Source organism: Lontra canadensis, unplaced genomic scaffold (assembly GCF_010015895.1).
Source record: "Lontra canadensis isolate GAN:19392208 unplaced genomic scaffold, GSC_riverotter_1.0 scaffold7, whole genome shotgun sequence".
In the NCBI taxonomy this organism is placed as follows: Eukaryota; Metazoa; Chordata; class Mammalia; order Carnivora; family Mustelidae; genus Lontra; species Lontra canadensis.
In genome coordinates, this window is record NW_022631001.1 from 30474907 (window position 1) to 30546995 (window position 72089).

Consider the following 72089-nt stretch of genomic DNA (forward strand, 5'->3'; position numbering starts at 1 on the left):
TAAATGCCATCATAGAAATTTCAACCAGTCTCCTAATCCTGCTCATTCTTTCTTGGCAAAACTCTTACTCAAACCTTGGCTCAATTCCCATGTTCATGGGCCCTGCCATTTCACACCACAAGACAGGCCCTGAATTCTAAGAGCCTCCTCACTGTTCTCATTGCTCCCCTGCTCACATCCCAAACCTCCTTATATTCACTGCTAAGTACAGGATTTACAAGGATGAACAAAACAGAGTCCTTGCCCTTGGGACATTATAGTCCAATGGAGATGAGAGATATTAAACAAAGAACTGCACAAATAAATATATAATTATAAATCCATATCATTGCTATGAAAGAAAAGAACATAGTATTCTGAGAAAGAATTAAAGGAGGGATTCCTAATTTGCATTTGGAACAGAGACCTCACCAAGAAAGTAACTTTTTAAAAAGTTTTTACTTTAATTCCAGTTGGTTAATATATAGTATAATATTAGATTCTGGTGTGCAATATAGTAATTCAGCACATCCATACAATACCCGGTGCTCAGCACAAGTGCACTCTTTTTTTTTTTTTAAGATTTTATTCATTTATTTGACAGAGAGAGATCACAAGTAGGCAGAGAGGCAGACAGGGAGAGAGGGGGAAGTAGGCTCCCTGCTGAGCAGAGAGCCTGATTCGGGGCTCCATCCCAGCACCCAGAGATCATGACCTGAGCCAAAGGCAGAGGCTTAACCCACTGAGCCACCCAGATGCCCACAAGTGTACTCTTTAATCCCTATCATGTACATAACACATCCTCTCTCTTCCTCCCCTCTGGTAACTATTGATGTGTTCTCTATAGTTAAGATTGGACTCTCTCTCTCTTTTTTTCCCCCTTTGCTCATTTGTTTCTTAAATCCCACATGTGAGTAAAATTGTATGGTATTTATCTTTCTCTGACAAACCTATTCTTCTTAGAATAATACCTTCTAGCTCCATCTATGTAATTGCAAATGGCAAGATTTAATTTTTTATACTTAAGTAATAGTCCATTGTGTGTGTGTGTGTGTGTGTGTGTGTGTGTGTGTGTGTGTGTATTTCAATTTAGGACTAGAATAAGAGTTAGGGTTAGGGTTATTGCCAGTGTGAGGGTATAGGCCTATTATCCTCCAGTTCAGAGACCTCTTCAGAGGGATACGTTTAGGGTGAGTGTTATGGTCACGGTGAGGGGTTAGGGTTAAGGGTTAGTGGCTAGCCATTAGTGCTTAGCAGTTAGGATTTGGGTTAAGATTAGCTTTTCAATTAGAAAAATACTCTCTACTTCCATCCATGTTATCACACACTGCAAGATTTCCTTTTTCTTAAGGAAGTGACATTTACTGGTATCAGAAGAGTGTGCAGGAAAGGATGAATACCCAACTTTTATAGCAACATGGACGGGACTGGAAGAGATTATGCTGAGTGAAATAAGTCAAGCAGAGAGAGTCAATTATCATATGGTTTCACTTATTTGTGGAGCATAACAAATAGCATGGAGGACATGGGGAGTTAAGAGAAGGGAGTTGGGGGAAATTGGAAGGGGAGGTGAACAATGAGAGACTATGGACTCTGAAAAACAATCTGAAGGGTTTGAAGAGGTGGGGGGGTGGGAGGTTGGGGGAACCAGGTGGTGGGTATTAGGGCACGGATTGGATGGAGCACTGGGTGTGGTACAAAAACAATGAATACTGTTATGCTGAAAATAAATTTAAAAAAATGATTAATAAAAAAAAAAGAAGAGTGTGCAGGACTTAACCAAGTAAAAATAAAAAGAATAATATACAAAGCAAAGGATTTGTATATACAAAGATCTAAGTCAGAAATTGCAGACATGGTGTTGGTGGCAGTATTAGCAGTGATGTTGGTCATCATGTAGTCAACTAGAATGTTCCTTCCATCCTTGATGGCAACTTTCAAGTCCCAGGTCAAATAACCTCTTAATGGAACCTTACTGTATATGACAATTGCCAGGACCTAGCATGTTTTCTATACTTTATCTCATTTCCTTCTTGAGATGGCCTTACTGGGCACCTTATATATATGAAACTGAGACATGGAATAATTTTTTCCAGGTCACAAGGTTAGGAATCAGTGAAGGAAACCAGAATGTTAGTTTTGTTTTGCTTCAGATATCTCTTATCTATTAACAAAACAAAACACCAAATATTGCACATGATAAAAATTCAGCCAGATTCCTTCCTTTTGGAGGTGGAGATAAATATCCCTTCTTTTAATGTGGGTTGGACTTAGCAACTCACTTCTAAGGAATAGAATGTGGAAAGGGTGTAGTGATAAGTCATGTTTATGTCATGCTCATTCCAATGTATGTGACAAGAAGGGCACTTAACTCTGGTATTATTCCCCAACTCCAAACCAAACCAAATTAAAAAACCCTTCTAATCATGAAAAAGCAAGAGACAAGAATATCTCATATTGGAGAAAATTAAGACTATATGACAACTAAATACAAGGTAGTACCCTGTAATGAATCCTGGTAAAGAAAAGAAACATTTGTGGGAAACTGATCAAATTCAAATAGCACCTGAAGTCTACTTAATAGTATTGTACCACTGTTAATTTTTTAAGTTTTGGGAAATGAACTGTAAGATGTTAAAACTAGGGAAATCTGTATGGAGTGTAAAAAGGAATCCTTGCTCTATCTTTGCAACTCTTCAAGTAAACAATTGAACCAGTATAAAATTATATACAATCAAAAGTAGATATCTGTCTCAGTACTGATCTCTAGTATCCCATTTCCCTGCTGAGAGGCAACTACTATCAATTTTCTATATATCTTTATAGAAAATTTATATAATAAATTTTATTTATATATTTGAACTTTTCTTTTTATAGAATATATGCAGTTGTATGATGTGTATATGATATTCTCCATGTTGATTTTTTAAAATAAACTTTAAAAATTGCTAAGCATCAGGGAGTCTGACTGGCTCAGTCTGTGGAGCCCACAACTCTGACCACAAGGTTGTGGATTTGAGTCCCAAGTTGGGTATAGAGATCGCTTAAAAATAAAATATTTTTAAAAATAAATAAATTTTTAAAAATTGCTAAGTATCACAAACCAGAGAGATCCAATTCTAGAATTAAACTTAGGTCACTCTGATTTTAAATTTAGTGCTTTATTCTACAAAACGCTAATTCCCCTTAGCCAAGAGTTCTTTTGTTTTTGTTTTTGTTTTCTTGAAATTCACACTGTTGTCATCTGAAATTTGTCGTGGTCTCAAAGGACAATAGATTCAAGAAAGGTCAGGCACCATTAAGAAAGGGAAGAAAGGGGAGCTAAGGTAAGCCCAATAACACCTGGGGGAAATACAAGTGCCAGCCCTTTACCTGGCTCTGAGAACAAAAGAGGCATAGCTGGGACTAACTCTCCTAAGTCAGGACTGGGTGTATGGCCAGCCCATGTAGTGTGCTCACTCATGTCTGCAAAGAAGGCAGCAGGGACCTGGCTTTGAGGCCAGCCGCTAATGCCTCGTGCAGGAGAGAGTAAGACTTCCCTGATTCCTCTGACAACAGAGCCAGAGCTCTTCAAACACTCAAGGGCAAGCATGAAGTATGGGTGTGAGGCAGAGCTGAGCAAAGCAGATCTCCCTACTGGGCACAGGTAAGGTTTCTGCCAATGGCCAGATTAGCCAAGGACCCCTCTCCAAGTTCAGGTGCTCAGCTGGACCAGGTTTGGCACAGTTCAGAAAGACACCACAATCTATTCCTGTGTCCACACTGGGAAAATCTCATCAGTCCTCTCTTGCTGTATCATAAGTGAGATCTGAAAATACAAAAAGATTAAGACTACTAGTCCTCACCCCCACCCCGCCACTTTGTCCTCTAAAGCTTTCTGACTCAGACCAGCAGCCTCCACAGGACATATACTTCCTCCACATTTGACTGTCCTCTGATTAACTCAGGGAAGACTTGCCTCAATGTAACATTCATGAAGCAAAGTACATCAGAGTACACTACTTCTTTAGCACAACTTTATGGGAGCAGAAGTCCTAGAAGGGTTGATTCCTACTCCTGGGGCAGTCAGTCAAATGATTAGCAGAGAAATGTTCCTGCAGAAATTCTGGAGGGATGGGGTGGAAAGGACCTTGTGGGCCTATCATAACCCATCAAGTTCTGTGATACCTTCCACTCTTGAGCCAGGTCCCATCTCTTCGTCCCCAGTAGTTTCCAGAAGTTCTGTGGGAACCCAGCAGGCCCTTTCATCTCTCCTCCCTCTTCATTTGCAATCCTCTTCACCAGCACCAAACACTACATTTTGTCCTGAAATGGAGCTTTTAATGAAAGTGGAGTTCTGACTAAAGGGAGAGCAGTCATTGAGAAAAGTAAGAATTCCAATGATGAATGGAAACTCCAGGAAGAATGAACTGTCAGGTTCATGTTTTCATTCATCCCATCCTCCCAAAGCACATTATAGCTTATCTGGCTAGATACTGGACTTCCTCCTATAATGATGGTTGAGACAGTTAATTTTCTGAAGGAGCTTACAGATCTAGGTAGTTATAATTTCTGAATAATTGAAATATTTTTAAAGGGTATGGGAAAGTAAAGATGATTAGTCCCTTTGGAAGCACCACACAAAAGACAGAGCTGAATTTTGAGGATCAGAAGGAAGGTTAGCCAGGTGGAGAAGGGAGTGCGTGTGGGCAGAAATGATGTCATATGCAAAGGCACAGAGGCAAAGGAAACTGATTTATCAAATAAATGGTAAGAAGCTCAACAGTGAAGCAGAAGAAGGACCAAAGTGACACTTAAAGTTTAGGTTATGTTCATTTTGTGTGCGTTGTTGAAAACCTCATAATTGTTCTTGTAAATTTTTCTGATTGTGGCTCTGTCACTTAATTTTCATGCAATTAAAAAGTTTCTTAACTACAAAATTATTTATCTGCTTTGAATTTACATTGACTCATCTCTGATATAGAAAGGATAAAGACAGTATTTAAATCATAGTTGTAAAAAGAAAATGAGAGAATGAATGTAAAGCACAAAGCATAAATCTATTAGAGAGTCAACATTGCCTGCTTGGTCATCAGTGTGATTATCAACACTTTCATTCATAATGTTTTTGTTGCTATTATATAACAAATATAGCTCCCTATAGAAAATTTAGAAATATAGGAAATAAAAATAAGAAAATAAATCCCCACCTTTTACCATTTGAAGTACATCACTTAAATTTTGCATACACCCTTTCAGCCTCTTTCTATAAGCATATATTTACAAAATTAGAAATTTATCATGTGTGTGCAGAGTTGGCATCTTATTTTTTTCATTTAATTTTATATGGTGATTGTTACACTACAGGATTAAATATTCTTCAAAATTACTTAAAAGATTGCATGATATTTCCTTAAATTCATGCTTTATAATTGAATGATTTATTCGTTTCTCTATTAACGATTATTTCCAAGTTATCACTAATGATTGACACTGAACAAACTTACATGTAAAATCATTGCCTCCATTCCTTCTACCAGGGGAGTTCTTGCATCAAAATGTATAAACAGTAAATAATCCTCACACAATTATGCCAAATTGATTTTTAGAGAAACCCTATTAATTTTCAAAGCCCTAAACAAAATAAGATATTGCTTACTATACCACCCAAGGGGAGTTAGAGAGGAGAAGGGAGTTGGGGGAAATTGGAAGGGGAGGTGAACCATGAGAGACTATGGACTCTGAAAAACAATCTGAATGGTTTGAAGGGGCGAGGGGTAGGAGGTTGGGAGAATCAGGTGGTGGGTATTAGAGAGGGCACAGATTGCATGGAGCACTGGGTGTGGTGCAAAAACAATGAATATTATTATGCTGAAAATAAATTTAAAAAAAACTATATTTGATTTCTGATAACTGAGCATTTTTTCATTTTTTTGGCATTTGATTTCTGATTATGTGAATTGAATGATTATAGCTTTACCTAAATTTCTCCTGGATAAACTGCAACAATCTCTTGAAATTTATCTTATATATATTGTCTCTATTTGGAATGTATCTTTAATTTCTATGTTAGGCTTTAAATGTTCAAACATTTAACTTTATATGTTCAAATCAATGAATCTTATTTTTTTTTTTTTTTTAGATTCTGTTTGAGAGCTTAGGCTGAAAAAGACCTTCAAAAAGCTAATGTAAATATTAACATAGCTTTTTTTTTTTTCAAATTCAACTATGGCTTCCTATTTACCCTTAAATCATCCATATTTGATATATTTTGGTATATTGTTTAAGGTGAGAATGTAACATTTATTTTCCCCTCAAGTTACCCCAGAGCTGCTTATTCAATTTGTCTTGTATATGCACTGCTGCTGGGAGTCATTCTGTTTCAATTATTTGCCTAAAGTACAATTCTTCACAGCACACACAAATAAACATAAAACTTTTTAATGTTAAGAGAATATAATAAAACATTGTGAAGTAGTATTATAATATGCTTTAATATCTGTTGGTGTATATACTTCTTGCTCTACTTTTCTCTTTCAGTTTTTTTTTTAAGGTTTTATTTATTTGAGAGAGAGAGAGAGAGAGAGAGAGAGCATGAGAAGGGGGAGGGTCAGAGGGAGAAGCAGACTCCCTGCTGAGCAGGGAGCTAGGTGTGGGACTCGAGCCGAGGACTCCAGGATCATGACCTGAGCTGAAGGCAGTTGCTTAACCAATTGAGCCACCCAGGCACCCCTTGCTCTACTTTTCTTAATGTTTTTGGAATTCGTTTAATTTTTTGATTTGTTGATAATTAGCATCTTTATAATAGTATTGTTTTCTTCATAAAGACAATATGGCACTCAATTTGTCTAAGACACTTTTCTAACATTATGTAAGTACATTACATTCCATAATGGCATGTCTATTTTTAACATGCTTATTCTATGATATCCTGTATTTTAATGATATGTGAAACTTTCTCCCTAGTTAACTTTTTTTCATGAATATTGGAAAACCACTTATTTGCTATATCAATCCTGAAACTAGCCAACAAATTGAATTACTTAATATTGATAGTTTTTTATTTTCTAATAATAATGTTACCTTTTTCTTTCCAATATTTCTTATTTGTATTCCTGATCTAATTGCTTTGACCAAAATCTCCAAAACTTACTGTGAAGCTAAGTTGGGAGTCCCCAGAAGGACTTCAGAAGATCTGAGAATTTCTCCAAAATACATACAATATTATATATTTTTTTGAAGGAGAGAGATTCCATAGTTTTTGTCAGCATCTCAAAATATTGCACGAACCCCCAAATTGGAGAATCTCTGCTCTAATGTTTTAATTGCAAGTGTAGTGTTGGCTATTATTTTACATAGATATTCAGGTTATATTGAGAAAGTAATCTGGGTTATATGGACTTACTACCATTACTATCCTTGGGTTCTGACATACCTAGCCCTCCAAATGCTGTCCATCTTTCAGAATCTTCTTATGCTCCTTTCCCATATAATGTCTAGGGATTTTAGTTATACTTAGTGGAAAGAATAAGGAAAAGCACATCACTTCCCTCTTCCTAGAACCAGAGTTCTCTGATTTTTTTTTTTTTTCCTTTGCAGTTGGGCTAAAGTTTTTGTTTGGTTGTGGCTTATAGGGGTCTTTAAAATTAATTTTATTTTATTTTTATCATTTTCTAGTCCAGCTACTTAACAGAATTTTACCTATATTCAAGTTTAAAAAAGAACTTTCACTAATATAAAGAAATGTTTGTATAAACCTTTTATGTACCTAGAGATTCATTCAGTTCAAAAAGTCATGCTTTCCTTTAGCTCAGAAATGTTCATTCTTCCACTAGTACTTTGAGTATTGCCTCTCTTTTCTTTGTCTTGTCATTCTGGAATGCCTATCAAATTGATTTTATTTCCTAAACTTTACTTCATTATTCATCTCATTATTTTCATATTTTCAAAATTTTTCTCAGTAATGTGAGTACAATTTCTCAAACTTGTATTCTAATTCACCAATTCAATTTTCTTAAGTTTCTAACACTATGCTTCACAGCCTTTTACTTTGATAATCATGGTCGCCATCCTCACCGCCACTCCACCCCAGCCACCACGGTCTTTTCTGACCTATGACTGTCATTTTAATAACTACTTATTCAATATTTAATATCTTATAGGGCTTTTTTGAAAGTATATATTGAAAACAAGTCAATGTGTTCTCAGTTCCTTTCAGATTCTTTTTTAAGAAAGGGAACAACTATTCTGATGTCTTGGATTCATCCCATTAATTTGAATTATTGTCTTCATAGCTCTCATGACTTTCTACATTTACTTATTCTGAAAAGCACAGGGCTGGGTTGTATTAAATGACAGTAGGAGTTTCTTTTTTTTAAATTTTTTTAAATTTTGTTATTAACATATATTATATGTTATTAACATATATATATAACATAATATATATATTAACATATGATAATACATAATAATGTATTATTAGCTCCAGGGGTACAGGTCTGTGAATCACCAGGTTTACACACTTCACAGCACTCACCATAGCACATACCTTCCCCAATGTCCATAACCCAACCACCCTTTCCCTAACCCCTCCCCCAGGGAACCCTTAATTTGTTTTGTGAGATTAAGAGTCTCTTATGGTTTGTTTCCCTCCCGATCCCATCTTGTGCCATTTATTCCTTTTGACAGTAGGAGTTTCTAATTAAGATTCTCTATTTGTTGCATCAATGATCCTTTTATTTATTTATTTATTTTTGAAACTTAACATTTGGTTTTTCTGATGTTGAGCTCAAAGCTGTTAACATTACCTCATTTAATTTTTAGTGATTCAGAGAAATCTTAGATTGTCTGATCATTATCCTTTGTCAAAAATCATTTTCTCCTGAAGAGATGTTTTGGAGTTTCAAATACAACCTTGAAATTCTTATTACTCATCATGGTCTAATATTGAGCCTCTCTTTCTTAGTTTGTCCACTGCTTATATTCTTATAATCCATTATAAGAATGGATTATTTATGAAATAGATGGATGAGCATACCATCTGGTCTTCTTGATCCCAGGTATACAGATTTGATCCCTCCATTACTTCCACTCTATACCATCCATTCTCAATGTCAGAGTGATCTTTCTACATGGTTTTTTTAATAATGTCCCTCCTGTGCTTCAAATATTCAGGTGGCTCTCTTTATGGAGTAAGGTCCAAGCTGCTGAGCATAGAATAAAAGTCTATTGATGGAACATATCCAAAACAAGGGCCACATATTTGTTTCTCTTCTACTTTGTTTCAATTCTGGTTTGTACTGTTCTTAATAAATGTTTTTACTTCTGTTTTTAAGCTTGGTTTTTTTGTATAGTAGTTCCCTAATCATATCCAATTCTTTTTAAATTTATTTTCTGATTTCATGTAATAATTCCTCCATTAGAATTCAATATTCTAGATTACCAAGATAACAAGAGAAGAGCATATGATAGTAAATTGCAAATTAAAAACAACTAATACAAAATGTAATTTTGCAGAAATTCCTATTTTGACTTTCTTAAGCTTAATGAGTCCTCAGATCAAGACAGAACAGTTCAATGACACATGGTCCAGTGGAAATCTGAGAACTCTGGAATCCAACAAATGTGGTTTAGATTTGAGATTTACCACTTTAATTGCTGTTCTTTAACTTCTCTGGGATCAGTTTCCTCATCTATAAAATGCACATATAAAAGGACAAAACACAAGCATGTGTTAAGTGTCCTCAATACATGCTAGCCCCTCACTCACCTCCCAAATTTCAGCCAGCAAGAAAGATTCATAAAGAGTAGAAAAATTACTGGATGCACTATTCTGCATTATAGTTATAAATATTTTTCTAAGGCTTTGATTAATGTACATGTATTTGGGGTTTTGTAAGATATTATTTATTTATTTGCTAGAGAGAGAGAGCAATTAAGCAGGGGAGCAACACGCAGAGGAAGAAGCAGACTCCCCGCTGAGGAAGGAGCCTAATGCTGAACTTCATTCCAAGATCCTAGGATCATGACCTGAGCCAAAGGCAGATGCTTAACCAAATGAGTCACCCATGCATCCCCACATATATGTGTTTTTAATGAAATCATGAACATTGGGCTTGTTTGTCAAAAGGTTAGGTATTTTCAGGAATATCACATCTCCCAAAATGTGCCCTTTGATGGCCCCTTCATGGACTTATGGCTTTGATTTGGTATAACTTTCCTGTATATATTAATGTACAAATAGGGAAATATCAAATCCTCCAGAAGCTGGCCCAGGCCCATCTCTGAGTTGAAGATCTGGCCACTCTTCCTTGTATCTTTATTCTGAGACAATACAAGGCCCTTCTTCTTCCAACTGAGATCTTGACCTTGCCTCTTTTCCTGACACTAAAAAGGAACCTGAAAAACAAACCCAGATTCTGACACTTCCAATCAAGAATCTCTCTCCATGACCACAACTGGGGATTCTTTTCTATATCTATGGCTGGAGGAAACTGGACAAGAGTTGAAGAGTTTATCCTCTTGAGCTTCTCTTCCCTACCTACTGAAGTACAGTCATTACTCTTCCTGACATTTCTAATCATCTACCTGGTCACCCTGATGGGAAACAGCCTCATCATTCTGGTTACATTGGCTGACCCCATGCTGCACAGTCCCATGTACTTCTTCCTCAGGAACTTGTCCTTCTTGGAGATTGGCCTCAACCTAGTCATTGTGCCCAAGATGCTGGGGACCCTGCTTGCCTGGGATGCAACCATCTCCTTCCTTGGCTGTGCCACACAGATGTATTTCTCCTTCTTCTTTGGAGTAGATGAATGCTTCCTCCTGGCCACCATGGCTTATGACTGCTATGTGGCCATCTGCAGTCCCTTGCACTACCTAGTCATCATGAACCAAAGGACCCGTGCCAAACTCGCTATTGCCTCCTGGTTTCCAGGCTTTCCCGTAGCTACTGTGCAGACCACATGGCTCTTCAGTTTTCCGTTCTGTGGCACCAACAAGGTGAATCACTTCTTCTGTGACAGCCCACCTGTGCTGAGGCTGGTCTGTGCAGACACAACACTGTTTGAGATCTATGCGATTGTTGGAACCATTCTGATCGTCATGATACCCTGCTTGCTGATCCTGTGTTCCTACACTCGCATTGCTGCTGCCATCCTAAAGATTCCATCTGCTAAAGGGAAGCATAAAGCCTTCTCCACCTGCTCCTCCCACCTCCTTGTTGTCTCCCTGTTCTATGTATCGTTAATCCTCACCTACTTTCGGCCTAAATCCAATAATTCTCCTGAGAGCAAAAAGCTGCTGTCGCTGTCCTATACTGTTGGGACTCCCATGTTGAACCCCATCATTTATAGCCTGAGAAATAATGAGGTGAAGAATGCTCTTGGCCGGATCTTCCACAAGGCTTTAGGCCTTATAAATTGCATCCCATAGACATTAAGAAGAGTCAGTGTACTGAATGGGGAGCAATCAGTTTACTATTTGGGATTCCTCTGCCTCTTTTCACATCTCTATTGTGATGAAACCCAGCTGCTGAAGCTCAGTGCAGGGAAAAGAGCATAGAAGTAAGTAAGACCTATTGTTACCACCTGGAAAACTCCTCTGCTCATGGTAGGCTTATTTTATTTTTCTTGTTGGTATTCCAACAATTCTGTGCCAAGTAATCCCAGATATTAACATTCTTGTGTCCACACTATGAACAGTATAGAACTGCTTATAATCCTAATGTAAGAACACATTTAGTTACAGGACAAAATCAGTAAAAATCATCGTGTCACATTCTTTTCCTTTTGAACAGTTCTGACTCATTCATCAGATAGAAAACCCTATGACCCCTCTCAATGCATAACTTTCATCACTGTCTTACTTCAGTTCACATGCCCTTGAAGCAATTCTTCTAAGCTCATTGGTATGTGTTATGAATATAAGAAAATGTATTGATAATCCCCATACTTACACCTTTATAACTCCCACAATCATTTTATTCCTTATTCTACTTTTGCCAGGAAGAATGAGCTGAGCTTCTGTGGGTTCTCTCTCTATCCCATACTCAGGTTTTTAAACCTTGTTGAAGTAATATTATAAATTCCTATTGTGATTCTGGTTTTTGAAATTTAAATTCAATTAATTAACATATAATGTATTATTAGTTTCAGAGGCAGAGGTCAGTGATTCATCAGTCATATAATACCCTCTATTCACTACAACACATGTCCTCCTTAATGTCTTGTGATTCTGTTTTCATCAAAGTTTAAAAAGGATCTAGCTAACTGCAACATAGCTCTTCTTTAACCAAAAAATATTTCTTATTCTTTTTGTAGTTTCATAGTACTCTGTTTTGTAGGTATACCATCATTTACTTAACAAATCTTTTATAATTACAAATCATGCATTAAAAAATAGCTTTATGTATAAGCATTTTAATATTTTTGCCAGCATATCAGACAGATGGAAATCTAGAAATTTAGGAAAGGGTAAATACATGTATCATGTTGTTATATATTGGCAAATTTCCCTCAAAACTGATTGTAACATTTTATACACCCACAAGCAGTTTACAAGTGTTCTTTTTTTCCCCATGGCCACATCAATAACATATGTCATCAAACATTTTGTTCATATAATAGGTAAAAAATTACTCAAATTTGAATTTGAAGGAAATAAATTTTGAAGAATATGGAAGAAATATTTGAGTAAATTAGAGCAAATGGTGAATTTCATTCAGACTTCTGAGTTAATAGTTTAGGTGATTAGCAGCTGGTGATGTTTTATACTCTATTTTCTCTACTTGAAAGGTGCTTTCCATTTATTTTAGACAGAGCCATCTCATCTTTCAAAGTCTTCACTGTAATCCCTCAAGAACCATAAATTATTCTCTGCTACATGCATCTATTCCAATTTTATCAACATATAAATTAAATTTTGAATACACTATGCTGTACTTGTTTTTACATGTTTCTTTTCCCCCAGTGTACCTGTAACTCTTTGAAAATGAAAACTGCACAAGCATTTGTTTTATATGACACAGGCAATTCCTGAAAAACTTGTGTTCTGAAAATCTCTATACCAAAAATACTATGGGAAAATGGGTTAGGGAAGACCACTCAGAATATATGGAACTCTGAAGCCAGAGTTTTAACAGAAACACAGCTGGTATGTGGAGAGACAACACAGGCTGCTCAGACATGCAGTTCAGGGACACTGGAGGTTGCCACAGTAGATATTTAACATGCATAGTAGTGATAGAATGAAAATGTCAGTGATGGTTTATTTAGTAAAAGAGTATTTGGTGCTGAGATAATGCAGATGGTGTGATGCTCTGAACCAGTGGGGCAGCCCTTATATGGTCATGAGAGTCACTGCCACTTGCCAGGAACCAAAAGCTGCACAAAACAATAGATGCTCCTCTTTGTGAATGAAGCCTCAAGCACAGGCACACTTCTAAAATTTTCTTGAAAACAACTAAGGGATGCCAAGGTCTTATGACATTTGCTTCAGTGTTGAAAGTTATTACTTTATCTATTCTGGTTTGCTTTGCCCAATACAAACTTTACATTATGATGAAATTATTCTCCAATTTTTCAATAGTGTATGAAAGATGAATAAATGAATGGGTAATCCAGTTGAGAAGTGGTGGTGACTTGGAATAGAGTGTAATTTATCAGGTTTCAGTAGAAATTAATTCTAAATAATTTTTAGAGGAAGAATTGATAGGATATGTTGGATTGCATGTGAAGAAACACAATGCTCAAGAGAGAAGATCTGATTCTAGAGCAAGACCAGTTACTGCAGTAGAATACAGGTATTCTGAAAGTCTGGAGGAGATCCATAAAAGAAGTATGAAAGAGATTTTTTTCCCCAGAAAGTTCAAGCCTTTTCCTTCGTATCCCTGTTACGAACCTCTTTTCACCTTTTAAAAACATCTTCCCCAAACTTGCAGTAACTGATCTTGCCTTGGGACCAGTTGTTTTCATCAGGTTATCCCAGAACCAGAGATGGAAGCCAATGACTCAAGTGCGAGAGACTTACCAAGGAAAAATCATTAAATTAGTGGGAAAAATAGAGCAGGAATGGAGAAGAAACTAAGCAAACATATAATTTGGGGTGCAGTCCCAGACTAGCCTAATCCAGCAGGGAACTCCAGAGAATAAATAAAGTTTAGTTTGTTCTGCTTCGTGTCAGAAGAAGTAGGCTTCTGTACTTCCATTCCAGTCATCTACTGGATCCTGGCAAACTGGGAGGTAGGGAAAAGTGAGAATTAAAACTCCTAGGTGCCACTCTCTCCCAGTGCCATGGGGGGATTCTTCTGAAGGTCTCAGGTACAAGCTATTAGAAGTAAACCTTTCAGAAGTTGACAAAGGATGCTCAGAGCTAGTCAAAATGACCAAGGAAGATTAAAGAGAAACTCCAGCAGTGTCTACTATAGTCTGCCCTTCAGAAGTGCTATTCATCATCTGAGTGTTTTGGTCAAGAAAAAACTCCTAAATCTCTAATCCGAACATTAAAAAATGGTCATTGAAAAAAATAACTACTGAAATCCTAGATCTAGAGCTCCATTCAACATAAATCAACATTTCCAAGTTCAACATCTACCAAGCAATGCGAATTCAGATACATTTATTTTTTCCAGTTGAGTAGTTTGAATCAAACACACAAATCCAAACTCATCTCCCAAGATATGCATTGGTCATCAGAAACAATGGAGTCAAACACATAAGTATGAAATAAATATTTTCTTATTTAACTCATCATTTTCAAGGCATCTTTATTTTTCACAATAAGAACCACACACCATTATATAGGGCAATGATAGTTCTTTTACTTCACCTTCCACTTTTACAGAGGCCTCTTTGGGGTTGCTGGGACTGAGAAAATAGCTCTTGATGATTAATTTATATTTTTTTGAAAGGCTTTTGTCTTAGATAAAGACATGGCTGAAATTTTGGGATTGCTGCTCATAACTTAATTAAATTGTAATCCAAGTTCCTGCTCAGAGTTATGTCCAGGGAAATGGGAAATAGTGGTGCTATTTTTGTAGCTACATCATTTTCTCCTAGTTACATATCCATCACACTTGTAATTTTACATTTTTATATGGTTCGTTCATATCTGTCTTCCCATTTAAACTGCATGTTCCATGAGGACAAGAACAATGTGAAATTTCCTACTGAAATTCCACTGCCTTGTTCATGTTAGGCATCCAAGTATTATTTGTTGACTGAAGGAACAAACATTTAAAGTATACCTTGTGCATCTGCTCATTGGCCATTGAAGCCTGTAATACAGTTTTTCCTCCTCCAAATGCAAGTACTCAGTATCTGAGAAGAGAGAAAGGATAAGAGGAAGAATGGCAGAGAGAAGTCATGTAGCTATTTCTATTCTTGCACTACTTTTGGTTGTAATTCTAAGTAAATATGGGAACTAACAGGAATTTATGTTATATACTAGACAAAGAGAAAGGTTATCAGGGGGAGAGTAAATAGCTATTCTTTTTTATCCACTGAGTCACCTTTGCTATCACTTTTGTTGGAAGTATGCTACACTTCCCTACCCCAAACTGCAAGATGAACATGCCATCCTAGTTAATTGCAGTGGAAAATCTCAGGTCATGTAGGTGAAGGATGATGCGGAAGGTCAGTATTTTAAATATGGCTTGTACAAAAATTGACCCACATATTTGCAGACACTATGCCAAATACCAGGCAAAAAATAATGAAGTCAGATATAGTTACCACTTCCAGTAAGAAACATGCAATAAAATTTCTATTTCAGAAGAACTATAAGAAATGTTCAGAGATACATTAGAGTCTTTGGATGAAACCCTAATCAGCTTAGGAAAATTTTATCTCAAAGCATGACCATCATCTTATCCCTCAACTTCAATCTTATTCCAGAAGGGTTAAGATTTTAAGACTGTTAGTCAGACTTCCTTATTTTCATGTTAATCAGGAATTAATAGCTCCTCAACCAACGGCACCTCCAACCAACTGCTTATGATTTTCATTAATATTCTCCACTTGGCTTAGACAATGATTAATGAGTTCTCCTCTCCATGCCTAAAAACTTCTGAATTCAGGTCAGAAACACTCCCAAAGTATCAGCCCAGTGAGAATCAAAAGTGTGGGGAGATGTAAAAGAATAATGCATGATAGAAATGAAATGACTGTCTTAAAGGGATGCCTGCACTCCCATGTTCATTGTAGCATTTTCACAATAGCAAAGACATTGGAACAACCCCAGTGTCCATTTACAGATGAAAAGATTAAAAAAATGTGGTATTTGTATAGATATATACAATGGGATATTCATCAGCCATAACAAAGAAGGAAATCCTGCCATTTGGACAACATGAATGGACCTCAAGGGCATTATCCTAAGTGAAAGAAAAAGACAAAGACAAAGAAAGAAAAATACTGTATGATCTCACTTAAATGTGGAATCTGAGAAAACCAAACTCAAAGGAAAAGAGAGTAGAATAGCGGTTATCAGGGGTTGGAGTAGGGTGATGTTGGTCAGAGGGTACAAACGCAGTTATAAGATTTATAAGTTGTGGGGATAAAATATACAGCATAGTGACTATCATTAATATTACTGTATTATATTCTTGAAAGTTGCAAAGAGAGCAGATATTAAATGTTTCACCACACACATATACAAAAAGTTAATTTTGTGAAGTTATGGACACGTTAACTAACTCTATTGTGTTATCATTTCAATATAAATACATGTATTAAATCGTCACATTATATACCTTAAACAGTGTTATATGTCAATTGTCTCAATAAAGCTGAGGGGAAAAAAGAATACTGGCATGCTTTTCTAATCTCTCTCTGGTGCAAACCTCGAAGAATAGACAGACCCTGAGTTTTTCTCCCTTTGCTCTTGTAGCCTCATGAGTGCAGGAAAAGTTGGAGCTGCAGCAAAGATCTTCCTCCCTGTATGAGATTGCAGAACCTTCATGAATTTTTTACTCCTGGGAATTCCTCAAAACTCACACCTGTCAGAAAGTGAACCTATGACTTGACCTGAGGAAGAGGAAGCATTGGGGAAATCACTCTATTACAGTAAACACCAGGGACCAAAATAGTCCTGAGACCCAGCCTGGAATCCTCTAGAGTAACTGACATAGGTCCACTCAGAGCTTCTTTGGAATGACTAATGCTGCACAACACAGGGCTTCTTTACAGAGACTGACTCAGCCACGGCCCAGGATTTACCTGGGGTGTCTGATACAGCCCTGGACAAAGCTTCTTTGAGAATGTGACATGGCAGAACACCAGAGTTCACCACCAATGAGGACAGAGACAGGTACAACCCAGAGTACCTTTGAAATAATTGACACAGACAAAATCCAGGGATTTTATGAAAGGATTTGCAGAGATATAGCCATAATTTAGGACTCCCCTGGAGTTGCTCACTTGGATATAGTCTCAGAGTACTCTAGAGTAGCTGATACAAACCAGGGGTTCTCTGGAATGTGAAACAAATTTCACTCACAGGAGGTAAGTAAAGAGCAAAGTGGACAGAGCACAGACTTGAGCTCTCTTGTAAAGAGGATGATGGCTTATTACCAAGAAAATATATTTTCTTTGACATATTTCTAGGAAACAGGAAGGAAGATCAGAGGTCTCAGGTAAAAAAAAAATCATGGAGTTTTATAAGACTTGACAAATTAAGTAATCTGGGAAAAGATAGAAAACACTGATAATATATGCATTGGGCTTTAGAATGGTGGAAACATTTGCCCATATATAATCTAATTTCACGTGGTTATGGTATCTATAATAATAGTCATATTACATTTGAGAAAACTGTAATTCAGAAAATGTCATGTCAGTAGCTCTGTGTCTCACAGATAAAAAATAACAACCAGAACTTCAACTCTGAATTTATAACTCTAAAGTCCTTGCTGTTATAACTATGTGGCCCCAAACTATCATTTATGTGAGAGTTTCATGAAGTTTTTATTTATTTATTTGAGATAGTGAGAGAGAGAGGGCAGGGTGAGGAGGGGTAGAGGGAGATACAGTCTTAAGCAGACTCCCTACACAATCCCAGGACCCTGAGATCACCACCTGAGCTGAAACCTGAATCTCAACCAACTGTGCCACCCAGGCACCCTAGTTTCACAAAGTTTTCATAGGTATGTTATCTAGTTCTTTCTTGTTGAAACAGTGCATGGAATATCCAAGATGTTACCACAGAAAAGAGATACAGTGCTGGCCAGACCACCTCAGAAGTTATACAGAAACTTAGCTGAGGTGTATAACTTCTGCTTCCATAGGTTTCTCTCCCCCTCTGATGGCTGCAAACACAACTACATTTATCCAAGTCTCTGTGCTTACAAGACCAGTAGTAAAGCAGTAGCTAGATTATACTTCATTGATAACATCCTGACAACCACAATTACATGCATGAAGCTACAGAAAGATTAGTTCTTTACAACAAGGTCCCAGCAACCTCCCCTCCACCATCTCTTCCCTGCTTAATAGAGGAAAAGAGATCAAAATGTAAAAACTGAAGTGAAAGGTGAGAGAAAAAGAAGAGAAAGAAAGGAAAGGAGATCAAAAGAAGGCAATATAAAGGGATGATTAGAGAAGGATCAAGACAGAGGAAGGAAAATATGGAATTACAGCTGTGGGAGGGAGGCAAATGAAAAGTTTTGAATCATGCATTCATGTTGTTTTGTGCAGCCATAAGGGCCTAAGAAGAAGCATGAAGGAGCTGTTTCAGGGGACAGGAGAAAAGTGAAAGCCAAGCAAGTGGGGTTCTGAGCTCCTGCCCCTGCCCCTGTCCCTGCCCTTATTCATCCTCATTGGACTTAAATATAGAGATTCTTTGTAGGATGTGGTTTGAAAGAAAAGGGAAAGTCATCTCTGCTCCTTAACTGAGATCTTCTTTGATAACATCTGAACTTTTGGCCTGAGAACCATTTCTGAGAACCTTTCTAGCCTTTTGTTACATGGTGACCAGTGTCTAAGTAGTATCATCTGGTTATGTATCATTAGGAAATTCTCAAACAGTACATAAAACTGTTTATTTATACCCAACTTGTGTTTGAAATGATTTAAAGTCACTGATAGAAAAAAACAAAAGATAGCTTTGCCAAATAGCCCAAAAAGTGGAGTTTAGAAAATTGGTGTCAACTCATTTTGGGATATAGTTTAAGTGATATGCTCCAGAGTCATGGCTCTGTCCTAGGAAAAGTTTTGATTAAATATTTGATGGGAGTGGACATCTGTGGCACAGTGAGTGATGCAAAGCTCTTATAATAAAGCTTTTAAAATAAGTTCTCAGAACAGAGCAAAACATTAGAAATAAATATATATTGAAAGACAAAACTGAATGTACCATCTGTAACACACACACATGGTCAGAGGCCTTATACTTAATTGTAAGTTCAACTTGAGATGCTATAGCATCATTAAACTGCTCTAAAAATAATTAAATCATAGGCTACGTTAATTAGCAAGCACTTTATTAAGGACTCTATTATGTATAAAAGATACAATGATGACTGAATAGATTTTTACTCCTGGCATTAATAATTAGATAATATAAATATATGCACACATACAAAATTATATAGTGCTCTAATAGAGTTTTACCCAAAGTGTTATAAGAGGGTAGAATAATCCTTTATTTTTTTGAGAGAGAGAGAGAGTGAGAGTGTAGTGGGGTAGGGTGTCGTGGCGGAGGGCAGAGGGAGAGGGAAAGAAAGAATCCCAAGCAGTCTCCACTCTCCACATGGAGCCCAACTCAGGGCTAGGTCTCACAATCCTGAGATCATGACCTGAACCAAAATCAAGAGTCAGACACCCAACTGACTGATCCACCCAGGCACCCTAAGAATAATTCCTTGATTACACCAAGGGAGCACAGGGAAACTTCACAAGAAAATGATGCTTCAGTTGAGACTCGTAAAATGAGAAGAAATTATACATAATTGCAGGAAGAGGTTTGCAAAAGCGGAGAGCCACATGCACAAGGATAAGAAGGAGTGAGAGACATGATATATGTACACAACAGAAGGTACTTTTGTGTAACCAGAGCATCAGCTGTGTAGGGAAACACACTACTGAAACTGGAAAAATAAAGCAGATACCAGAGAAAAAGACCAGGTTCAGTAGGCAGTGTTTGGAAGACATTAAGCAGGTGAGTAACTTAATTGGAGTTGCTATCACATCACACACAAATCATGGCTGGTTTGAAGAAAACCAGAATCACATTCCTGCAATATTAACAGGCCAGAGAAAATAAAAGCCAGAATCTACAGGCAGTTGTGGTGGGGATGTAGATGATGACACTGAATTGGTGTTTAGGAGGAAAAACAATCAAGTTTTGGGGATGAATTAAAGGATTTTTGTCCGAATTCCTGGGTCATGCTGCCGGGTTTGTCATTTCCTGAAATGAGGCAGATAAAAGGAGGCAGCTTGGCTTAACCCACTGAGCCAACCAGGCGCCCCCTCAGGAGGCAGCTTGGGATAGGGGAAGATGATGAGTGTAATTTATAACCCTTATCACTCTTTAAATCTGTGTAAGTTGTATGAGGCCGTATCATTGAGTATGTAGTCTTTGTATCTAAGTTCCTTCTGAATGGGGCTCACTGTGCCTACATTCTGTCTATACAGATATTTCCATGATCATTTTCCACATTGTGTTTATTGTTCATTCATTTATTCAGTAACAATGTACTGGGTATCTACTTGCTAGGAATTGCGATGAAAAGTTGAAAACAGTTTCTACTGTCAAGTAGTATGCCATCTAGAGAATGGAGATGGAGATATAAATTAATGATTATTCTAGTACTAGGACTATGAAATTGGTATTCCAGCTCTCTAGTGTTGCTAATACCTTTCTGATCTTCTCTAGAAATTGTCTTGATTTTTGCTCTATTACTACCATTCTGTGCCCAAAACTCCTGCTTGCCCTCACCTGTGAGCTCAGACTTTTTTCTGTTCTCAGAGTGGGTGAGTCAAGTTGTCTGATGGGTAAAGCCATGAAGCAGAGTCACACTGCCCAGGAAGCATATCTTGATACCAACACTTGCTGGCTGTCTAATCTTGGAGAAATTGTTCAACTTTTCTGTGCCTCCTCAGCTGTAAAGTGGGCCTCATAACAATCCCTATATCTTCAGTTTGTTGTGAGACTTAATGTAATGCAGAACACTTAGAATAGTGCCTGGCACTTATCTGGTGCTCATTAAATGTTAACACTTACTTGAAAATTGACAAAGTGTCAAAGTATTCATTTAAAAAAGCAATGTCCAGGTTGAGTTTTTCCTTAAATGAATAGGAATCAGCAAAAATTATAAAATAGCATTTTCTCAGTTTTCCCTCTTTACCTTCCTCCTTCCCTTACCACCCTGACTACACATCCTGAACCTGCTGAGCACTTTACTCAAACAGCTTCTGCTCAGGGAGGGCTTCCCTTCATTCCTCACACCTTGAATGCCTATCTCCTTCTCCACTGTTTTATTCTTCTCCATTGTTCTTGACACCACCTAACATATTGTTCATCCTATTATATAATTTGCATATAATCTGTTTTCTCTGCTGGAAGGTGAGGGCAGGATTTTTTTTTCTATTCTTTAAAAATTTATTTAGTCTGGACTCTTTTGACCTTAATGCATAATATCACCTTATGTAGTCTTTTGATACTGATTTTTTTCACCCAACCTGGCTTCCCAGGTTTATTCATATTACTGTGTGTCCAATCATTTTCAGTGCTGTATAATATTCCAATTGGTGAGTATATGTTTTTAATTTTTAAAGATTTTATTTATTTATTTATTTTTAATTTATTATTTATTTTCAGCATAACAGTATTCATTGTTTTTGCACCCACACCCAGTGCTCCATGCAATCTGTGCCCTCTCTAATACCTACCACCTTGTTCCCCCAACCTCCCACTCCCTGCCGCTTCAAACCCCTCAGATTGTTTTTCAGAGTCCATAGTCTCTCATAGTTCACCTCCCCTTCCAGAGATTTTTTTTAAATTTTCTTATTAATGTTCTTTTAATCACCATACAGTACTTCAATAGTTTTTGATGTAGTGTTTCATGATACATTACTTGTGTATAAACACCCAGTGCTCATTGCAGTACATGCCCTCCTTAATACCCATCACTGGGCTAACCCATCCCCACAGCCTCCTCCCCTCTGAAACCCTCAGTTTGTTTTCCAGAGTCCATAGTATCTCATGGTTTGTCTCTCCCTCTTGACTTCCCCCCTTTAATTTTCCCTTCCTTCTCCTAATGTCGTCCATGCTATTCCTTACGTTCCACATATAAATGAAACCATACAATAATTGTCCTTCTCTGCTTGACTTACTTCACTTAGCATAATCCCCTCCAGTTCCATCCATGTCAATGAAACTGGTGGGTATTCATCCATTCTGATGGATGAGTAATATTTCATTGTATATATGAATCACGTCTTCTTTATGCATTTGTGTGTTGAAGGGCATCTTGGCTCCTTCTACAGTTTGGCTATTGTGGGCATTGCTGCTATGAACACTGGGGTGCACAAACCCCCTCTTTTCACTACATCTGTATCTTTGGGATAAATACCCAGTAGTGCAATTGCAGGGTCATGGGGTAGCTCTATTTTTAACTTTTTGAGGAGCCTCCATACTGTTTTCCAAAGTGGCTGTACCAACTTGCATTTCCTGAAACAGTGTAAGAAGGTTCTCCTTTCTCCACATCCTCTGCGGAGGATTTGTTGTTTCCTGCCTTGTTAATTTCCGGCATTAGAACTAGTGTAAGGTGGTATTTCAATGTGGTTTTAATTTGAATTTCCCTGATTGCTGATGATGATGAACATTTTTTTTTTCATGTTATCTGTTAGCCATTTGTATGTCTTCTTTGGATGAGTGTCTGTTATGTTTTCTGCCCATTTTTTTACTTATTTGGTTTTTGGGGTGTTGAGTTTGATAAGTTCTTTATAGATATTAGATACCAGCTCTTTTTCTGTAATGTCATTTGTAAATATCTTCTCCCATTCCGTGGGTTGTCTCTTAGTTTTGTTGACTGTTTCCTTTGCTTTGCAGAAGATTTTTCTCTGGATGAAGTTCCAAAAGTTCATTTTTGCTTTTGTTTCCCTTGTCTTTGGAGACGTGTCTTGAAAAAAGTTGCTATGGCCAATGTTGAAGAGGTTACTGACTATGCTCTCCTCTAGGATTTTATTGGATTCCTGTCTCACATTGAGGTCTTTCATCCATTTTGAGTTTATCTTTTTGTGTGGTGTAAGAGAATGGTCGAGTTTCATTCTTTTGTATATTGCTGTCTAATTTTCCCAGCACCATTTATTGAAGAGACTCTCTTTTCCTTTGGGTATTTTTTCCTGATTTGTTGAAGATTAGTTGACCATAGAGTTGAGGGTCCATATTTGGGCTCTCTATTCTGTTCCATTGATCTATGTGTCTGTTTTTGTCCCAGTATCATGCTGTCTTGGTGATCACAGCTTTGTAATCTAGCTTGAAATCAGGCAACATGATGCCCCAGGTTTGTTTTTCTTTTTCAACATTTCCTTGGCGATTTGGGGTTTTTCTGGTTCCATACTAGTTTTAGGATTGTTTGTTCTAGCTCTTTGAAAAATACCATTGGTACTTTGATCAGATGGCATTGACAGTACAGATGGCTTTAGGCAGCATAGACATTTTAACAATGTTTATTCTTCCAATTTGTGAGCATGGAATATTTGTCCATCTTTTTGTGTCTTCTTCAATTTCTTTCATAAGTGTTCTGTAGTTCCTCAAGTACAGATCCTTTACCTCTTTGGCTAGGTTTATTCCTAGGTATCTTATCATTTTTGGTGCTAATATAAATGCAATCAGTTCCCTAATTTCTCTTCCTACAGTTACACTGTTAGTGTATAGAAAAGCAACTGATTTCTGTGCATTGGTTTTGTATCTTGTCACATTAAAGAATTGCTGTATGAGATCTAGTATTTTGGGGGTGGGGTCTTTTGGGTTCTATACGTAAAGTATCATGTCATCTGCAAAGAGAGAGTGTGACTTCTTTGCCAATTTGAATACCTTTTATTTCTTTTTTGTTGTCTGACTGCTGAGGCTAGGACTTCTAGCTCTAAGTTGAACAATAGTGACAAGAGCAGGCATCCTTGTGTTCCTGAGCTTAAGGGAAAAGCTCTCAGCTTTTCCCCATTGAGAATGATATTTGCCATGGGTTTTTCACAAATGGTTTTTATGAAATTGAGGAATGTTCCTTCTATCTCTACACTCTGAAGAGTTTTAATCAGGAAAGAATGCTGTATTTTGTCAAATGCTTTTTCTCCATCAAATGAAAGGATTATATGATTCTTGTCTCCTCTTTTATTAATGTGTTCTATCACACTGATCGATTTGCAAATATTGAACCACCTTGCACTCCAAGAATAAATCCCACCTGGTCATGATGGACAGTCCTTTTAATGTACTGTTGGATCCTATTGGTTAGGATCTTGTTGAGATATTTGGCATCCATATTCATCAAGGATTCTGTAATTCTCCTTTTTGATGGGGTCTTTGCCTGGTTTTAGGATAAAGGTAATACTGACCTCATAGAACGATTTTGGAAGTTTTCCTTCCATTTCTATTTTTTGAAACAGCTTCAGGAGAATAGGTATTATTTCTTCTTTAAATGTTTGGTAAAATTTCCCTGGGAATCCATTAGGCCCTGGACTCTTGTTTTTTGGGAGATTTTTGATCACTGCTTCAATTTCGTTACTGGTTAATGGTCTATTCAGATTGTTGGTTTCTTCCTATTTCAGTCTTGGTAGTTTATAGGTTTCCAGGAAGGCATCCATTTCTTCCAGGTTGCTTAATTTATTGGCTATAGCAGCCAATAATAATTTCTAATAATTGTTTCTATTTCCTTGATGTTAGTCATGATCTCTTCCCTTTCATTCATAATTTTATAATTTTGGGTTCTTTCTCTTTTCTTTTGGATAAGTCTGGCCAGAAGTTTATCGATCTTATAAATTCTTTCAAAGAATGAGTTTCTAGTTTCATTGATCTGTTCTACTGTATTTCTGGTTTCTTATTCATTGATAGCTGCTCTAATCTTTATTATTTCTCTTCTCCTACTTGATTTTGGTTTTATTTGTTTTTTCTCCAGTTCCTTTGGGTATAATTCAGTTTTCTCCTATTTGAATGAGGCTTAGATGGCAATCTATTTCCCTCTTAGAACCACCTTTGCAGTATCCCATAGGATTTGGACTGATGTATTTTTGTTCTCGTTAGTTTCCATGAATTAAGTTCTTCTCCTTCTCTTTTTTTAAGATTTTATTTAATTCCAGTTAGTTAATATACAGCATAATAGTAGTTTCAGGTATACAATATGGTGATTCAACACTTGCATGCAATTTCCCATTTAACCCAAACATTCTTTAGCAGGTTGGTCTTTAGCTTCTATGTGTTTGAATTGCTTTTAATTTTTTTTTTTGTGATTGAGTTCCAGTTTCAAAGCATCATGGCCTAAAAACATGCAGGGAATAATCTCAGTCTTTTGGTATCAATTGAGATGTGATTTGTGACCCAGTATGTGGTCTATTATGGAGAAAGTTCTGTGTGCATTTGAGAAGAGTGAGAATTCTGTTGTTTTAGGGTGGAATGTTTTGTATATATCTATGAAGTCCATCTGGTCCAATGTGTCATTCAAAGCTCTTGTTTTTTTTGTTGGTCTTCTGCATAATGATCTTTCTATTGCTGAAAGTAGAGTTTTGAGGTCTCCTACTATTAAAGTATTATTAACGATATGTTTCTTTATTTTGGTGAACAGTTGGCTTACGTATTTGGCTGTTCCCATGTTAGGGGCATAGATATTTACAATTGTTAGATCTTCTTATTGGATAGACCCTTTAGGAATGATATAGTGTCCCTCTGTATCTCTTACTACAGTCTTTAGCTTAAAATATAATTTGTTTGATGTGAGAATTGCTACCCAAGCTTTCTTTTGAGATACATTGGCATGAAAAATTGTTTTCCATCCCTTCACTTTCAGTCTGAATGTATCTTTAGGTTCAAAATGAGTCTCTTGTAGACAGCATATGGATGGGTCTTCCTTTTGTAGAACCCGCCCCCCTTAATATTTCTTGCAGGGCTGGCTTGGTGGTCACATATTCCTTCAGTTTCTGCCAGTCTTGGAAGCTCCTTGTCTCTCCATCCATTCTGAATGACAGCCTTGCTGGATAAAGATTCCTTGGCCGTCTGTTTTTCTTATTTAGTACCTTGAATATGTTTTGCCAGCCCTTTCTGGCTTGCCAGGTCTCTGTGGACAGGTCTGACATTATTCTGATGTTCCTCCCTCTGTACATAAGAAATCTCTTCCCCCTAGCCATTTTCAGGATTGTTTCCTTGGATCTAAGATTTGTGAGTTGTACTATTATATGTTAGGGCCTTGGTCAATTCTCAATGATCTTGGGAGGGGTCCTTTAGGGCAGAGATTTTTGTTTGTTTTATTTATAGATGTATTATCTTCAGTACTTAGAAGAGTGTCTGGTACACAGAAGATAATATTAATGAATAAATTATGCTTTTCTTCTAGGAATTGAAAAGTAGGGACTACATTGAGTTTGGGAAGTAAGTTAGACAAGAAGTAGACTTTGAAGGATAGATCTGCATTATATCATAATAACTATAATGGTTAGCATTTATGGTTAGCATGTGTTATGTATCAGTCATCATGCAAGTGCCTTAGATGTATTACATCATGTAAGTTTATAGTCATCGGAATTTCAGGGCCCCAATTTTGAAGTTTAGTTATTGATGTACTGATTCAACTTTCTGCTTCTTTCTCACAGGATTTAATATTATTAGTCTGCCTATTTGAGTGAGTCTTTATTAACATGTTACACTTGAGCTCATATTTCTTGAAAGTCAAGACACAAGTCAACCAACAAAAGCTGATCAAAAGGTTTATATGTAATACATCTGGATTCTTTCTATGGTCTGACACTGTCTTGAGTCTGTGTTCCCTTTTCTCATCATATACAACCTATCAGTAATATTTAACCTAAAATCAGAATAAACCGCAGTCTCTATATTCCACGTCTCCTTTAAACTGACATATTCTGAGATGGGAAATGAAGAAATACTCTAATATATTGAAGATTCCTCCAGTATACTGAAACCATTGTGAATGTGGACTGTGTGAGATTAGGGCACATTCAGGTCTCACCTAAGGGATCATTAGTAACTGCTGGTTCACTTTCCTTGACTTTCTCTTTCCTACTCTCATTTTGCAGAAAATATATCTTGGCTGACCTCACCACCTTTCATTGTGCATTAAGACCCCTCTCTTCAGAAATGCTTAGCCTGACTTCTATTTTAGTACCACTGACTATTGAAGAAAGGGTAGGAGTCCCAAAGGGAACCTATGATTTTGAACATTCTCTACAGAGCTAAGAAAAGTCAAGGAATGTGTAGATATATATGGTGTGCCTCAGTTCAGTCTAAAACAGGTTAGGATTCTTCCAAAATATTGTGACTCTAAAGGAGAAGCTTATTTTTTTTTTTTTTTACATTTTGGAAGGTACTGCTTTTGATTGCCAATCACTATAACAAGAAAGGTAGAGAATGAGGCCATAAATTTTCTTTCTAAGGGTATAATAGAGGTCTAAATAACATATGGAGACTTCTACCTTCCTGGAGAATGAATGCCAATCAAATCCTAGGAAGAAGAATGACGTGGGAAAACTGGACAATTGTCAGTGAGTTTGTTCTTGTGAGCTTTTCAACCTTGTCTTCTGAGCTACAAGCTCTACTGTTTCTCCTTTTTTTAACTATTTACCTGGTTACCCTAATGGGTAATGTTCTCATCATCCTAGTCACTACAGCTGACTCAGCTCTACAAAATCCTATGTACTTCTTCCTCAGGAACTTGTCCTTTCTGGAGATAGGCTTCAACTTGGTCATTGTGCCCAAGATGCTGGGAACTCTGATCATCCAAGACACAACCATCTCCTTCCTTGGCTGTGCCACTCAGATGTATTTCTTCTTCTTCTTTGGGGCTGCTGAGTGCTGCCTCCTGGCCACAATGGCATATGACCGCTATGTAGCCATCTGTGACCCTTTGCGCTACCCAATCATTATGAGCCGCAGGGCCTGTGGCCAGCTAGCAGCTGCCTCCTGGTTCTCAGGTTTTCCAGTGGCCACCGTGCAAACCACATGGATTTTCAGCTTCCCTTTTTGTGGCCCCAACAGAGTGAACCACTTTTTCTGTGACAGCCCCCCTGTCATTGCACTGGTGTGTGCTGATACCTCTCTGTTTGAACTGGAGGCTTTGACAGCGACTGTCTTATTCATTCTCTTCCCTTTCTTGCTAATCCTGGGGTCCTATGTCCGAATCCTCTCCACTATCTTCAGGATGCCATCAGCTGAGGGGAAACGCAAGGCCTTCTCCACCTGCTCCTCCCACCTCCTGGTTGTCTCCCTCTTCTACAGCACTGCCATCCTCACATACTTCCGACCACGATCCAGCACCTCTCCTGAGGGCAAGAAACTGTTATCACTGTCCTACACAGTGGTGACTCCAATGTTGAACCCCATCATCTACAGCTTAAGAAATAGTGAAGTTAAGGCTGCACTGAAGCGAGTCATCCACAGGACCCTGGGCCCTCAGATACTGTGACTGACTGTGATGCAAACCAAACAAGTGGAATGCAAGGAGAAAGGAAAGGACTCCTCAAGTATGCTTTAGTGCCTCCTCATTCTAAGAGCCATGATGTATCCACTAGAATTTTGGACTTTACTAGGCTCTGTTTCTGAATGAAAGAACATGAGCGATGAAGGAGAACTTCTATAGGCCTGGGTCCATAGTACTGGGGGACTAACATATCTGAGGATACTGCTAGTTGACACAGATTGGGAGCTGATCTGAAGGTTGACAGTTGTAGTGACAACACTACAATTTGCATTCTGTACTTGTTTTAACTTTTCTTGAACTTCCTCAAACATGTCTTTTTATAACTTCTGCTTTACATTATCTATGTTTCCAAACTCCCCTTGAAACTTTCAAGGATCTTTTTGCTTACAAGATAAACTTATGACAATGGTAATAATAAGCAGTAGAGTTTTGTGTCATTCTTTCACTTATTTTTTGAACTCAATTTCTTTATTTTTTATTTGTATTTTTTTTATTTCTTTTCAGTGTAACAGTATTCATTGTTCTTGCACCACACCCAGTGCTCCATGCAATACGTGCCATCCCTAGTACCCACCACCTTGTTCCCCTAACCTCCCACCCCCCTCCCCTTTAAGACCCTCAGGTTGTTTTTTAGAGTCCATAGTCTCTCACTCAATTTCAATACATTTTTATTCAACATTCAGCATGTGTCAGATCCTGTTTAGGACCTGAAGACACAGTGCTGAAGAAAATAGAAAAATTTCTTACCTTGTGGAATTTATATTCTAGTGAGAAAGAAAATAATAAAGTCATACTTAAAAAATTCCCCTGGCTTATAAAGTACCCATGTACTACTAGGCTAGAAAATGAGGACTTCTTCCTCTGCTACCATGATTAGTCTGTGCCTCATCTGGAGAAGGACTACTCCACACAGACACCACCTCAATCTCAAATTATTCACCTTGGATATGAGAATTGTTTGACAGAAAGGGTGTGAGAAATACCAAGCTAAGTGGACAACATTCTAGGAAACTGCTGTGAATAACCCAAAGATTGTTTACTAGATGTTATGCAGTCATATTGGGATTAGATGAAACCAGCTGTCCTTAAACTTGCCTATCAGTCTAGCAGCCCCTTTTTCTGATTTTGTCCAGTGAACATAGGCCAACTCTGGATTCTTTAAAAATAGCCGACTTGGGGTGTTGATACCATATATAGGTGTGAATTATTCATAACAATTTATTGATATTTAACAGAATAAAATAGCATTTACTGCATAGGCATGTCCTCTCCGCAAACTCTATAAATAACTCTAACTCTGTGTGCCATGGAAGTACCAGGACCAGGTCAATCTCCCACACAGGGTACCCTTCACTTCTCATGTATCAAGGGCTCTACAAAAGCAGCACATTCTGAATTATCACTATAAGAATTTTCAAATGAAAAGGTAGATATTGGGGTTCTGTTTGGATGATAGCAGTTACATAACAAAGCAGATTGGCACCATTATACACTTATAATCTCCAATTTTAGCCAAAATTTCATTACTCCTTCACATGTATTTTACTTGTTCTTTTATGGTAGGCAGAATAATGGTCCCCCAAAGATGTCCATATACTAAACCCCAGGACTTATAAACATGTTACCTAACCAGAATAAGGATTGTGTAGCCAGAATTAAAATAAGTAATTTCAGATGGGGTTGTTATCCTAGATTTTCTTTGGAATACATAACAAGAAATTAGAAGGTAGGTAGAGAATGAGCCTGAAATATTTATTCCTATGGCTTTCCCGCCTCCATACACCATGTCCACAATCCCTGTCTCAAGGCTTTCTCTATAGAGCTACCCTCTCCAAGTCCTAGTTGTCCTTTAGGCCCAGGATTAGTACAAGCTTCTTTATCACTCTTTCTAGCCCTGGGATGTCACTATTTCTTATTAGTTTCAGAATCCTGTCTTTATGTTCATCTGATAGATAAAATATCCTTGTCCCTAATAAGAGTGTGAGAAGGACAGCAGAACTCATATATTCTCTTCATTGTACCCATGCTCTTCACTACCCACTTCAGACATATGTAGATGCATGTGCCAGCCCACATACATCTAGCGCCTAGCTCATAGTACGTGGTTAAGTAATGCTTGCTAATGTATTGATTGTGTGATGATGCAAAGAGATTCATAAATACCAAAAGGTAAAGAGTTGGAGGATAGGATAGATTGATAGTAATATATAACATGATTAAAAAAAAAGGTGGATTTTATAGGTTCCAGGGTTTATAAAATGTGAATGTTTCTTTCAGGATTTCCTAATTTTTATGAGCTAAAACCACCAAGGAAGGAGACACTCCTTCTACTGGTCCATGAGTTATTCTCTTTCTTCTTTTACAAAGAAAGTGCTTCATGAAGGATGAAGGGTAGGTCCACGACAAAGCCCAAAGATAAGAATCTTACCATATTCCAATCTTGCTGAGGCAACTACTCAGCAAGTCTACTAAGTAGGGAAAACAAAGAAGTCCTCACAGTCAGTGACAGATTTCAAGCCTGCATGAGAAATTTCCTTGTTGCTACTTTCTTCAGAGCTCCCTTCACATCCTTGTTCCTCAGGCTATAGATGAGGGGATTAAGCATGGGTGTCACCATTGCATAGAACACAGACAACAGTTTTTCCTGTTCTTTGAAAGTGAAAGTCTTTGATGTCATGTAAGTGACAATTGCTGATCCATAAAAAAGGATGACCACCAGGAGGTGGGAGCCACAGGTAGAGAATGCCTTGAGCCTTCTCACAGCTGACTTCATCCTCACCACAGTCACTATGATGTGGCTATAGGACACCAGAATTAGGGAAACAGGTATGAGGAGAATCATGACACCCATGAGGAAAATGGCCATCTCTGAAGTGCGGGTGTCTGTGGATGCCAGGATCAACAGTGCAGGGGCCTCACAGAAGAAATGAGCAATACTATTGCTGCCTCGGTAGGGTAGCCTTAGTACAAAAGTGGTATCCACCACAGACACCAGAATGCCGCTGGTCCATGATCCTGCAGCCAGCTGGACACACACCCTCCACGTCATGACGCTAGGGTAATGCAGAGGGTTGCAGATGGCCACATACCGATCATAGGACATCACTGCCAGAAAGGCACACTGTGTGCATCCAAAAATGAGGAAGAGTATAAGCTGAGCTGCACAACGTGTGAATGAAATGACCTTCTTCCTGGATAGCAGGTGGACTAGGGCCTGAGGAATGATGTTGGTAGAAAAACAGAGGTCAGCCAGAGATAAGTTGCAAAGGAAAAAATACATGGGTGTGTGAAGCCGGGAGTCAGCCTGCACAAGGCACATGAGAAGCAGATTTGCAAGCACGGTGACCAGGTAGACACCCAGGAATACAATGAATAGCAGCTTCTGGGTGTGGGGGTCATCAGAGAGTCCCAGAAGGAGGAATTCAGTCACCTGTGTCTGATTTGATTGTCTCATAGTTTGTCTCTTTTTTCAGTAAGAAGTCACCTCATGCCAAACATAGGTCCATAAAGCCTATAAGTTTATACAAATCAGATTCCAGAGGGCTTTAGAATTTCCCTCAATCACTACCAGCCATTCCAACAATCCCCTTTATGTAGAAGAGGATCATGCTGCTTTAGTTGGAACATTTTCAGTGTTGCAAAACTTAATACTTTAAGGAAAGTGCATTTATTTTCAGTATAATCAATCTGCAAATGTAAAGTAGATCAAAAGAATCATCTTCTTTATGCTGAATATGAAATATCTAATAATAAAAAGATTCAATTAATCTATAAAGTATTGGCATTTAATTTCATTTTATTATCACCTAAAACCCTTAAGTCTTATGCTGCTATAGCCATACCTCCCTTGTTTTATGATGGTATAGTTTTTTTTTTTAATTCTTTGAGCATATGACTGTTCTCTCTTCCTTCAAAAGACAGTCACTAAAGTATAGGAAATTTTTTAAAAAGCCAAAGTACCTTGAAGAACTGACATTTTGTTTGGAGAAAATAACCTGTTCTGGACAGAGCTGGGAAATCAAGGAGTAATTGGGTAGTATGCCATCACCTCTTTGGCAATCCCATCCCAAGCTGTGGCTGGAACTCCCAAATATCAAACTTAACCATCTAAAATAGCAGACACACCATCACAATATTCTCATCTGAAGCTACCAGATTGACTAGTTTTCTGTGTTTAAACAACACTAATCTACCATCTCTAACCCATCATCCCTTACTGCCTTGCATCATCAGTCTACTCCTCCCAGAGATGGAAAACTATATCTTTTTCATTTTTGTGCCCCTTTATAGACATGGGGTAGTTATTTATTTGATCAATTAGCATTAATTAAGTAAGGTAAATAAAAATAACTTGATCATATGGTTTGGTAGAGTTCTTTAACAAGCCTACCACATTCTGATGTCACTAAGAAGGCAACATAGGTTGTTCCTGACTTTTCCCCATCACAAGAAGAACAACCAACAACTAACTATTCAAGAATAAGATACCACTGAGAAGCAACCCCTGCACCACAGAGACTAAGGTATGGCATTAGAAAGTTTAAGAAAGCAGCTACACATTGACTGCATTGTTCTTCCCCAAACCAGTGCAACATCATGTGGGCAGATAGATCTCTCCTGAGCTTCCTATTCCTCTAGTAGTAAGAGAAACCCCAAGGGAGACAATCTGCATTGCCCCAACACTGTGGATTGCTTTACTATGGGAGCTCTTGCACTGATTTCACACCCACAAGGACTGCAGGGGAATCAATGGGACTCAACTGCCAGGAATCTGATTGTGATAGAGAAGACGGAGGGACTTGCAACAATCAGCATACAGATCTTGGCAGATGAAATTCATATTTGCAGTGCTCAGGGACTAATCCCAACCAGCAGTTTTGCTCATCTGCAGGACCAACTCAGAGGCGCACTCTGATCAGAGAACAATGTGGGGTTCAGATCTCAAAGGAGTTTTGCTAATCCTAGAGCCTTGTTTGTCCATACCCAGGAAGGGAGCTGAATTACAACCCTGCCTGTTGCAAAGAGCATCTTCTGTCCACATCTGACCAGAAGAGCTGAGGACAACTCCTAGAAGCAGTACAGCCTAGCAGTGCTCAAGATGAGATATGGGTGGGAATACCTGATAGCACCCAGAGCAAAACCAGTACCTGTGGAATATTCCTGTGCCCCACACAGGCAGAGGCATTAATTCATAGCCTATGCTGAAGGTAGTAACCCCTCCCAACTGGAGAGCCTTCCTGAGAAATTAAGAGTAGCCTGGAGTGGCTTGACCCCCTCTCTATGCGTCAAGGAACCTAGGACATAGCCCCACCTATTGTCAAGAATGTCTTCTGGCCCCTTCTGACTGGAAGGGCTGGGGACAACTCCTGGAAGCAGTGCAGCCTAGGAACACTCAAACTAAGAGGCAGGTGCACAGAACTGAGAGTTTGCAGGGCAAATCCAGTGGTTCTGTTCCATCAGAAAATTTGTGGTGTGTAAAGGCAACAAGGATAAATACCTAGTACTGCAATTGCTGGGTCATAGGGTAACTCTATTTTTAATGTTTTGAGGCATGTGTTGTAATGAGCACTGGATGTTATAAGCAACAAATGAATCATTGAACACTACATCAGAATCTAATGTTGGCCAACTGAACATTTAAAAAAAAAGATGACAACTTAGCCAGCTTTAGGAGCTGCTCTCCCACTGTGCTCAAGCAAAAAATCTAATATGTAGCCCCACTCATCACTGAATACAGCCTTCAGCTTGTCCAGCCAAAGAACCTAACCAGAGCATATTGGAAGCTGCATAGCCCATCCACCAGACCTAGACAGAATGGCACTACAGGAGAGAGCACATCTGTGGCTTCCCTCAACTACAGAGCAAAACTGGTGACCTCACTTGACCAGGGAATTCAAGGCACACTCTGGCTTGATTGGAGTCCTTAAACAATGAGTTGTCCAGGCTTTGGGTTCTGTCCTGTTTCCCTGCCATTGCAAGAAAGCTATTTCATATGCTATTATTGAATGTAGTACCCAGTCCTGTTCATCTAGTAGGACTGACCAAAGAATCCAGGCAACCACAGAACCAATCCTACAGCCTCACTTAGGCAGGGAACTAAGACAGCAGTCCTACTCAATTGTTCTCAGCCGGTGACATACCTCCCATGACATTAAGAATGAAAGAAGAGAATCATATGACCATCTCAATAGACACAAGAAAAAAGATGTGACAAAATTCAACATCCATTTGTGATAAAAAAATTCTTAACATATTATGCATAGAAGTATCATATCTCAGTATAAGAGGCCATGTGTGACAAGCCCACAGTTAACATTGTACTTAATGGTGAACAGTTGAAAGTTTTTTGTCTAAGATCAGGAACAAAACAAAGGTGCTCACTCTCAGCACTCCTATTCAACATGGTCCTAGAAGTCTTTCCTAGAATAATCAGGCAAGAAAATAAAAGGTATCACAATTGGAAAGGAAGAAGTAAAACTGTATTTTCAGGTAATATGATTTTATATACATAGAAAATTCTAAAGACTAAATCAAAAGAAAAAAACCTGTTATATCTAACCAATGAATTCATTAAGGTGGCAGGATACAAAATTAATGTACAAAACAGTAGCATTTCTATATGCTATCAACAAATTTTCTGGAAAAAAAAATCCCAATTACAATAGCATCAAAACCAATAAAATATTTAGGAATAAATTTAACTGGGTGCCTGGGTGGCTCAGTGGGTTAAGCCTCTGCCTTCAGCTCAGGTCATGATCTCAGGGTCCTGGGATCGAGTCCCACATTGGGCTCTCTGCTCAGTGGGGAGCCTGCTTCCTCCTCTCTCTCTCTCTCTGCCTGCCTTTCTGCCTACTTGTGATCTCTGTCAAATAAATAAATAAAATCTTTAAAAAAAAAGGGAATACATTTAACTGAAAATGTGAAAGTTTTCTACTATGAAAACTATAAGATATTGATGAAAGAGATCAAAGACACAAATAAATGGAAAGCTATCCTATACTCATGATTGGAAGAATTAACACTGTTAGTATCTCAGTACTACTAAAAGTTATCCTCAGATTCAGTGCAATCCTTTTTGAGAGTCCAAAGGCATTTTTACAGAAGTAGATAAAACACTCCTAAAATTCATATGGAAACACAAAAGACCCCAAATAGCCAAAGAAGTTCTGAGGAATAGGAACAAAGCAGGAGACGTCACATATCCTCATTTCGGAACAGTATGGTACTGGCAAAAATACAGACAAACAAACCAATGAAACAGAATTGAGAACCCAGAAATAAACCCCAAAATACATAGATAACTAATATTGGACAAGGGAACAAAGAATGCTCAAGGAAGGAAAGACAGTCTCTTCAATCAATGGTATTGAGATAATTGGATACTCACATGGGATAGAAGGAAATCAGACTCACAAAAATTAACTTCATATGAATTAGACTTAAAATTTAAGTCCTGAAACAAGGAAACCCCTATAAGAAAACATAGGAATAAAGCTCCTTGACATCCATCTTGGTAATGAATCTTTGGATAGGACACCTAAAACATAAGCGACAAAATAAAGAATGTATGAGAATACAACAAACTAAAAAGCTTCTGTGAGAATACTTCAAACTAAAAAGCTTCTGCAGAACAGAAGAAACCATGAACAAAGTGAAAACCAAATATTTGCAAACCATATACCTGATAAGGAATTAATATACAGAATATATGAAGAACTTACATAACTCATTAGTAATTAGGGAAACCACAGAGACACACATCTCACTGCATGCTTGTTAAAATGGCCATCATAGGGACGCCTGGGTGGCTCAGTTGGTTAAGCATCTGCCTTTGGCTCAGGTCATGATTCCAGGGTTCTGGGATTGAGGCCTTCATCATTGGGTTCCTTGCTTGGTGGAGAGTCTGCTTCTCCCTCTGCCTGCCCCTCCCCTTGCTTGTGTGCGCTCTCTCTCTCTCTCTGACGTATTTTTGCTGGATATAATACCTTTATTCAGACATATGCTCATGACTAGAGTTAGCGTTAATTTCCCTTGAACATTCATCACACTGTGGATCAAATGTCATTGGCCAAGCACATGCTTGGAAAAAAGACCCAGCTCCTGAGGCCAAAGAATCTTAGATAGGAGGAGCCAAATCTAACTAATAAAGAATTGCTTCTAAAGAAAAATGTAGTCTATGGCTGAAATAGCTGGTATAAAATAAATTTTGAGACCACATGCTATTTTATTAGGTACCTTCAGAATTACCATCCATCTAAGTGGAAGGTATTACCTGGTTAGTTCTTGGAGTCTCCTCAGGTCCTTTACACTTTGCTTCTCTCTTCATCGCACACCTTCCCAGATTAGAAATTAATGCATGTCTCTAATCTCAGGGAAAACTAGATGGTAAGCGAGTATGCTCAGTTTTAATGAAAAGAGAGAGAGTGAAGGCATACAACTGAACACTTCTCACAGAGTTTTAAGTGATGCCTATATTAGTGGTTAACTTGGCAGCTACAGGATATTGCTGATTCTATACCTTCATCTGGCTAATAACTACAGGTTTATAAAGATTCCATTTAGTAAAAATATTATCCAGAAAACCCTCCTTTCTGACCCACACATTTCCCATTCCCCAATCCCACTCACCCCCAACACATACGCACATTAGGAAATAAACACATTCACAAACATCTAGAAATTAGATGCATTAGTGTACCTTCAGCATCAGGTACTTATATCCATCATGGCTAAAAAGACTACATTGAAATTAGCCTCTTTCTCTGCTACACTGAGATGTTCAAGGGCAGGGACCTCATCTGACTGCTCTTCATTCACAGCAAATAGAATAAATTGGTACAGTCTAAGTGTACAACACATGGTTTCTGAGCTGATGGGACTTGAGCCAAAACACTGGGAGACAGTCAATGTGAGTCAGAGTGTGACTTGTGATCTGTTAGAGGACAGGAGCTCTCACTGACCCTGGCACAATAGTAGAAGGCTACACCCCTGACCTCTCCTGATTTGTTTTTAAAAGCATATTATTCTCTAATGCAAATGTGGAAGAGATAATGTTTCCCCAGGTGACTGTGAATCTGCCCCCAGGGTCAGGAAGCTTCTGAAAGGAAAGCCTGTGTACTGTCAACCTTTCTCTCCTATTATTCTGCCTTTTGTTTAGATTTAACATCAACATTAACAACAAGAGGGTAGGGTCAGGGAGCCATGCATTTTCTAATCTGACATTTCTTGTAGGAAGAAGATTTTGAGGGAATCCAAGAGAAAATACTGAATTTCAGTTCTGATTCCAAGATCTTTGGTGCTCAAAATCACCCATTCCCTACCCTCCATACCCACTTCCTGTCTTCCAAGCCCAGCACAACAGAGGCATAAAAATCCCCTCTCAAAGGATCAATACTGACTTCATAGAAGTTCTGCTTATGTCTCCTCTAGGTGAAGACCATGGTATCCTTCACAGGGAATTCGACATTGTAGTTGTGGTTTGATAAGGTAGATCCATTGTGGAAAAAACCTTGACTAGATCTATTACAGAAGATTTACCTCTAAGAATCTGATTGTTTGGACAAAATCAGCTGAATTTTAAAAGCCAAATTTATGAAGAGATAGAAACCAAGTCACTCCCAATATATGCCCGGTTATTACCATTGTTCCCCTTGTGCCTTCTCTTTCTATCCCTGTAATATTCTTACCAAGATTTTCTCATCTGGTGAAGGAAAACAGATCAAATTATCATGTCAAAGCCAGTAAAAACATCTCAGTGTTGAGGGGCAATCTGCTACAGGTGTATTGGCTGCAGGAGTGGGCAGAGTGGAGACTGCAAGACAGAGGTCCTCTTGTCATAAGTCATTTGAGTCCAAGAGCTCAGTAAAATCTCTGAGGCCAACGTCAAGGACAAGACAGAGAAGGGAATCCCCAGCACTGCATTGTCCTCTTGCTCCATCCAAAGGTCTCATTGACATCAGGACATACTAAGCCACAGTAGTTCCATTTAAATGAGGACACCGGAAGGATAGTAGGAGCAGTCTCTGGAGTGGCTGAAGTGATCAGGAGAATTCTGAATCATTAGGGTGGATCTTGAGCTGTGTTTTCTCTCAGAGGTTCCCAAATGGTTATAAGGAGAACAGAAAATAACATGCAGTTAGCACTCACATCTCCACTTATGGGTCCCATGACCAGCTCTTCTCACCTGTCTTCTTTCTTGGGAAGTGAGGTATTGTTGCAATTAAGTATTTGGTTTCTAGACTCTAGGTTGCAGCCCAGTTATATTACATACTCTATGTATGATTTTCAAGAATTTCATCATTTGTAGAAGGTGAATATGATGTGCCCCAGATGATGATATACTTCAGTTATTAACATTTTAATAATATTTTCATGTCTTTATTTAGGTTGGGGCCGATTCCATGATAAAACCTGTTAAACCCCTAGGGCCTGCCTGGGCCTGCTTAGCCAGAGTAACTCCATGTTGCCTAGGTAGCCATTTTGTTGCCTAGGTAGCCATTTTTTTATTGCCATGTTGCCTCGGTAGCCATTTTGTTGTTTCATACATGCCTCAGCAGTTACTAATATTGGTTCTGGGTAACCATTGCTAAAACACACACCTAAAATAAGGCCAGACAGGTAAAAAAAATCCAATCAGCCAAAACTACATACGTAGCGGTCTGAAGTTGTGCCCTGTAAAAACTAGCCTGTAAGACCAAGGTGCATCACTCTCTTCAGAGGTGGCCCTGGCCGGTCAGTCTGACTTCTAATGCTTGGCATAGAATAAGGCTTTGCATAACTTTCACTTTGTCTCAGTCTCGTTCCTTTTATAATGGACCCAACAATTTACACACATAGTTATTTTAATAACTTGATGCTAAGTTGTAGCCTTAATGCCCAGAACATACAAGGGGCTCCTACAAATAGGAAAAGTCAGAAAAATCCAATTTTTAAAATGGGCAAAGACTAGAACAGGTACTTGCAACATAGGAAATACAAATAGCTAATAAGCATATGAAAAGGTACACAACATAATTAGTCACCAGAATACACAAATTAAAATCACAGTGAGGGGTGCCTTGGTGGCCCAGTTGGGTAGGTGTCTGACTCTTGACTTTCACTCAGGTCACCATCTCAGGTTTGTGGGATCAAGCCCCATGTGGGGCTTCATGTTCATGTCTGCTTGTCCCTCTCCCTCTCCATCTACCCCCACTCATTCTCTCTCTTTCTCTCTCTCTCTCTCATAAATAAAGAAATAAAATCTTAAAAAAAAAATAAAACCACAGTGAAATACCAAGCTTCATAAAAATGGATTAAAATGACTGAAGATGTGGAGCAATTTTCATTGCTCATGGGAGCATTATTTGGTACAATCAATTCAAAAAGTCCATTTGGAAGCTTCTTTGGAAAACTAACCTTAAATATTCACCTTCTCTCCTACAATCCAGTTGTTTCACCCCCTCTGTGGTATACACGCCTTATGGAGATTAGGGTTTACCTCTACCACAAGTATATACATGTATCTTTATAACAGCCTTACTCAAATAACTGGAAATGGCAACAATGTTAATTTGCATGGATAAGAAAAAGGATAAATTGTGATACATGAAGTGGGATACTATTGATTATTTTTAAAAGAATGAACTACTACTATATACAACCAGGTAGGCAGAAAGATGTTTAATAAAAGAAGTCGGACATATAAGAAGTATATTCTATAGGATTCCATTTCTTTGAACCTCAAGAACAGGCAAAACTAATTCATATTTTTAGGATTCCAAATAATGGTAACCTTTGAAAGACTGTTGATTTGGAGTTGACTGGGAGCTTTGTGGTGGCTGTGAGGATTCTATATTCTGATTTATATAATAGTTATATAGACATATACATACATAAGACTTTCTTGAGCTATGCAGAACATTGGTGTACATTCTGTATGTAAACAATATCTCATTTAAAGAGAGGGAGAGAGAGAAAAGAGAAAAAAAATGAAGTTAAGCATTTAATTCAAATGGTTGGGTTGGAGGCACCTGGGTGGTTCAGTGGGTTAAAGCCTCTGCCTTCGGCTCAGGTCATGATCCCAGGGTCCTGGGATTGAGCCCCACATTGGGCTCTCTGCTGAGTGGGGAGCCTGCTTCCCTTCTTCTCTCTCTGTCTGTCTCTCTGCCTACTTGTGATCTCTGTCTGTCAAATAAATAAATAAAGTCTTTTTAAAAAAAACTGCTGGGTGTTTCACAGAGGTGTGAAATAGTGGAGCAAATCAAAAGGCACAAACAAGTAAATAATAAAGAGAAAAGAAGAAATCGATAAAATAGAAAACAAAATATAAATATGATAAGATTAACAAAATCTGAAATTTTTCTTTACAATGATTACTAAGATAGCCAAAACTGTATCAACAATTATTTGTTAGAAAGAAAATAGTAAACCAGGGAACTTAAGTGGCCCTCCCTCCAAAGAAATACAAAAAACATGACAAATACTGTCAGAGCAAACTTTATCTGGATTCTGGAAAATAGAGATTTATAGCAATCACATGAATTTTTAATTAGGTAAAAGACAACTGAAACTATGTTTGTGTTGCCTTACTTACTCTCACCAAGAAAGTGAAATGATATCTCACAGAATCAAAGAAAATATTTGCAAATCAAATGTGTGCAGTCTACTATGCAGAATATATAAAGAATTTATGCAATTCAAAACCAAAAAAAGATGAGCAACACAATTTTAAAATGGACAATGGACTTGAAAAGGTATATCTCCAAAGAAGATACACAAATGGCTGACAAGAACATGAAAGGATTCTGCACATTCTTGGGCAGGCATTTGGGAATCACAAATTAAAACCACAGTTAGACCATATGTTGGTCCATATATACTATGGAGTATTAGCCCTCCATCAGACAGGATGAATACCCAACTTTTGTATCAACATGGACAGGACTGGAAGAGATTATGCTGAGTGAAATAAGTCAAGCAGAGAGAGTCAATTATCATATGGTTTTGCTTATTTGTGGAGCATAAGGAATAATACATGGGGAGATGGAGAGAAGTGAGTTGGGGGAAATTGGAGGGGGAGAGGAACCATGAGAAACTATGGACTCTGAGAAACAAACTGAGGGTTTTGGAGGGGAGGGGCATGGGAGGTTGGGTGAGCCTGGTAGTGGGTATTATGTAGGGCACATATTGCATGGAGCTCTGAGTGTGATGCATAAACAATGAATTCTCGAACACTGAAAAGAAAAAAAAAATAAATATTTTAAAAAAATAAATAAAACCACAGTTAGAAATAGAACCTCTTCCTTTTCTATTGGCAATATTGCCAAGCTTCAAAAATAAAAGCCATGTGGTGCTGGTGGAAGAAAAAAAAAAAAAGGACTGTTAAGTGGAACAGAATTAAGAGCTCATAGACATATGTGAAATTTAATGTACATTAAGTTAATTCCAAAAATCATTATGAAGACAAATAGCATAGTAAAAAGTACTGATAAATATAATTTTACTACTAAATCATATATAGTATTGGTAAATACTACCTTACTACCTAGAGGAAAAAAAATGGATTTCTACCTAATGTGACACAAGAAGGTAGACTCTAAATGGATCAAATAACTAAAAGTTAAAATAGAACAATGGCGTTCTAGAAGAAAACATAAGAGAATATCTTTTGACCTACAGCAAGGAAACTTTAAACACAGACAATAATGAAAAACTTGATGAATTTTATTTCCTCAAAATCCAAGATTTGTCTTCAAAGAACATTATGAACAAAGTTAAGAGGATAAATGAGAAAATGGATCAGATATTTGTGCTGTGTAGAACACATAAGAAATAAATAAGAACTTAATGTCAGGAATTCATAATAAATTTTAAAAATCAAGATAAAACAGGGGTGCCTAGGTGGCTCAGTGGGTTAAACCTCTGCCTTCAGTTCAGGTCATGATCTCAGGATCCTGGGATTGAGCCCTGCATCAGGCTCTCTGCTTAGCAAGGAGCCTGCTTCCCTTCCTCTCTATCTGCCTGCCTCTCTGCCTACTTGTGATCTCTGTCTGTCAAATAAATAAATGAAATTGTAAAAAAAAAATATGAAAGGAAGTAAACCCCAATAGAAAAATAGCAGAGGATATACAGGGGAATTCACAAAAATTAACTTCAAAGGGCTACAAGAATAGAAAACAATACTGAAATTCATTAGTATTATAAGATATGCAAATTAAAACAACAAAGAGAGATCTATTTACCCCTATTAGGCATGCAGAAATTAGAAAGTCAGATACTGTTAAGTGTTGGCAAAAAGTATAAGAGAAAGGAACACTCATTTTCATTTGGGAAAATGTAGAGAGATACAGCCATTCTGGAAAGGAACCTGGAATTACTAGGTCACCTTATGTCTATGCACATTCTATGATATAATAATTATTGCTAAATATAGACCTCCAAAATTTCTCACACAGAGAATGGTTTCATATGGTATAATCCTATAATATTTGTGGTTCTGTTATTTGTATTGGCAAGTGTTGTGTAATTTGGATATCCTTCACTAGGAAAAGACATAAATGAAAATGCAAGATATATGCACCAAGGATATTGCACAACAGTAGGGAGAAAGATTAGATGAACATGTGGCATTGTAAATGATATTAAAGACTCAGTCAAGTGAAAAAGATAAAGAGGTATATAACACAATATCATTTATGTAAAATAAAAATATATGCACAAACAAAATCATTTTTTGAGGACAAACTAAAAGCATTGCAAGCATTAGAATGGTCATTAGGTCAATGTGAATGAGGTATGGATGTATATTAAACAATAAAATAAATGCATAAATAATCAAGAGAGGGTCTTTGAAATCACTAATTATACTATACATCACATATTGAGGAATATAACTGAATTCTTCAAGACTGAGAACAAACAAACAACAGGAGAAATTAAGATTGCATGGTACTATACAGAAATACAAAGTCAGTAAAGGAACAGACTACAGAGGGTAAAATAGACCAAATTTAGCAAGAGTTTAAATCTCATATAAAAGACACTTAAAATTGATCAGAATTTTCTCATAAATGGTGCTAAGTGACCACCGTGAAGAAAAAACTGGGATCTCTACATCATTCCTTACATTAGAATTAATTCTGGATGTATTGAGATATAAATGAAGCCACATGTGTAAGCAAAGCTATGAAAATCTTAGAAGAAAAAACATACGTTTTATGATTTTTTAAAAGCATACCCTTTTAACAACAGAGACCTTTAAAATATTAACACAAAACCAAGTCATAAGGGAAAAGACTGATTAAATTACAAGTGTGTGATACAAGAATCTATGAAGTCAACTGGCAAAGTAAAAAAAGACTTATTTTTAATGCAAAATCAATTATTCTTGATAATACTCCAGGGTTCTACACAACAGCAAAAGAAAATTGAACAGCCCAATAAAAGAAAACTAGCAGGAAATGAAAATGATTGATTAACATTTAAAATTATGCACACCCTCAAGTATAAGTAAAGTATACTGTAATATTGCCAATTTGGATACCTTTTATTTCTCTTTGTTGTCTGATTTCTATTGCTAGGACTTCTAATACTATGTTGAACAAGAGTGGTGAGAGTGGGCATCCTTGTCGTTTTCCTGATCTCAATGGGAAGGCTGCAGCTTTTTCCCATTGAGGATGATATTTGCTGTGGGTTTTTCGTAGATAGATTTGATGAAGTTCAGGAATGTTCCCTCTATCCCTATACTTTGAAGCGTTTTAGTCAGGAACGGATGCTGGATTTTGTCAAATGCTTTTTCTGCATCAATTGAGAGGACCATGTGGTTCTTCTCTCTTTTCTTATTAATTTGTTTTATCACATTGATTGATATGCGAATGTTGAACCATCCTTGTAGCCCAGGAATGAATCCCACCTGGTCATGGTGGATAATCTTTTTAATGTGCCGTTGGATCCTGTTTGCTAGGATCTTGTTGAGAATCTTAGCATCCATATTCATCAGTGATATTGGTCTGAAATTCTCCTTTTTGGTAGGGTCTTTGCCTGGTTTGGGGATCAGGGTAATGCTGGCTTCATAGAAAGATTCTGGAAGTTTTCCTTCTGTTTCAATTTTTTGAAACAGCTTCAGGAGCATAGGTGTTATTTCTTCTTTGAAAGTTTGGTAGAATTCCCCAGGGAATCCGTCAGGTCCTGGGCTCTTGTTTTTTGGGGGAGGTTTTTGATCACTGCTTCAATCTCATTACTAGATATTGGTCTATTTAGGTTGTCAATTTCTTCCTGGTTCAATTTTGGGAGTTTACAGTTTTCCAGGAATGCATCCATTTCATCTAGGTTGCTTAGCTCAAACTCTCTCTCTTCACAGATGACATGATTATTTATATGGAAAACCCAAAAGACTCCACCCCCAAACTACTAGAACTCATACAACAATTCAGCAACGTGGCAGGATACAAAGTCAATGTACAGAAATCAGTGACTTTCTTATACACTAACAATGAAAATACAGAAAGGGAAATTAGAGAATCGATTCCATTTACTATAGCACCAAGAACCATAAGATACCGGGGAATAAACCTAAACAAAGAGGTAAAGGATCTGTACTCGAGGAACTATAGAACACTCATGAAAGAAATTGAAGAAGACACAAAAAGATGGAAGACCATTCCATGCTCTTGGATCGGAAGAATAAACATTGTTAAAATGTCTATACTGCCTAGAGCAATCTATACTTTTAATGCCATTCCAATCAAAATTCCACCGGTATTCTTCAAAGAGCTGGAGCAAATAATCCGAAAATTTGTATGGAACCAGAAGAGACCCTGAATTGCTAAGGAAATGTTGAAAAACAAAAATATAACTGGGGGCATCATGTTACCTGATTTCAAGCTTTACTACAAAGCTGTGATCACCAAGACAGCATGGTACTGGCATAAAAACAGACACAGAGACCAGTGGAACAGAGTAGAGAGCCCAGATATGGACCCTCAACTCTATGGTCAGTTAATCTTTGACAAAGCAGGAAAAAATATACAGTGGAAAAAAGACAGTCTCTTCAATAAATGGTGCTGGGAAAAATGGGCAGCTATATGTAAAAGAATGAAACTTGACCATTCTCTTACACCGTACACAAAGATAAACTCAAAATGGATAAAAGACCTCAATGGGGGACAGGAATCCATCAGAATCCTAGAGGAGAGCATAGGCAGGAATCTCTTCGATATTAGCCACAGCAACTTCTTTCAAGATATGTCTCCAAAGACTTCCTTTTGGAAGAAAGTTCCTTTTGGGACTTCATCAAAATCAAAAGCTTCTGCACAGCAAAGGAAACAGTCAACAAAACAAAGGGGCAACCCACGGAATGGGAGAAGATATTTGCAAATGACAGTACAGACAAAAGATTGATATCTAGGATCTATAAAGAACTTCTCAAACTCAACACACACAAAACAGATAATCATATCAAAAAATGGGCAGAAGATATGAACAGACACTTCTCCAATGAAGACATACAAATGGCTATCAGACACATGAAAAAATGTTCATCATCACTAGCCATCAGGGAGATTCAAATTAAAACCACATTGAGATATCACCTTACACCAGTTAGAATGGCCAAAATTAGCAAGACAGGAAACAACATGTGTTGGATGGGATGTGGAGAAAGGGGAACCCTCTTACAATGTTGGTGGGAATGCAAGTTGGTGCAGCCACTTTGGAGAACAATGTGGAGATTCCTCAAGAAATTAAAAATAGAGCTTCCCTATGACCGTGCAATTGCACTACTGGGTATTTACCCCAAAGATACAGATGTAGTGAAAAGAAGGGCCATCTGTACCCCAATGTTTATAGCAGTAATGGCCACGGTCACCAAACTGTGGAAAGAACCAAGATGCCCTTCAATGGATGAATGGATAGGGAAGATGTGGTCCATATACACTATGGAGTATTATGCCTCCATCAGAAAGGATGAATACGCAACTTTTGTAGCAACATGGACGGGACTGGAAGAGATTATGCTGAGTGAAATAAGTCAAGCAGAGAGAGTCAATTATCATATGGTTTCACTTATTTGTGGAGCATAACAAATAGCATGGAGGACATGGGGAGTTAGGAGAAGGCAGCTGGGGGAAATTGGAAGGGGAGGTGAACAATGAGAGACTATGGACTCTGAAAAACAATCTGAAGGGTCTGAAGAGGTGGGGGGTGAGAGGTTGGGGGAACCAGGTGGTGGGTATTAGAGAGGGCACGGATTGCATGGAGCACTGGGTGTGGTACAAAAACAATGAATACTGTTATGCTGAAAATAAATTAAAAAAATGATTAAAAAAAAGTATCCTATAATAAATTAACAGTGAGGTACCATTTTTTTAACCTAACACATTAACGAAGTTGAAGAGTTTCACAATACCAAATGTTAGTAAATGTGTAACTAAATAGAAACTTTTATGCAATTTTAATTGCTGTAAATTAATGCAACATTTTAATAAGGCAATTGACAATATCTATTGACATTTTGAAGGAATGTACCTTTAGATCCTGCAATTAAACCTCAGAAAGTTACCTTCCAAATATATTTGACAAGGACACCAGGACACAAGAAGTTCACTGTGGCACTGTTTTAATGTTTAAAGATTAGAAAAAAATCAATATGTCCATTAATATGGATATGGTTAAGTAAATTACAGCATATTTATACCATGGAACATAATCATTTATTTTTAATGAGTTAGATTTATAGGTACTGTGAAACAAAACTAAGCTATAAAAAATGTACAAGTGCATGAGAGACTATGGACTCTGAAAAACAATCTGAGGGTTTTGAAGGGGCAGGGTGTGGGAGGTTGGGGGAACAGGTGGTGGGTATTAGAGAGGGCACGGATCGCATGGAACACTGGGTGCAGTGCAAAAACAATGAACACTGTACACTGAAAAGAAATAAAATATTTTTAAAAATGTACAAGTCAAACCACAAAAACAATAAAACAATAATTCAAACTACTAGCATTTCCTTAAGGTGATAAATGGTGTTTTGTGGTAAATAAATTGCCACTTGAAATATGATTGGGGAATTAACAACTTCAGGGCATTTCTTTGAATCCCATATGGCTATACTACCATTTGATAGCCTATTCTTCCACCTGCTTTCTCTTACATTTTTTGACCTTCAGATGCTATGAATGTATCATTTGGATCTAAAATTTATCTTTGAAAACATGTTTTCACTAGCTTGAGAGAGCTGTAGGAGTAGTTGCATTTTCATGTGGCCAATCCAAAGTCTTAATTTAATAGTTTTAAAGTCTCATTCTATAAGACTGTCCTTGGTGAATTATTCCCACAAAAGAAAAGCTTGTCCAGTAAATTAACAGTAAATTAACAACTTTAACATAAGAGCCCACCCAGAACCCCTGCTATCATGCTGATATTAAGACTATGCTACCCAAATTCAACTCCACCACTTAAGGTGATCATATGGCACCAAAACAACCACAAACCAAAATGAAAGCACGAGGCCTAGAACACAGCTGCAGTACTCAGAAAATCGGCACCCAGAAAATCCAATATCTGCTTATATTTGCTTCTATTTAATTGCCATATAAATGAAGACATGCATTTGATAACTAGGAAACCCCTGAGAAGATATCTGCTGAGCCATTTGGAATGACCTGGGCATAAGGTTTGGAATAGGGATGTTAGTGGGAGTTGGAGACTTTAGTCTGTGACCTCATGTACAGCACCAAGTGCCCTAGGATGTCTCAGAGGATGGAAAGGTAATAAAGCTGAGGGCTTTTCAAGCTCCAGGGAATGCCCTGTTTACATACTCTCAGGACCTCACCTCTAAATATATCCTTGAAGGAAAAATGCTCTGTTCAGAACTGGGACCTAGGAGAATTGGCATTTGTTTCTTGAAAGAAGAAAGGCAGAAAGGCTAGGGGTGGAGTCAGACTCCTAGGGATGACTCTTGTGCAGGCTCTGGGAGGCATTACTTAGGAGCCAACCCACAACGGGTGCTTTCCTTAGAGACTGGTCTGCAGGCTGCAGAAATCATTGCCTCCCCCACTTGATCATCCATTCCTTCACCAGTGACCTGCAGCTCAGTTCCTGCCTCCTCTCTGTCCTCAGGTGAGAGTGGAGAAGTTGTTGATGGGTCTCAGTCTGTAGGAATCTTCAGTATCAGTTAGGGGTTGGGAGGTGGGCATGGCATTAGGAAATGTAAATTTGGTCATTTACTTTCTTGCACATCAATGTTTTTCCTTGCTAGACTCCCAGAGACAACAATTGTATTCCCACTCTTCTCCAGAATGCCAGTCCAAAAGTCCTTTTCCAGACTTTCTTCATCAGGGATGATTATTTCCAGAAAGATCACAGAGGCTGTGCCTCTTGTTATTGAAAAGCAACTGCCTGATTTTCCCTTTCCCTCCTGTGTCAGCTCTTCAGCCTTCATTGTTTCTCTCAGCTTGTATGTGTCCTACCATGTCCCATTGAACAGGCAAGTGGCTGGAAGGAAAATAGGAATCTTGCTTTGAGGAACTCCATCAAGAGCTCCTTGCTCTTGAGTATTCTCTGGGTCGAGATGTGAAGGAATAGGACTGCAAGGTACACTGTTCTAGGAAGGTCAGCACTGCTGGTCAACCCCATGGTGAGTTAGGATAGATAGTAGAGTGCGGATCCCATTACAATCAGTGTTGGTCTTCTAGTCCCAAAGAGGATACTAGCCCCCACTGCTGGTGCCCTCACACACACACCCCATACATTGGTATCCTCCATATACAAGTCAGGCATGGTGGGTTCCCAAAACACCCAGCTTTGGTCAGTATCCAGTTGGCTCAGTACCTACTCTGTGATGTGTTTTGTTATTGTGAAAGATTTGGTGGCCATGAGGGTACATGTATGAGAACATGAAATACTTCAGTGAGTATATCTGTGGTGTGTGAATGTCTGTGTGTTTATATAAGGTATTGTGAAGATGAGAGTGAGTAGGTATATGTAGCATGTGGCATGTGTATATGACAAGGAATAACGCCATGTATGCAGTTGTGTGTGTGTGAGACATAGTCACTAAGGGAAGATATCTGGAAAGGCCATAGTAGTTACAATGTTATCTTACCAATTCAGATGCCTTTTATTACTTTTTCTTATCTGATTGCTGTGTCTAGGACTTCCAGTCTATGGTGAATAAAATTGGTGAAAGTGGACATCCTTGTCTTGCTCCTGATCTCAGGGGGAAAGCTGTCAATTTTTCACCATTGAGTATGATGCTAGCTGTGAATTTTTCATGGAGGGCCCTTATTAGGTTGAGGTATATTCTCTATACAGCAACTTTGTGGGGGTTGTTATTTGTTTGTTTGTTTGTCATGATCGGTTGTTATACTTTTTCAAATGCTTTTTCTGCATCTATTGAAACAATCATATGGTTTTTATTCTTTCTCTTGTCAATGTGATGTTTCCTGTATCATGTTGATTGATCATAATGAAAGATTTTTTTTATGCATTGTTGGATTCAGTTTGCTAGTATTTTATTGAGGATTTGTGCAACTATGTTCATCAGAGATACTAGCCTATAGTTCTCTCTCTCTCTCTTTTTTGGTAGTGTCTTTATCTGATTTTGGTATCATGGTAATGTTGGCTTCATAGAATGAATTTGAAAGCTTTCCTTCCTCTTCTTTTTTTTTTGGAATAGTTTGAGAAGAATAGGTATTAACTCTCCTTTAAATGTTTGGTAGCATTCACCTGTGAATCCTTCTGGTCCTGGACTTTTGTTTGCTGGGAGTTTTTTGATTACTGATTCAATTTCATTGCTGGTAATCAGTCTGTTCAAACTTTCTATTTGTTCCTGATTCAGGTTTGGGAGCTTATATGTTTCTAGGAATTTTTCCATTTCTTTTCAGTTGTTTAACTCTATGGCATATAATATTCTTTTATAATTGTTTCTATTTCTGTGGTCTTGTTTGTTACTGCTCCTCTCTCATTTGTGATTTTATATATTTGGGTCCTTTCTCTTTTGTTCTCCGTTTTTTTTGTTTTGTTTTTTTTTTAGTTTCTAGACCGTTTATTTATACTCTAATCTTTATTATTTCCCTTCTTCAGCTGGCTTTAAGCTTTGTTTCATGTTCTTTTTCTACCTCCTTTAGATGTCAAGTTAGATTATTTGATATTTTTCTTGCTTCTTGAGGTAGGCCTGTATTGCTATAAACTTCCCTCTTAGAAAACCTTTTGCTGCATCCCAAAGATTTCTGACCATTGTGTGTTCATTTTCATTTGTCTCCATTTTTTAATTTCCTCTTTGATTGCTTTCTTTCTTTCCTTCCTTCTTTCTTTTTCTTTCTTTCTCTCTCTTTCTCTCTCTCTCTCTCTCTCTCTCTGTCTTTCTTTCTTTCCTTCTTTCTTCCTTTTTTCTTGTTTTTTAGAGAGGGAGGGCATGAGCATACATGAGTAGAGGGGATGGTCAGAGGGTGAGGTAGAGAATCTTAAACAGGCTCCATGCTCAGCGTGGAACAAACGTGGGCCTCAATCTCACCACCCTGAGCTCATGACCCATGTTGAAATCAAGAATCAGTTGCTCAACCAACTAAGCCACCCAGAGACTCCAGTTGTCTCTTTGATTTCTTGATTGACCTATTCATTCTTTAGTAACATGTTGCTTAACCTCCATGGATTTGTGCTCTTTCCAGATATTTTCTTTTGTTTGATTTCTAGTTTCATAATATTGTGGTTGGAAAGATGCCTGGTATGACGTCAATGTTCTTAAATTTGTTAAGACTTATTTTGTGGCCCAATATGTGATTTATTCTGGAGACTGTTTCATGTGCACTTGAAAAGACTGTGTATTCTTCTGTTTTAGGATGGATTGTTCTGACTATAGCAGTTAGATCCATCCGGTCCAATGTGTCAATCAAAGCTACTGATTCCTTGTTGATTTTATGTTTGGATGATCTCTCCAGTGATCTATCTTTCTTGGTCTCTTGTTATAGTCTTCGTTTTTAAGTCTGTTTTGTCTGATACAAGTATTGCTGCCCCAGCTTTCTTTAAATTTCCATTTTCTTGGTAAATGTCTTTATATCTACTCATTTTCAATCTGCATGTGTCTTTAGGTCTGAAATGAGTCTCTTGTAGGCAGCATATAGATGGGTTTTGTTTTTTTATCCATTCTGTCACCTTGTGTCTTCTGACTGGAGCATTTAGTCCATTTACATTCAAAGTAGATATTGATAGATATATATTTATTGTCATTTTGTTACTTGTTTGTGGTTATTTTTATAATTTTTCTGATTCTCTTGCTCTCTTTCATGGTTTTGTTGGCTTTCTTTAGTGATAAATTCAGAATCCTTTCTCTTTATTCTTTGAATATCTATTACTAGTTTTTGATTTGTGGTTACTATTCAGATTTTATCTAACACCTTCTGCATATAACAGTCTATATTAAACTGATGGTTGCTTAAGCTTGGACCCATTCTTTTTTTTTTTAATTTCTTTTCAACGTAACAGTATTCTTTGTTTTTGCACCACACCCATACTTGCCCTCCTTAATATCCACCACCTGGCTCCCTCAGCCTCCCACCCCCCGCCCCTTCAAAACCCTCAGGTTGTTTTTCAGAGTCCATAGTCTCTCATGGTTCACCTCCCCTTCCCATTCTTTACTCCTACCTGCCCCCCCCCATGCACACATATATTTTAGGTATATAGTGTTGTATCTTACATCCTTTTACTTTCTGAGGCTAAGTCTCACTTAAAATCTTTCCTTTCCCCTCAAAGATTGTCTTTTCTTGTTTCTTGCAGGGGTGGTTCAGCGGTTTTGAACTCATTTAGTTTTTGTTTGTCTGAGAAACTCTTTATCTCTCCTCCTGTTCTGAATGATAACCTTGCTGGATAGAGTGGTCTTGGCTGCAAATTTTTCCTATTCAGCACTTTGAATATATCAGCCAGTCTCTTCTGGCCTGCAGATTTTCTGTTGATCTGCTGATAGATAGCCTTATGGGGTTTCCCTTGTATGTAACTATCTTCTTTTCTCTCGCTGCTTAAAATTTTTTTCTTTACTACTACATTTTCTCATTTTAATTACTATGTGTCTTATTGTGGACCTCCTTCAGTGGATTTTATGGGGGGATCTCTGTGCTTCCTGGACCTGGATTTCTGTTTCTTTTCCCTGATATGGGAGGACTTCAGCTATTATTTCTCCAATAAATCCCCTCCCCCCTTTTCTCTCTTTTCTCCTGCTGGAACCCCCAAAATGCAAATGTTTTTAGACTCAGGGATCAGTAGAGTCATTGAGTTCCCTATGTCTATTCTCTTTTTACATAATTCTTTTTTCTCTCATTTGCTCAGCTTGATTACTTTCCATTACTCTGTCTTATAGGTCATTAATTCATTCCTCTCCTCCTCTAGCCTGCTATTTATTCCAGTCAGTGTATTTTTATATCATTTATTGTGATCTTCAACTCTGATGGGTTCTTTTCTCTTTCTCAAGGGTCTCACTGATGTCCCCACTCTTTTATCAAGTCCAGTGAGTATTTATACGATCATTACTTTATTTTTTTGTCATTACTTTAAATTCTCTACCTCTATCAGATAATTAATACCTGTTTTGCTTAGGTCCCTTGCTGTGGTTTTGTCTTGTTCTTTCATTTGGGACACATTCTTCTATCTTTTCATTTTGCCTTACTCTCTGTGTCTGCATCTCTGTGTTAGAAATGCCAGCTATAGCTCCTGCTCTTAAAAGTAATGGTTTTATGAAAAAGAGGTCCTGTATGTCCTGCAATAAAGTGTCTCCTATTCTTCAGGACCTGGTGCTTCAGAAGTGTCTTCTATGTTTGTTGCACATGCCTTGCTGTTGAGTCCTGGCCACTTTTTCCTTCAGTCCAGTAGTCTGCAGATGCTCTCGTTACCTGTTGTGTGCAGCATTTGGTCCCCAGATGAATGGGACACATTTTAATAAGGTGTGCACTGGTCTGCTTGTGAAATGAGACCTGCTCCTGCTACTGCCAGGACTGAGATCCTACAAAATGTGTGGGTTCAGAGATGAGGTATTAGTGACATTTGTGTTGGTCTTCTGTGGGAGGGATCCTATGAGCCAGGACTGAGGCAAGCATGACCTGGAAGGATTGAACTGCCAAAGTCTGACACCAAGAGCTTGGTGTCAGAAAGTTAGGTAGTAAGTGTTAGCATTGTGCTGGCTCCTGAAGGTGGCCCTATGTTTATGCTGTAGGGTGAGAGAAGGAAATGGTAACTGCTAGCTTCTTTGTTTCTAGAGGGGATTCCCTGTGAACCTTGCCTGTCTGTGACATGCTCTGAGATGAGTAAATCACTCTTCCTTTTGTCTGCACCCAGTGTTTTTCAAACTATTGCATCCATGCTTTATCTCCCCTGGCTGTTTGTCATGCTATTTCTTTAAGGGCTAGGACTCTGTTTTCTAACAGCCTCTGGACTCTCCTACTCTGCTGATTATTTTTTAATTCCAGGCTTTAAATCTGACTGGTTGTGAGAACTCAGAAGTTTTGGTCCCTCTTGCTTTCAAAGCCAAATGTTATGGGGTTTTGCCTTCTACATCCAGGCTCCCTGCTGTGCCAGTCTGGTTTTTGCCCTTCTTTTCACCAATGGTTACCTCCCCACTGCACATTGCCATGGTCCATTTCTTTCTCAAAGTCTGTATTCACCCTTCCTACCTCTTTCAGTGTGGCATCTTTTCTGCATTTAGTTGTGGAGTTTGTTCTGCTGGTCTTCAGGTCATTTTCTGGGTTATTTACTGATATAAGTGTTAGGTAGTTGTATTCATGGGACAAGGCCAGCTTCAGATCCTCCTACTTCTCTATTATCCCAGGCTCTCAATCTCTTCCTTTGAATTAGAATTTTTTATCCATTTACTCTTTTTTTTTTCATTAAAACCTTTTATATTTTATTTATTTTTCTTATTTTGGCACCTAATCTCCTTTTTTTTAATTTTTAATTTCTTTTCAGCGTAACAATATTCATTGTTTTTGCACCACACCCAGTGCTCCATGCAATCCATGCCTTTTTTAGTTGTCATTTATTTTTTTAATTTCTTTTCAGTGTTCTGAAATTCATTGTTTATGCACCACACCCAGTGCAGTGTTCTATGCAATACGTGCCCTCCATAGAACCTACCACCAGGCTCACCCAACCTCTTACCCCCCACTCATCCAAAACCTCACGTTGTTTTTCAGAGTCCACAGTCTCTTGTGGTTCGTCTCCCCCTCCAATTTCCACCAACTCCCTTCACCTCTCCATCTCTCCATGCCCTCTTTGTTATTCCTAATGCTCCACAAATAAGTAAAACCATATGATAATTGACAGTCTCTGCTTGACTTATTTCACTCAGCATCATCTCTTCCAGGCCTGTCCATGTTGATAACAAAACTTGGGTGTTCATCCTTTCTGATGGAGGCATAATACTTTTTAGTGTATATGGACCACATCTTCCTTATCCATTCGTCCATGGAATGGCGTCTTGGTTCTTTCCACGGTTTGGCAACTGTGGCCATTGCTGCTATGAACATCGGGGTACAGATGACCCTTCTTTTCACTACATCTGTATCTTTGGGATAAATACTCAGTAGTGCAATTACAGGGTCATAGGGAAGCTCTATTTTTCATTTCTTAAGGAATCTCCACACTGTTTTCCAAAGTGGCTGCACCAACTTGCATTCCCACCAACAATGTAATAAGGTTCCCATTTCACCATGTTCTCTCCAACACATTTACTCTTAATAGAATTCTGAATACAATTGGGTTTAAGTCTACCATCTTGTTATTTGCTTTCTATTTTTCCAATGTATTCCTTGTTCTTTTCATCTTTTTTGCCTTCTGTTTAATTGAGTATTTTTTCTCATTCCATTTTATATATAACACTTGATTGATTGCTATACCTATTGTTTTATATATTGAGGTTTACAGTATTCATCACAGTTTTATTCCTAAGACCTGTCCTCTGAGAAGTAGCAACTCATTGCCAGTTTTCAGTGAAGCTCCTCAATTCTCAATGGCTGGAATTCCAAAATCTTGCTGCTTTTCCTGAGCTCCCTAATAGTTGATTTTGGGGAAGCTTGCTCAGTCTTATCCCATGTCTGCCTTGCTTACTATTCAGCCAAAACTTGTTCAGGTTCCTAAAGCCCCTTTACTATGCAATTACTTCCTTTCTGATTCTCTTTCATCATTTCCAATGCTTTGGCACTATTAGTTATGGATCTCTGTCTCTGCACTTCAGTGAGGCCATCATGCTCTACTTAGGTGCCACCTCCATGGACGAGTGTTCTGAGAGTGCCTCTTGGCATAAAGTTAATGGGACCAGGGAACTCACCTTGTCTGTTTCCTTGCTATACAAGATTACTTTCTGAGCTGGCTGCTGTCCAATGTCTGAATATAATAGTTAAATATTTCATTTTATATTTGCTTCTAGCAATAGGACTGGTCCTATAGCAGTTACTTCATTAAGACTGAAAGCAGGGTGCCTGGGTGGATCAGTGGGTTAAGCCTCTGCCTTCGGCTCAGGTCATGATCTTGGGGTCCTGGGATCAAGCCCTGCTTCAGGCTCTCTGCTCAGTGTGGAGCCTGCTTCCCCCTCTCTCTGCCTGCCTCTCTGCTTACGTGTGATCTTTCTCTCTCTCTCTTTCTCTGTCAAATAAATAAACAAAGTCTTTTTTTTTAAAGACTGAAAGCAGATGCAATAACATGACTTTAGTTTAGAATATCCTCAACTAAATGCTGTTTAGATTTTCCCATTTTTATATTATTCCTATATTGGCAATAGACAACCACCTACTAAAGAACAACATTAAAGAACAAAAACATTAAAAAAGAAAAAATGACCCACCCATAATTTCAATACCCAGAGTAAGTCATTCCCAACATTTTGGAGGTTTTTTTTTTCTTTCAGTGCTTTATGTGCATTTTGAAAACCTATATTAACATTGGTCCCTAAGGCATTAGCAAAACCACTTTTGGTAAGTACAAGTGGAAGATGATTGCCATTATTATTATTATTAGGGATATTATCATTATCTGTCAGATACAGAAAAAAGAGAAACGCTCAGATAACTGCTAGACAATAAAGTAAGAAGAAAAATAAAGTGACAAATATTACATTACTGATGGTGCCGAGAACAATTATTACCTGTGGAATTTCAGAAATAATTCTGGGAGAGGAAGTGGTTCTTTGAATAACTATAGACACTATGCAGTACAGTACTTCTCTAAGGCTTACTCATTTTATATAACTGAAACTTAGTAACCTTTGACTAATATCTAATTTGACTAGTAACTGCCTTCTTCTGCAAGCCCCTGGCAATGACTATACCACTCTCTGCTTCTACTAGTTTGACTATTTTACATAAGTGATATTATGTAGTATTTGCTTTTTTTTTTTTTTTTTTTTTTGTACCTGGCTTACTTCACTTAGCTAATGTCCTCCAGGTTCATCCATGTTGTCACAAATTGCAGAATTTTCTCTTTTTTTAAGGGTGAATAATATTCTATTTTGTGTATATTCAACATTCTTTATGCATTTGTCAATGGACATTTAAATTGCTTCCATGTCTTGAATGTTATGAATAATGCTGCAATGAACCTGGGAAGTCAAATATTTCTTTAAGATCTTGATTTCAGTTCCTTCAGATATATACCCAGAAGTGAGATTGCTGGATCATATGAGTTCTATTCCTTATTTTTGAGAAACATCCAAACTATTTTCCATATTGGCTGCACCAATTTATATTCCCTCCAACAATGTACAAGGGTTTCCTTTTCTCCATATCTTTGCCAACACTAGTTACCTTCTGGAGGTTTTTTGGTTTTATTTTGTTTTGTTTTACTTTTTTATAACAACCATCATAACAGGGGTAATGTGGTTTTAATGTACACTTCCATGGTGATTAGTGATGATGCACAATTTTCATGTACCTGTTGGCCATGTGTATGTCTTCTCTGGAGAAATGTTTATTTGGTTTTCTTGCCCATTTAAAAAAACTGGATTATTATTTGTTGTTGTTGTTATTGTTTTGCCATTGGGTTGTATAAGTTCCTTATATATTTCAAATATTAACCCTTTATCAGATACATGGTTTGCAAATATTTCTTATCATTTCACTGGTTGCCTTTTCATTTTGTTGATCACTTCCTTTGCTGTTTAAAAGTTTTTAGTTAGCTTTTTTTTTTTAAATCTCATTTGTCTGTTTTTCACTTTTTTTTAAATCGTTTTTTTTTTATTTATTTTCAGCATAACAGTATTCATTGTTTTTGTACCACACCCAGTGCTCCATGCAATCCGTGCCCTCTCTAATACCCACCACCTGGTTCCCCCAACCTCTCACCCCCCACCTCTTCAAACCCTTCAGATTGTTTTTCAGAGTCCATAGTCTCTCATTGTTCACCTCCCCTTCCAATTTCCCCCAACTCCCTTCTCCTAACTCCCCATGTCCTCCATGCTATTTGTTATGCTCCACAAATAAGTGAAACCATATGATAATTGACTCTCTCTGCTTGACTTATTTTACTCAGTCCATGTTGCTGCAAAAGTTGGGTATTCATCCTTTCTGATGTTTTTCACTTTTGTTGTCTGTCAAATCCAAAATCATTGCCAAGTCTAATGTCCGAAAGTTTACCCTATGTTTTCTTCATGGACTTTTATAGTTTCAGATCTCATGTTAAGTCTTTAATCCATTTTAGGTTGATTTTTGTGTATGATATGAGATAAGGGTCCAATTTCATTGTTTTGCTTGTGGTTATCCAGTTTTCCCAACACCATTTATTGGAGAGACTGGCATATCCTCATTGTGTATTCTTGGCACCCTTGTCAAAGATCAGTTGACTGTATATGTGTAGATTTATTTCAAGGTTCTTTATTATATTCCATTTCTCTACATGTCTGTTTTTAACCATTATTATATAGTGTGATAAATTTTCTTGTGAATATTTTTCTTCAATTTAGAGTATTTATTTAGAATAGATTCCTAGAATTGGATGTAGAAATTGGAATGATATTTGAGAGTATTATATAATATGAGGCCTAGGGACTCTGGAACTCCTAATATTATTCTAGTTCTGGTAGTCACTCTTCTTAGATTTCTACAAAAGAAACAAATTAATGAAAAATAAGACACTGCTTTTTTAAAGTTTTTATTTATTTATTTATTTGACAGACAGAGATCACAAGTAGGCAGAGAGGCAGGCAGAGAGAGAGGAGGAAACAGGCCCCCTGCTGAGCAGAGACCCCCCGCCCCACCCCCGATGTGGAGTTCCATACCAGGACCCTGGGATCATGACCTGAGCTGAAGGCAGAGGCTTAAATCCACTAAGCTATCCAGGCGCCCCAAAACACTGCTTTTTTTTTTTTTTTTTTTTTTTTTTTATTGCACTAGTCCCTAGTGTCACTCAAGTTCAGAACTCTGATAAGCTTGGGTTGGAGTACTTGGTTTATTCTAAAGTCTTTCAAAATCTTCAATCTCCCTTACAGCTTAAGTGGAACTTTGCCAAATTTGTCAGTCCAGTTCCATGAAGAAGTGATGAAATAAAGTATGTGTGACCTTTTAAAACACAGTAACCCTAGCCAGTAGCAAATATGGACCAAGCAGCCTCTGAAAATGTCACAAATCAGATTCCTCCTCATGGGGAAGAAAGGACTAGTAAAAAGGGAATTTCTCACTCCCCCATATTATTGAGAACAGGGCCAAGGTATATAAGCATTTAAATTTTTATTTTTTATATCTTTTTTATTATTTTATGTTAGTCACCATACAGTATTTCGTTAGTTTTTGGTGGACTGTTCCATGATTCATTATTTGCACATAACACTCAGTGCTCATTGCAAAACATGCCCTCCTTAATACCCATCACTGGGCTAACCCATCCCTCCATGCCCATCCCTTCTGAAACACTAAGTTTATTTCTCAGAGTCCATAGTTTCTCATGGTTCATTTCCCCCTCTGAGGTCTCCCCCTTCAGTTTTCCCTTCCTTTTCCTAATGTCTTCCATGCTATTCCTTATGTTCCACATATACGTGAAACCATTTGATAATTGTCTTTCTCTGCTTGACTTATTTCACTTAGCATAATCCCCTCCAGTTCCATCAATGTCAATGCAAATGATGGGTATTCATCCTTTCTGATGGCTGAGTAAAATTCCATTGTATATATGAACCATATCTTCATTATCCATTCATCTGTTGAAGGGCCTCTCAGCTCTTTCCACAGTTTGGCTATTGTGGGCTTGGCTACTATGAAGATCGGGGTGCATGTGCCCCTTCTTTTTACTACATCTGTATCATTGGGAAAAATACACAGTGTAATTGCTGGGTCATAGGATAGCTCTATTTTTAACTTTTTGAGGAACCTCCATACTGTTTTCAAAGTGCTGTACCAACTTGCATTCCCACCAACAGTATAAGAAGGTTCTCCTTTCTCCATATCCTTTCCAACATTTGTTGTTTCCTGCCTTGTTAATTTTTGCTATTCTAACTGGTGCAAAGTGATATCCCAATGTGGTTTTGATTTGTATTTCCCTGATGGCTAGTGATGTTGAGTATTTTTTCATGTGTCTGTTAGCTGTTCATATATTGTTTCTGGAGAAGTGTCTGTTCATGTCTTCTGCCCATTTTTTGACTTGATTATTTGTTTTTGGGGTATTGAGTTTGAGAAGTTCTTTATAGATATTGTATACCAGCTCTTTTTCTGTAATGTCATTTGTAAATATCTTCTCCCATTCCATGGGTTGTCTCTTAGTTTTGTTGACTGTTTCCTTTGCTTTGCAGAAGATTTTTCTCTTGAAGAAGTTCCAAAAGTTCATTTTTGCTTTTGTTTTCTTTGCCTTTGGAGACGTGTCTTGAAAAAGTTTGCTGTGGCCAGTGTCGAGGAGGTTACTGACTATGCTCTCCTCTAGGATTTTGTTGGATTCCTGTCTCACATTGGGGTCTTTCATCCTTTTGAGTTTATCTTTTTGTGTGGTGTAAGAGAATGGTCAAGTTTCATTCTTCTGTATATAGCTGTCCAATTTTCCCAGCACTATTTATTGAACAGACTCTCTTTTTTTCCTTTGGGTATTTTTTCCTGATTTGTCAAAGATTAGTTGACCATAGAGTTGAGGGTCCATATCTGGGCTCTCTATTCTATTCCATTGATCTATGTGTCTGTTTTTGTGCCAGTACCATGCTGTCTTAGTGATCACAGCTTTGTAATATAGCTTGAAATCAGGCAACGTGATGCCCCCATGTTTGTTTTTCTTTTTCAACATTTCCTTTGTGATTTGAGGTCTTTTCTGGTTCCATACAAATTTTAGGATTGTTTGTTCTAGCTCTTTGAAAAATGCCATTGATATTTTGATCAGGATGGCATTGAAAGTACAGATTGCACTGGGTAGCATAGACATTTTAAAAATGTTTATTCTTCCAATTTGTGAGCATGGAATATTTGTCCATCTTTTTGTGTCTTCTTCAATTTCTTTCATAAGTGTTCTGTGGTATCTAGAGTATAGGTACTTTACCTCTTTGGTTAGGTTTATTCCTAGGTATCTTATCATTTTTGATGCTATTGTAAATGCAATCGATTCCCTAATTTCTCTTTCTACAGTTACATTGATAGTGCATAGAAAAGCAACTGATTTCTGTGCATTGATTTTGTATCCTGCCCCATTAATGAATTGCTGTATGAGTTCCAGTAATTTGGGGATGGGGTCTTTTGAGTTCTACACATAAAGAATCATGTCATCTGTGAAGAGAGAGCTTTTGGTTTCTTTTTTGCCAATCTGAATACCTTTTATTTCTTTTTGTTGTCTGACTGCTGAGACTAGGACTTCTAGCACTATGTTGAACAACAGTGGCAAGAACAGGCATTCTTGTCATGTTCCTGAGCTTAAGGAAAAAGCTCTCAGCTTTTCGCCATTGAGAGTGATATTTGCTGTAGGCTTTTCATAAATGGTTTTTATGAAATTGAGGAATGTTCCCTCTATCCCTACACTCTGAAGAATTTTAATCAAGAAAGAATGCTATATTTTGTCAAATGCTTTTTCTGCATCAATTGAGAGGATCATGTGGTTCTTCTCTCCTCTTTTATTAATGTGTTCTATCACACTAACAGATTTGCAAATGCTGAACCATCCTTGCATCCCAGGAATAAATCCCACCTGATTGTGATGGATAATCCTTTTAATATACTGTTGGGTCATATTGGCAAGGATAGTGTTGAGAATTTTGCCACCCATATTCATCAGGGATATTGATCTGTAATTCACCTTTTTGATGGGGTCTTTGCCTGGTTTTGAGATCAAGGTAATGCTGGCCTCATAGAATGAGTCTGGAAGTTTTCATTCCATTTCTATTTTTTGAAACAGCTTCAGGAGAATAGGTGTTATTTCCTCTTTAAATATTTGGTAAAATTCCCCTGGGAATCCATCAGGCCCTGGAGTCTTATTTTTTGGGAGGTTTTCAACACTGCTTCAATTTCATTACTGGTTATTGGTCTATTCAGATTGTCAGTTTCTTCCTGTTTCAGTTTTGGAAGATTATAGGTTTCCAGGAAGTCATCCATTTCTTCCAGGTTACTTAATTTATTGGCATATAGTTGCTGATAATAATTTTTTTAAGATTTTATTTATTTATTTATTTATTTATTTGACAGACAGAGGTCACAAGTAGGCAAAGAGGCAGGAAGTGGGGGGGTGATGCAGGCTCTCTGCTGAGCAGAGAGCCCAATGTGGGGCTCGATCCCAGGACCTTGAGATCATGACCTGAGACAAAGGCAGAGGCTTAACCCACTGAGCCACCCAGGTGCCCCTAGTATGATGGTCTTTAGCTTCCAAGTGTTTGAATTCCTTCCAAATTTTTTTTTGAAGGTCAAGCAAAGCTTTATTTCATGCCAAGTATCAAGAATCAAACCGACTGCCCAGGGACACATCTCTTACAGAGAGCACGACCCCTCCCTGCCTCACAGACTAACTTTTCTTTTTTTTTTTTCTTTTTTATTTTTTCAGCATAACAGTATTCATTATTTTTGCACCACACCCAGTGCTCCATGCAATCCGTGCCCTCTACAATACCCACCACCTGTATCCCCTAACCTCCCACCTCCTGCCCCATCAAAATCCTCTCATTGTTCCAAATTTTTTGTTGTGATTGAGTTCCAACTTCAAAGCATTGTGGTCTGAAAATATGCAGAGAATAATCTCAATCTTTTGGTATAAACTAAGATTTGATTTGTGACCCAGTATGTGGTCTGTTCTGGAGAAAGTTCTATGTGCCTTCAAGAAAAATGAGTCTTCTGTTGTTTTGGGGTGGAGTACTCTATATATCTATGAAGTCCATGTGGTCCAATGTGTCTTTCAAAGCTCCCGTTTCTTTGTTGATCTTCTGCTTTAAATTTTTAATTATATTTGACAAAATTATTTTCCAGGAAGATTGGACTAATTTTCTACCCACTTGCATTGTACAAAAATGTCTTTTTTCCACACATTCATTTTACATTTTACATTCATTACATATTAATGAATTCTGCCATTTATTAATTGTGTGATTTCAGGAAGGTAGCTGAACTTTTCTGTGCCTCAGTTTCTTATCTGCAAAGTACAATTAATAATATCTACCTTATAATGTTACTGGGACAGTGTAATTATATAGAACCCTTCATGCCTGTCAATAAATTTTTCAGTAAAATACTAGTTACTATTTTGTGATGTGGTTGTTTTGTAAAAATCTTAAATAGTTTCCCAGGTGAAAAATGTAACTCTCATTGTTGTGTTGTACTTATTTAGTTATAATATTGGGTATTTTTCCTATATTTAAGAGCTATTTTCATTTCTTCTTCCTAAAAAATCATTGGCAAATTACTTCTGAGCCTCAACAATTTTCATAGTGTTTTGTATGTAATCTGAATGTAATAAAGACATCAACTCTTATCCAATATCTCTTTCAAATATTTTCCTGTTTGTAGTTTATCTTTAATTTAATTCATGATATTATTATCTCACATTATTACCCCAAAGATACAGATGTAGTGAAAAGAAGGGCCATCTGTACCCCAATGTTTATAGCAGAAATGGCCATGGTGGCCAAACTGTGGAAAGAACCAAGATGCCCTTCAACGGACGAATGGATAAGGAAGATGTGGTCCATATACACTATGGAGTATTATGCCTCCATCAGAAAGGATGAATACCCAACTTTTGCAGCAACATGGACAGGACTGGAAGAGATTATGTTGAGTGAAATAAGTCAAGCAGAGAAAGTCAATTATCATATGGTTTCACTTATTTGTGAAAGGACTCTATGAGTCCTTTCACAAATAAGTGAAACCATATGATAATTGACTTTCTCTGCTTGACTTATTTCACTCAACATAATCTCTTCCAGTCCTGTCCATGTTGCTGCAAAAGTTGGGTATTCATCCTTTCTGATGGAGGCATAATACTCCATAGTGTATATGGACCACATCTTCCTTATCCATTCGTCCGTTGAAGGGCATCTTGGTTCTTTCCACAGTTTGGCCACCATGGCCATTTCTGCTATAAACATTGGGGTACAGATGGCCCTTCTTTTCACTACATCTGTATCTTCGGGGTAAACTGGGTTTTAAGTGATACTCTTCTGTGGGACTTGACGTCACCATCCCAAAGTTTGTTCTTTTTATTTGTGCAAACAGGTAAAAAGGCATAAATCTCAATGGGAGAGGAAAACCAAACCTTTGTGACTGAGTTTATTTTCCTTGGCCTTTCCCAGGACTTGCAGACCCAGATCCTGCTATTTATTCTTTTTCTCGTCATTTATCTTTTGACTGTGCTTGGAAATCTGCTCATCATCCTTCTCATCTTCATGGATTCTCGACTTCACACTCCCATGTACTTTTTTCTTAGAAACCTCTCTTTTGCAGATCTCTGCTTCTCTACTAGCATTGTCCCTCAAGTGTTGGTCCACTTCCTTATGAAGAGGAAAACTATTTCTTTTTTTGGGTGTGTGACACAGATAATTGTCTTCCTTCTGACTGGGTGTACAGAGTGTGCACTGCTGGTGGTGATGTCCTATGACCGGTATGTGGCTGTCTGCAAGCCCCTGCACTACTCTACCATCATGACCCAAAAGGTGTGTCTCCAGTTGACCATAGGATCCTGGGCCAGTGGGGCACTAGTGTCTCTGGTGGATACCACCTTTACTTTCCAATTACCCTATCAAGGACAGAACATTATTAACCACTACTTTTGTGAACCTCCTGCCCTCCTGAAGCTGGCTTCAGCAGATACTTATGGTACAGAAATGGTCATCTTTGCTATGGGTGTGGTCATCCTCTTAGCTCCTGTCTGCCTGATCCTTGTGTCCTACTGGAATATTATCTCCACTGTGATCCAGATGCAGCCCGGGGAGAGGAGGCTCAAGGCTTTCTCTACTTGTGGTTCCCATCTCATTGTTGTTGTCCTCTTCTATGGCTCAGCAATATTTGCCTATATGCGGCCAAACTCCAAGACCACAAAAGGGAAGGATAAGATGATATCTGTGTTCTATACAGTGGTGACTCCAATGTTGAACCCCATAATTTATAGCCTGAGAAACAAGAATGTCAAAGGGGCTCTCAGAAAACTAGCTGAAAGAAAGTTTTTTTCTCAGAGGCAGTGATACCTAGATCTGACTTTTTATTTTTAGATCTGACTTTTATTTGATTTTATTTATTTTTAAAGATTTTATTTGTTTATTTGAGAGAGATGGAGAGCACTAGCCAGGGGAGGAGTGTGGGAGGGGAAAAGGGACAAGCCAACTCCCCTTGAGTGGTTAGACCAAGGCGGGGTTCATTCCCAGGACCCTGAGATCATGACCTGATCTGAAGTCAGAGACTTAAACAACTGAGCCTCCCAGGAGCCTGTTTATTTTTTTATTTACTTACTTACTTACTTACTTACTTACTTACTTTTAGAGTCAAAGTACACACCTGCTCTTGTGAGTAGGTGGTGTGCGGGGCAGAGGGAGAGACAGAGAGAATCTTAAGCTGGCTCCATGCTCAGCCCAGAGCTGATTAGGGCTCAAGCTCAGGACTCTGAGATCATGACCTGAGCCAAAATCAAGAGACAGACACTCAACCAAATGAACCACCCAGGAAACCCTCTGAGTCTGACTTTTAGAAATATGGTATCATGCTTAAAAGAGCTACACAATTTTGGTAGACAATTATGAATTAGTTTAGGAAACATAAAAGTGAAGGACATGTTCTAAAAACCATGAATACTTCATATTAAGCTAGACCACAGAGGAGAAATAATAGGATAAAAGGTTAGGTTTTCTTTTTGTTTTTAAGGATTTTATTTATTTATTTGACAGAGAGAGGATTGCAGAGAGCACAAGCAGGGAGAACAGGAGGCAGAAAGAGAGGGAGAAGCAGAACCCCCAATGAGCACGGAGCCTAATGCAGTGCTCGATCCCAGAATCCTGGGATCATGAACTGAACCAAAGGCAGTTGCTTAACCAACTAAGCCACCCAGGTGCCCCAGGTTTTCCTGATTATAAAACACATAAAGTGTTATACTGGAGTTTGTATTTATGTCAGCTAACATGGATATGTTTTAAACATGATTGTAACTGAATCTAAGAGATTTAAACTGGATTATTTTGAAATAACATCTAATATGAGTTGCATACATGATTCTAACATCAAAGACATTTCAAGTTTAGCTGTCCCAGTGATACATAGATGTCCTAGGACTCGGCTCTGACAGAAACAATCAATAAATCTAAGAGTCTTTAAAACTGGGATCATACATGGTTCAGAGCATTTCAGCTTGTAAAATGGTACAAAAGCAAAATACTTTCTAGTATATAATGTTCTCTCCTGAAAGCTTCAAAAAAATGAGTATTTTCTCTTATCGTCCCACATTTCATAGAAACATAGACTATCAAGGTTAAAAGGGAATTTAACTGTCATTTAACTCAAACATTGGTCCAAACATTTAAACCACTCCACAATACTTCTATTGAGTAATTATCCAGCATTGGCCTAACCAAGAATAGATAGCTCCCTACTCTCTTAGATCATTCCCTTTCACTTATAAGTTGATCCTTGAACAACATGCGCCAACCCCCACATATTGGAAAATCCTCAAACAACTTTTGACTTCCCAAAACTTAACTTCTAATAGCCTGTTGTTGACTGGAAGTCTTTCCAATAACATAAACAGTCGATTAACGCACAATTTGTATGTTATATGTATTGTATACTGTATTCTTACAATAAAGTAAGCTAGAGAAAAGGAAATGTTCTTAAGAAGATTGTAAGAGAAAATGCATTCACAGTAGTGTACTGTATCCAAAAAAATCCACATATAAGTGGACCCATGCAGTCCACACCTGCATTGTTCAAGGGTCAACTATAGATAGGTCTTGGCTGTTACAAAGATCCTCCTTATGATCAGTCAAAATCAGTTTTCCTGTATCTTCAACCCAATTTATCTAGTTTTAGTCCTAGAACAATTTTCAGTATCCTATACCATGACTCACTGAAGTCAGTTTCTGTATTGGCCCAAATTCAGTTCTCACAGCCAACCAGCCACTTGTTTCATTAAGCTTCCCTTATCTAACATGCTTTGGCTCCCTGTATTCATTCTGGTCATCCTCCTTTGCAGGAGCCCTCTTCACCCAGTGAATGCCTCTTCCAAAACCAAAAGAGAAATTAGGATTTTAAAATTGGAGTTCACCAATCTGAGGCTGACCGCTCCATAGGCTTAGAGGCCTGTGGCCACATCTCAGTGTGGCTCAATGTCTCTAGAATGGTTGATCCTGGGCTCCACTTCAGGTTTCATAAACCCTTAGTCCAAACATTCTGGCTGACAGCCACTTGCCTATTTTACACAAACTTTTACTGAGTCACATGTTTAGAGGGGATTCCATGATAACCATCCTATAGTTGCCATAGATATGAGGTCAGGAAAAACAGACCCCAGTAGTCAGGAACTACTGACTCTGCAGTAGAAGAGCTCCCCAATGTAGTAAGATGGAGTAGCTAAATTTCTTATTTCTTTAATTCATGCATCCATGCATTCATTTTAAGCCCATTTCTCTGGGCTCTTATTTCATTGTATCTTACTGACTCTAGTGTATCCAAAATACCCAGAACAATGACTGACATATAATGCATTTCAAAACACATTTTTACATTTGTTGCCATCCTTTCTTTTAAAAGATTGCATGTATGTATGTATTTATTTATTCATAAATGAAAGTGAAAGAGAGAGAGAGAGAGCAGGGGTATGACGGAGAAGAAGAGGGAGAAGCAGAATCCCCACTCAGCAGGAAGCCTGACTAGGGATTGATATCTGGAGCCTGGGACCATGACATGAGCTGAACGCAGACACTTAACCAACTGATCCACTCAATTTCCCCCATTACTAGCCTTTTAAAATTACTGGAGCAGGGCAACTGGGTGGCTTGGTGGTTTAAGCCTCTGCCTTCAGCTCAGGTCATGATCTAAGGGTCCTGGGATTGAGTCCCACATTGGGATCTCTGCTTGGCAGGGAGCCTGCTTCCTCCTCTCTCTCTCTCTGCCTGTCTCTCCACCTACTTGTGATTTCTCTCTGTCAAATAAATAAATAAATAAATAAAATCTTATAAATAAATAAATAAAATTACTGGAGCTGCACTACAATAGACAAACTCAAATCTGGGGTGTGTGGATCAGAGAACAATCTCATACAAATAACACGTGCTGGTTGAAGTGATACAGACCAGGACAAAACACTAATAAGTGAATTGGTTACTTGGCTGCCATAATGATCTAAATGAGGTATGTTGGGATCCCTGGGTAGCTCAGTCAGTTAAGCGTCTGCCTTTGGCTCAGGTCGTGATCCCAGGGTACGGGATCAAGTCCTGCATTGGGCTTCCCTGCTCAGCTGAAAGCCTGCTTCTCCCACTGTGTGCTGCTCTTCCTGATTGCTCAGTCTCAATCTCTCTCTCTGACAAATGAATGAATAAAATCTTAAATAAACAAACAAACAGTAAGATCCATTTCAGTAACAGGAGGAAAAATAAGAAAATGTAAACAGAAAATTTGGACACTAGAGAAGTCTTGGCCTGAAGAAGAAGGACAAAAGAAGATATGGCTGAGAAAATGAGCATTTTTTTTTTTAAGATTCCTAAGTCACTTCTCCCCTTTCCTTGAAGACTTTCACCCCTTGATCACTGTCACTTTTCCCAACACACAACCCCTGTTAGAGATCTTAGGTATTCTAATTTTCACATAAAATGAAATACTCAACTACTCTGCATTCTCAGAATTCCTTGATCCTCATTCCTCTAGTGATCTCAGCCATCTGCACCGTGGTCATTTCTTTAATATTCCCTTTACCAGTAGTTGCCATTCCTACTCCAAATTCTGAAGCCACAGAATCCTCAGAACAATAACGTGATTAATGTTTTAAGGCACTAAGTGAATGAATCACTGAACAAATAACTGAGAAGCTGAGAGAATTATATTCCTATTCATTCCACCAAAATAGATGCTGATGGGACTTGTCCCACTACCAAAGTTGCTATCTCTCTCTCAAAACAAACAAAACCCCAAACATACTGTCTCTCCTGCTATGGAGGGAGAGGGAATAAATGGCCAGGAAGCTTCTGAAGAAAAAAAAAGTTATTTTTTTTACTCAACGTTCATTATATTTATTTTACTAAATAGTGTGGTTCAAAAAAACACAATAAATTGGAAAACTTTTACTTAAAACTAGTCCAACGAGATGGATGGGGTTGATGCTATCTCATTCCCCTTCTTTGTATATATATGGAGCTGGAGCCATATCTGACAGCAAGCACTCATGTTTACTTTGCCTTTCCTTTGAACATGAATGAACTTCTCTGAACAAAAGAGACAAATGAATTTTACAAGATACCAGCACTTTCTGTTCCCAGTTTTAAAAATAAGCCAAGTGAAAAATGTTTAATAAAAGTAACGGGATCAAGGAGGAGTCAAGATGGCGGAGGAGTAACAGGCTGAGATGACATCAGGTAGCAGAAGATCAGCTAGATAGTTTATCAAACCATTCCGAACACCTACAAACCCAATAGGAGATCAAAGAGAAGAAGAGCAGCAATTCTAGAAACAGAAAATTGACCACTTTCTGAAAGGTAGGACATGTAGAGAAGTGAATCCAAAGCAACAGGAAGATAGACCGCGGTGGGGGCTGGGGAGTGGCAGCTCCCAGCAAGCAGAGGAGCAACAGAGCACAAAATCTAAACTTTTAAAAATCTGCTCCACTGAGGGACATCACTCGAGAGGCAAAACAGGGCAGGAGCCCTCACAGGGACAGTGTGGTCTCAGGTCCCAAGGGGTCACCAAGGATCAGAGGTGTCTGAGTATCACAGAGCTCACAGATATTAGAGCAGGGAAGCCGACTACAGAGACAGAGCTGAGAAGTGAGCTTTCAGCTTGGGATTACCTTAAACTATGATCCATGGCACACTCAGACCACCCCTCTTTAAGCAGGGACCCCACAAGTGGCAGATCCGGGGAGACCTCCCTGGAAGAGCAGCAGTGATCTGCTGAGTTTGGAGACTCCAGGCAGGGCTGGATGCCAGAGACAGAGATGCTTGGTCACAGGCCAGGTGAGCTTGGCGCACAGCTGGAGGCCAGGGAGACGAGAGTGATTGAGCACTTTTCTCTGAGGGCACACTGAGGAGTGGGGCCCCAAGCTCTTGGCTCCTTCAGGCCGGATATTGGGAGGTTGCCGTTTTCATTCCTGTCCTCCAGAACTCTACGGGAAGCATTCAGGGAACAAAAGCTCCGGAGAGTGAACCGGAGCAGATTACTTAGCCTGGCCACTGGCAAGGGCGGTGCAATTCCACCTCGTGCAAAGACACTTGAGAATCACTACAACAGGCCCCTCCCCCAGAAGATCAGCAAGAAATCCCGCCAAGACCAAACTCACTTATCAAGGAGAACAGTGGAATTCCAGAGGAGGAGAAAGCAAACATGGCATTCATGGCTTTCTCTCCATGATTCTTTAGTCTTGAAAAGTTAATTAATTTTTTTTTAATTTTATTTTTTTCTTATTCTAATTTTTTAAACTTTTACTCTTTCTTCTTTTAACATTTCTTAGCTAGTTTATCTTAACAATACCTTTGATTTAAAAAAATCTTTTTGAACCTTCATTATTATAGTCATATTTTATCCTTCATTGTATCTAACTTTGTTTTTTATATACACATAGGGTTTTTCCTTCTAAAAAATTTTGGGATACAACTTCTTCTAATAGATCAAAATATACCCTAAATCTAGCACAGGGCTTTATTCTAGTCTCCTGCCTGAGCAAATTCTCTCTGCTTTCTTTTTATTTTATTTTTTTAAAGATTTTATTTACTTATTTGACAGAGAGAAATCACAAGTAAGCAGAGAGGCAGGCAGAGAGAGAGAGGAGGAAGCAGGCTCCCCACTGAGCAGAGAGCCTGATGTGGGGATCGATCCCAGGACCCTGGGATCATGACCTGAGCTGAAGGCAGAGGCTTTAACCCACTGAGCCACCCAGGCACCCCTCCACTTTTTTTTTCTTTCTTTTCCCAACCAACTTAACTTATCAAGTGCTTTTTTAGAATTTTTTTTAATTTTCATCTTTACAGTCATATTCCATCCCTTCATCATGTTTACCCTTATTTTTGTTTTTATATATATATATATATATATATATATATAATATATATTTTCTCTTTCTTTAAAATTTGGGGAGGTAGTTTCTTCTAAGAGACCAAAGTACTCCCAAAATTAAATGAGTGGCTCTGTTTTATTCAACAGTCTAATATCTATATATATATATTTTGAACTTTTTAACCCCCTTTCTTCTCCCCATGGTTTCGGGTCTCTTCTGATTTGGTCAACTCACATTTTTCTGGGGTCTTTGTCACCCTTTCAGTATTTTATTCTCTTCTTCATATATTCTTATCTGGATAAAATGACAAGGCAGAAAAACTCACCACAAAAAAAAAAAAAAAAAGAACAAGAGGCAATACTGAAGGCTAGGGACCTAATCAATACAGACATTGGTAATATGTCAGATCTAGAGTTCAGAATGACAATTCTCAAGGTGCTAGCCGGTCTCAAAAAAAGCATGGAATATATTAGAGAAACCCTGTCTGGAGAAATAAAAGAACTAAAATCTAACCAAGCTGAAATTTAAAAAGCTGTTAATGAGGTGCAATAAAAAATGGAGGCCCTTACTGCTAAGATAAATGAGGCAGAAGAGATAATTAGTGATTTAGAAGACCAAATGGCAGAGAATAAAGAAGCTGAGCAAAAGAGAGATAAACAATTATTGGATCATGAGGGGAGAATTCGAGAGATAAGTGATACCATAAGATGAAACAACATTAGAATAATTGGGATTCCAGAAGAAGAAGAAAGAGAGAGGGGAGCAGAAGGTATATTGGAGAGAATTATTGGAGAGAATTTCCTAATACGGCAAAGGGAAGGGCATCAAAATCCAGGAGGCACAGAGAACCCCCTTCAAAATCAATAAGAATAGGTACACACCCCATCATCTTATAGTAAAACTTACAAATCTTAGTGAC

The 72089-nt window shown here is 38.0% G+C and overlaps 4 protein-coding genes across 4 annotated transcripts; 3 read left to right on the forward strand and 1 right to left on the reverse strand.

Moving 5' to 3' along the window:
- Window positions 1–10437: 10437 nt before the first annotated feature.
- LOC116865417 (olfactory receptor 10A2-like) lies at window positions 10438–11391 on the forward strand. Its single transcript, XM_032853689.1, has one exon. It carries the CDS (start codon window positions 10438–10440, stop codon window positions 11389–11391), a length of 954 nt encoding a protein of 317 aa, XP_032709580.1.
- A 5721-nt stretch (window positions 11392–17112) lies between these two features.
- Window positions 17113–32054, reverse strand: LOC116864916 (olfactory receptor 2D2). The gene is made up of 3 exons (XM_032852723.1): window positions 31132–32054; window positions 25645–25668; window positions 17113–17281 (listed from the first exon to the last, which is right to left on the reverse strand). Exons 1-3 carry the CDS (start codon window positions 32052–32054, stop codon window positions 17113–17115), a joined length of 1116 nt encoding a protein of 371 aa, XP_032708614.1.
- Window positions 27481–28585, forward strand: LOC116865418 (olfactory receptor 10A4). Its single transcript, XM_032853690.1, has one exon. It carries the CDS (start codon window positions 27608–27610, stop codon window positions 28583–28585), a length of 978 nt encoding a protein of 325 aa, XP_032709581.1. The 5' UTR covers window positions 27481–27607.
- A 32148-nt stretch (window positions 32055–64202) lies between the features above and the next one.
- On the forward strand, window positions 64203–65168 carry LOC116865419 (olfactory receptor 2D3). Its single transcript, XM_032853691.1, has one exon. The coding sequence runs from the start codon at window positions 64224–64226 to the stop codon at window positions 65166–65168; it is 945 nt and encodes a 314-aa protein (XP_032709582.1). The 5' UTR covers window positions 64203–64223.
- Window positions 65169–72089: the final 6921 nt, after the last annotated feature.

Excerpts from the sequence above, each read along its gene's own strand:
- LOC116865417 (XM_032853689.1), top strand. The coding sequence starts at position 10,438 with ATGGCTGGAGGAAACTGGACAAGAGTTGAAGAGTTTATCCTCTTGAGC.
- LOC116865418 (XM_032853690.1), top strand. The coding sequence starts at position 27,608 with ATGAATGCCAATCAAATCCTAGGAAGAAGAATGACGTGGGAAAACTGG.
- LOC116864916 (XM_032852723.1), bottom strand. The coding sequence starts at position 32,054 with ATGAGACAATCAAATCAGACACAGGTGACTGAATTCCTCCTTCTGGGA. Across the intron at positions 25,669-31,131 it reads AAGAAAGTAGCAACAAGGAA|TTTCAGCAATAGAAAGATCA; the intron begins ATTTCTCATGCA and ends TCAAAACTCTAC. Across the intron at positions 17,282-25,644 it reads AGCAATAGAAAGATCATTAT|GTACTCTGGGTTGTACCTGT; the intron begins GCAGAAGACCAA and ends ATTATTTCAAAG.
- LOC116865419 (XM_032853691.1), top strand. The coding sequence starts at position 64,224 with ATGGGAGAGGAAAACCAAACCTTTGTGACTGAGTTTATTTTCCTTGGC.